Source organism: Lycium barbarum, chromosome 5, assembly GCF_019175385.1.
Source record: "Lycium barbarum isolate Lr01 chromosome 5, ASM1917538v2, whole genome shotgun sequence".
In the NCBI taxonomy this organism is placed as follows: domain Eukaryota; kingdom Viridiplantae; phylum Streptophyta; class Magnoliopsida; order Solanales; family Solanaceae; genus Lycium; species Lycium barbarum.
Window position 1 is genome coordinate 109,696,089 of NC_083341.1, and position 72,089 is coordinate 109,768,177.

At 35.6% G+C, this 72,089-nt stretch overlaps 6 protein-coding genes across 6 annotated transcripts in view; 4 read left to right on the forward strand and 2 right to left on the reverse strand.

The window, feature by feature from the left end:
- The first annotated feature begins 5,302 nt into the window (after positions 1-5,302).
- Positions 5,303-9,637, forward strand: LOC132641119 (uncharacterized). Its single transcript, XM_060358005.1, has 8 exons — positions 5,303-5,882; positions 5,983-6,077; positions 6,194-6,297; positions 6,749-6,849; positions 6,932-7,035; positions 7,366-7,803; positions 8,136-8,267; positions 9,202-9,637. The coding sequence occupies exons 1-8, from the start codon at positions 5,637-5,639 to the stop codon at positions 9,353-9,355; spliced, it is 1,374 nt and encodes a 457-aa protein (XP_060213988.1). The 5' UTR covers positions 5,303-5,636; the 3' UTR covers positions 9,356-9,637.
- A 12,507-nt stretch (positions 9,638-22,144) lies between these two features.
- LOC132642599 (L-tryptophan--pyruvate aminotransferase 1-like) lies at positions 22,145-25,714 on the forward strand. Its single transcript, XM_060359702.1, has 5 exons — positions 22,145-22,312; positions 22,597-22,900; positions 23,910-24,190; positions 24,916-25,208; positions 25,430-25,714. The coding sequence occupies exons 1-5, from the start codon at positions 22,203-22,205 to the stop codon at positions 25,627-25,629; spliced, it is 1,188 nt and encodes a 395-aa protein (XP_060215685.1). The 5' UTR covers positions 22,145-22,202; the 3' UTR covers positions 25,630-25,714.
- Positions 25,715-32,903: 7,189 nt separating this feature from the next.
- LOC132641120 (AP-1 complex subunit mu-2) lies at positions 32,904-40,559 on the reverse strand. The gene is made up of 11 exons (XM_060358006.1): positions 40,268-40,559; positions 39,177-39,317; positions 38,744-38,806; positions 38,465-38,641; positions 38,293-38,396; positions 35,387-35,494; positions 34,950-35,046; positions 34,756-34,853; positions 34,483-34,624; positions 34,256-34,378; positions 32,904-33,247 (listed from the first exon to the last, which is right to left on the reverse strand). The coding sequence occupies exons 1-11, from the start codon at positions 40,394-40,396 to the stop codon at positions 33,149-33,151; spliced, it is 1,281 nt and encodes a 426-aa protein (XP_060213989.1). The 5' UTR covers positions 40,397-40,559; the 3' UTR covers positions 32,904-33,148.
- An 18,468-nt stretch (positions 40,560-59,027) lies between these two features.
- On the forward strand, positions 59,028-61,202 carry LOC132641121 (peroxidase 2-like). Its single transcript, XM_060358007.1, has 2 exons — positions 59,028-59,794; positions 60,216-61,202. The coding sequence occupies exons 1-2, from the start codon at positions 59,093-59,095 to the stop codon at positions 60,960-60,962; spliced, it is 1,449 nt and encodes a 482-aa protein (XP_060213990.1). The 5' UTR covers positions 59,028-59,092; the 3' UTR covers positions 60,963-61,202.
- Positions 61,118-65,732, reverse strand: LOC132641122 (protein POOR HOMOLOGOUS SYNAPSIS 1). The gene is made up of 8 exons (XM_060358008.1): positions 65,309-65,732; positions 63,378-63,494; positions 62,554-62,619; positions 62,338-62,441; positions 62,055-62,251; positions 61,918-61,970; positions 61,769-61,796; positions 61,118-61,465 (listed from the first exon to the last, which is right to left on the reverse strand). Exons 1-8 carry the CDS (start codon positions 65,519-65,521, stop codon positions 61,407-61,409), a joined length of 837 nt encoding a protein of 278 aa, XP_060213991.1. The 5' UTR covers positions 65,522-65,732; the 3' UTR covers positions 61,118-61,406.
- Positions 65,733-69,938: 4,206 nt separating this feature from the next.
- LOC132641124 (glutamate--glyoxylate aminotransferase 2-like) overlaps positions 69,939-72,089 on the forward strand; it is a 7,977-nt gene continuing 5,826 nt past the window's right edge. The window contains exons 1-2 of the mRNA XM_060358009.1: positions 69,939-70,231; positions 71,611-71,807. Coding sequence (XP_060213992.1) covers positions 71,694-71,807 — 114 coding nt within the window. The 5' untranslated portion in view covers positions 69,939-70,231; positions 71,611-71,693. The remainder of the gene's footprint in view (positions 70,232-71,610; positions 71,808-72,089) is intronic.

The following is a 72,089-nucleotide window of genomic DNA, read 5'->3' on the forward strand; positions in this document are numbered from 1 at the left end:
ATAAATACTTAATTGCATAACCTAAGAGGGAATTGTCATATCTTTTATCTCATAGTAATATCTACTTCTTGTAGTAACTTACTAACGTCATACTCTCTAGATCTGATCTGAATAAGCTTAAATAATTTAAAACTAACCCCACAAAAATTCAATATCGTCTGCTCGTGGTTTTTTTATCGCATCAGTCCCTTCCTAGTAATGTGCATAGATCATATGGCAAAAATATATATATCCTTGAAAAAGTCGAGACTTTCTAGTATTACAGGTGGTTGGTTCTTAGGCTATTTCCTGCTTAAAACTACCGTGGATAATTTATGATTGTTGCAGCTAATTTCATAACATGTTACTCTGTAGGGTCTTAAATCTGAACTATCATCCTTATACTGAAGCTCCATGGTCAGATAATCCAAATAAACTTATTCTATAAGGTATATAACCTATGTGTACTGCCATGCCGAAACTTATTTTTAAAAGGGTATTATCACCTGATAAACACACCATGCACTATTTGGTAAGTCTTGGGTCTCGAATTTTCCTTCTCGCCGCTTACGCATTCGATACGTTTTAGAATTCGATGGAAAGAGAATGTTACTTACTGCTCTAAGCTTCATGGCACGAGTTAGAATAATTCCTGATGACTCCATCTGAAAGAAACACATCGATAATGATTAGATTTATATCTTTCTCATCCATTGAGACGTGGCGTATTCGGTAGAATGGGAAACAACACACGAGTCTGAGTGATTTCTGAGAACATAGCTCAATTGCACGATCTAGAGTTGAAAGAAGTGAGACAATCTTAAATGTCTTGGTGGTCAACTGTTTGTATGTGTGGGCGCCACACACATATAAAAGTGACCCCACTAGACACGGTTTCATAGACTCCCTAAGACACTTGAACCTAGGGCTCTGATACCAAGCTTTGTCACGCCCCGAACCATGGCCTGGGCGTAACACGGCACTCGGACCTTGCTTGCATGTGTCCGAGCGAACCTCATGGCTTACTTGTCAACATGGGCATCAAAACAATATAATCTATATGATGCAGTTTAAATGAATCGTGAAAATGTAATTTGCGGAATAAAGTCTTGAAATTATCTCGTAGCATGAAATATCATGAAAACATAACAGTTTGTAAACATGAAAGCATAACTGACTCTGTGGACTAACATCTGTCTATGAAACCTCTAAAACATGTCTGAATACTAACTACCAGGACATGGCCCTGGACTACCATAAACTGAATACTAATGCCGACTCCATGTTGAACCCCGAGAGGAGTGGGGCTCACCAATAAGCTGGTAACTGAAGTGATCCTACTGCGCAGGTGTATGCTCCTGAAAACCGGTATCTGCACCGTGAAGTGCAGGCCCCGGACAAAAGGGACGTTAGTACATGGTGAATAGTACTAGTATGTAAAACCTGCTGAGATGAAGAACATGGCACAACATAGGTATAGGAAATGAACTGAAACTGAATGTTACTTGAACATGAGTATGAAACGTGAGTAAAGTCTGAAAACAGTAAATCAATGGAAATACATGTATGTAAAACTGCTTGTAACGTGGGGAACGCTATAGTATAACCGACAACATGATCTGGTACTTGCGTCCTACCAGGAGAACACTCACACCTTGCCAGGGATATGAGATTTAAGTGATAAAAAGCATGTAAGGATCCAAACTGCATAATGAAGGTGTTGCCTCCTTGCTGACAACCCTTATCCTACGGTGGCAACGTAGTTTCAGGCTATCTGAGCCTTCTCGGTTAACTAAGCAATTCCCAAAAAAAACATGAACATGATATAGTTGGCTAAGAAGCCCATGATTTTCGTGAAATAACTTGTAATCGTGATTTCACGAAATAACTTGTAACATGATTTCATGAAATAACTTGTAAATAACTTGTAATCGTGATTTCACGAAATAACTTGTAACATGGTTTCATGAAATATCTTGTAATATGGTTTCATGAGATAACTTGTCATAGTCTTGCAAACATGTTCTTGATTCATGAGTAATAACAACAATTCATAATTATATATAGATAATTAACTTGAAAACATGCTTGTAACTTTCTACATAAAATCATAAAGTTTCATATAAACATAATGAGAACACATGAGGAAGAATTCATGATTCATGGATTAAGCTAGGGTTCCTAATAACCGTAATGGAAGATTAAGAATACAATAACGAGTATAAATACAAAATTTATGTACATAAATACGGGCTACCAATAAGTTGGGTTTAATTCCCTAGGAGTTGAACTTCATGGATATCAAGAAAACGGAGCATGGGGAAGAACGTAAAGATTCCCACATGTGGATGGAAGTTCTACACACCTTAATTGCTCCAAAACTTGAATTAAAGACTTGAACTTTGAAGAAGATTTCCAAAATCTTGAATTCTTGAACCTTGAGATGGGTTTTTCTTGAAAACCCTAGTTTTGGAATGATGATTTCTTGTTTAGATTACAAGGATATGTATTAGAATTGACTTGGAATAATTGGAGTAGGCTTACCTTGGTGTTCTTGATGATGGAAGAGGGTAGGAGGTCGTTCTAGGGCTTGAAGGAATGAAAAATAATGATTTGAACTGATATGGACGAATATATACTGTTCTGGAAAAATTGGATTTTCGGCCCAGTTAAATACTGGCCGTATTTTGAAATACGGACTGCACTGCGTCTCTTCAGTAAAATGGCCATAACTCTTTGCACATATGTCCGTTTGACCCCCATAATATACCGTTGGAAAGGTATTTCAAATCTCTACAACTTTCAGCAAGGAAGTTTTCCCAAATTCCAAATACGTTTTGAAATACGGGCCGTATTTTGAAATACGGTCCGTATTTAACCATATGACATCTAAATGTCAAATTCCAGAATGCTCAGAAATCCTTGGTACCAGTTTACGACTTGAATTACGGCCCATATAATGGATCACTGTTTATTGGCGTAAACCCTCATCTTACAACTGAACAGGGAAATTCTAATTCCCACATTCTTTATCTGATTTTCTAAGTCTAGGATCATGGTCAAAGCTTAGGTTAAAGGTACGGGGTGTTACACTTTTGTACTGACAACCGTACGGGTGTCAGACCGTACGGTCCTACCTTATCCTTTTAGGTTTTCTTTATTCTAAGAGGCTTTTGTATTGTATTGTATTCAAGGCCCATGAGACAAAACTACAAATAGAGGACATTTCCCTACTTTTAGGGGTTGACTTTTGAGATCTAGAACATTGTAATAGAAATTTATATTGAAACTGTCTCTCTCTCTCTGATTTTGGTCCGGATCTACAGTGTTCTTTGGCTTTGTTTATCCACTCAATACAATATATTGCCATATATATATATATATATATATATATATATATATATATATATATATATATATATACATATATATATATTTAGCTTAATCACCAATATCAACATACTTATTCAAGGCATTAGCATACGAACCCCTACATATTTCATATCAATCAAAAGTAGATTAAAATTTATTCGCATATTCTATACCTCACTTACAAATTCAATTGTTATCAAAATTTCGGGGTAAACAACATCACCATAGTAAATGTCACAGCTAAGTTGGACAACCTTCGAGAAAAGGTCAAAATGGGACAAAATTAATGACGTGGGCCATTCATTAACGATAGATGAATTTGAAAAAAAAACACATACTTTAGGGTTAAATTTTAATACGTTCCCTATGTTATATTCATTTCATATTATATTTTTCTATTGAAAAGGCTTTTTATAATTATTTTCTTTCACTACTTTAATTAAATAATATGAGTCAAATTAACTACATTTTTTCATCTCATATCAATATCGTTGTATGAAATATAGAACAAAGTGATATAACTATATTAAACTAGATACTTAAGAAGAAATAAAGTATGTGACACCATGATTGAAGGCAGACAGATTTGAAGGAATGACGGACCTCTAGCTAGTAAGCTTTTGAAGAAGCAATACATGGATAATACGTACTTTAGGTAAATTTTACATTAAAAAGAAGAGAAAAAATAAAATGTTTTAAAAAACAAAAGAACATGGGAAAAGGTGCACTCTAGGCTCAAATTTGACATAACCAAAAACAAATTTGTAAGATAAATTAGGCGGGTTACACGGTTTTTGAGTTGAGGATAGTAAAATTTAGCCGCAGATTTAAATAACAGTAATTGAATAGTCATTTTTAATACAAAAATAAAATTTGAACAAAAATATTTTAGCTAAAACATGGAATAACTTCAACACACAATGCTGGAGTTCTAGGCTTTGACAAGTGGAACTTCAGGAACGACTCATGATGTTCAAACTTTCACAATTTGCTAAAGATTTAAACTCCACACATGATTCATAGAGTTCAAACCCAAACCTTTATCAGTTTAAACTCCGAGAACTATTCGAGGAGTTCAAACTGTCACCATCCAAGTATGAAAAACTGTTGGAGTTTCAAACTTGAAGAACAATTCACGAAGTTAAAACTTTAACAATCCAAGTATTAAAATTTGTTGGAGTTTCAAACTCCATAAACAATTCATGCAGTTCAAATGATAAATGTCCCAAGAGTTTTTTCAAGTTAATTGGAATATTTTTATAAAAAAATTATTCCCGCATTAAAAATTAGCTAAATTAAATAATTTTCAAAAAATGACATAGAACTTAATTAGCAATCTAAAAAATAACTATTTGCCAATATACCCCATTTTATAATGTCTATTGAGCCCAAGACAATACATACCATAAATTTTCATAGTGACAAATACATTGAAAGTGTGGTTCACCTGTAGAGAATGCGTGGATTAGAACACCGAAAACAAAATAATGATACATACAATATGGATAAGGAAATATGACCATTCTTGATTCTGGAGTTGGTTGGTAGTTTAATAGTAGTAGTAACAAATTACAGAACTTTCCAGCTCCTTTCCAACCAATTGCTCCTCATCCTTGTCATGCAATGGAAATGTTTAGAATCTTAGCCAGAATCAACTCCCACCTAACACCCAATATTTAAGTCAATTTTGGTTTATCGACCTTACTCTTTATCCCAAATATTTAGGCATAATAATCTTGGATTGTTCTCCAAATCTCCACCACTAATGTTGCAACATTATGATTAGGATTTTCTAAGGCTGTGTTTTTTATCCACGTGTCATATTTAGTGGGACCAATTTAAGACCCTTTGGCAGCTGGCACCAACCCCCACCAATCTTTGAGGTCTGGTGGGCCCTCATCCACCCCCCACCCCACACCCTCAAAAAATGAGGTCTTGATTTGGTGACTTTTATTGTGATGTTGGGCAATGAGAAAATTGTGGGGAACTGTCTTTCAAAGTCTTGAATTTTCTTCTTCATCTCTACAAAACTAAGGACCCCCCATTTAGGGGGCTTGTTTGTACATGATATCTTGATTGCCTCCCTTCTTCTTCAAAGAGAAAAAAAAAATTGAATCTTTTTTTTTTGTTCCTGCATACCCTTTAAGGGTTTAATTATTTGATGAGATTCTTGTTTATTGTTTTCCAAGATTGAACCTTTTTTTGATTGATTTTAAAAATTTCTTGAAGAAGGGAGGTTGTTAAAAAAATTCATTACATTGTTCATCATTAATAGAGAAAGAAAAATGATAGTAAGGTGGTGGATAACAGCACTGCAATTAACAGAGCTGTTTGTGAGTTCTTTGGTTCATTTGGCTTATGGTTTTTACATATTTAGCACAGCTGTGGCTGGTGATCTTTCACAAGCATTAAGTGATTGTTTTTACAAGACTAATTTTGAGGTTATTGAAGATCCAAAGGATAATATTACAAGTGCTAAAGATCTGCCTCCCATTGTGTTGGTTCATGGAATCTTTGGTTTTGGAAAAGGGGTATGTTCTTTTTGTCCAGTTTTCGGTTTTTTTGTGATCATTTTGGCTCACATTTGGGTAAAAGATTGAATTTTTATGGTACAAAATGATGTTTTTGTAGAGATTAGGAGGGCTTTCATATTTTGCTGGTGCAGAGAAGAAGGATGATAGGGTTCTCGTGCCTGATTTGGGCTCTCTAACTAGCATATATGACAGGTGGGTTGATGCTTGTTATTTTTGTTGTTTTTTTGGCATCTTGTTGTAATATTTTTGTTCTGTTCTACATTTTATTTTATTTTTTGTTGCAAAATTTGATGGAATTTAGGTTTCAGGGCTCGAGAATTGTTTTATTATTTGAAAGGAGGGCAGGTTGATTATGGGGAAGAACATAGTAAAGCTTGTGGGCATTCCCAATTTGGACAAATTTATGAACAAGGTTAGAAGCTTTTTGTTTGCCTCCTTTATTCAGTTTCAATGCATTTCGATGTTTGTCAATTCATGGTACTTATGAACAAGACTAGAGTCGTGTTTTGCAGAGGCGGATCCATGTTTTGAAGTTTATGGGGTTTTTACGAGGATCTCAAGTTAACGTAAAATAATAACTGGGTTCATAATCAAGTATTTATAAATATTTTGTGGATTTCTTAATACAAATATAGGGTATGAACAAAAAATTACTGGGTTCCCGTGAACCCATACCTCAATTGCTATATCCGACCTTGCGTTTTTGCCTCCTATGTTTAGTTTCATTGCACTTCAATGTTTGTATATTCAAGGTACTTATGAGCAAGGTTGATTTTTTTTTTTCCCTTGTGTGTTTAGCTTCATTGCATTTCAATGTTTTTGTGAATGGTTAATTTAGCCTTTTCATATTCTCTTTTAAGCAGGACACTACCCGGAATGGGATGAAGATCACCCTATTCATTTTGTTGGGCATTCAGCTGGAGCACAGGTTGTTCGAGTTTTGCAACAAATGCTAGCTGACAAGGTTAGTTTGCTTATAATCAATTTGATGGATTTTGAGATTTAATAGAGGTGTGCTGTTAATTTAAAGCTTATTGTGATTTCAGGCATTTAAGGGTTATGAGAACACTTCCGAGAAGTGGGTCTTAAGCATCACAGCACTGTCTGGAGCGTTCAACGGGACTACAAGAGCCTATTTTGATGGAATGCAGTAAGTTTCTGATTCTTATTATATGTAGCTCAAATACAGTTGATGTCTTTATTGTCATACAACTAAGTGATACCCTTGGGTGTTCATTATATCAATTGTGCGATTGTTGTAATTTCTAGTATTTAGTAATGACCTCAGAGCCTTAGATAACAATAATATGAAGGTTTTAACTTTGTTGTTTCTATTAAATCCACTTTCAGTTTGCTGTTACCTTTCCTTTCTCTGTTTGGTTATAAAAATATTGCTGTCATCTGTTTGTAGCCTTTATTTATAAGTTATATGTTTACCCAAATCATGAATCTTTGCTAAATTGAGTGATTTGATTTACAGTCCTGAAGATGGGAAGTCGTTGAGGCCAGTGTCTTTGCTTCAGCTTTGCCGGGTTGGAGTAATAATTTACGATTGGTTTGACATACCGTGGCTAAAGAACTATTACAACTTTGGGTTTGACCACTTCAACTTATCCTGGAGAAAAATAGGAATATGGGGTCTTATTGACTGCCTCTTAGGAAATGCTGGTCCATTTGCTACAGGGGATTGGATACTCCCAGATCTTACCCTCCAGGGTTCAATCAAGTTGAACAGCCACTTGCATATGTTTCCTAACACATACTACTTCAGCTATGCTACTAAGCGTACCAGCAAAGTCATGGGGCTAACCGTCCCTTCTGGCATACTAGGAATACATCCTCTGCTCTTCATCCGAGTCCTCCAAATGAGCCTATGGCGCCATCCTCCAGATGTCCCTCCCCCATATAAGGGCTATAGGTCTGTCTTTAATTTTTCCTTATTATTCCATCTCCCGCTAAATGGTGGTTACAATGTATTTAAATCAATTATCATGTATCAAAACGCAGTGGAACCGCCAAATACAGTCAAACATCTCTATAACGATGTTGTTTGTCTGAATAAATTTTGGATGTTATAGTGAAATGTTGTTATAGAGAACATAATATAACATAACATGAAAAATAATTTCCAAAGTAACTTGGTCGTTATAGTGAAATGTTGTTATAGAGGATGACTGTTATAAAGAGGACTGTAACAATTTCTACACAAATCATTCGTAATTTCATCATCTCAGTGTCTAATTCTTGCAGGGATGAAGATTGGTGGGACAATGATGGAGCACTGAACACTATATCTATGACACATCCTCGTTTCCCGGTTGAGCACCCAAGTCAACTGGTTGTTAAAGATTCTGATTGCCAGCCTTTGCAACCTGGCATCTGGTACACTTCCAGTCTTAAGCTTCTGCTATTGTATTTCTTTTGCCAAGTTGCTGTTGTTCGTATTTAACTTGTTTAGTTTCATGTCTAAGTAAAGCTGTTTTCACCGCAATTCCATTTTCTCAGTACTGTCTGCTTTTTCTGAGTTTGAAGAAATGAGGTTTTAATAGCTTTGAACTTTGAACTATAAAGAACCATCACTTCTTGTCATCTTTTCCTAGTTGTAATACTAGCAAGTTTCTTAATGTGTGATTTTTTTTTTTAAGGTTATCATTAGGGCTTGATAGTTATTCATGGTTCTGAAGCAAGTTCAGTTTGCAAACCAATATTTTCACATGTGCCCATATAAGGGATTGCTATTTTGATGATAAATTTGACTGGACATCTATATCTCTGTTTGCTTGAAGTGGATGTGCTAAATTTTTGACGAGGTATGCTAGACGTTGCAGCATCAAACTTTTGCATATTAGAGAAACTTTTAAAAAATCTAGGAGGGGTGTGTGACTAAAGAATTGTTCCTGGACTTGCAACTTTAGCTGGTCTTCTTTTTCATCTTCCAAAGAGATGAATCCACTTGCAATTATCTCTTCTGGATCCCTAAACAATCTTCTGTATTTGCTTTCCTCTGCTTGCAATTGGATATTTGCACCGTGTTGCTGTGTTTTCTCTAATATGTTTCCCGCTTAACCCCCTTAAAGATGGTATATATTGGAAATTATGGCTTTTATGCCTATTATCTTTGAGATATGGAAAATATTTGACTTGCTTTTGAATTTGCAACTATTCGACGTCCTGCATATTTGTCTGACTCATATCGGATACTTAAGATTTCTATAAAGTGAGGTTGGAATTCCTGTGTAGTTGTTATTTTGACAAACAAAAGGGTATTTCGGGGAGCGTTAGTATTAATATTTCCTTTGTTCTTTTCTTGAATCAGGTACTATAAGATTGTTGAAGGTGATCACATTCTTTTCATTGTGAATCGGGAAAGAGCTGGATTTCAATTTGATTTGATCTATGACAGCATATTTGAGCGCTGCAGGAAGCATGCCTTCAGAAAAAATCCAACGATGCCAAACCATATAATTTAATAGTTAGCAAGATGCTCTTACAGATGCGCTACAAACTCTTTAAGAGAGAATAGAGATTAAAGAAAAGGGAATCTGTGATATCAAATACTCTTTTGCTTTCTTGCCGCCTTCTTTTTTCTTTCAGACAAAAATCTAGTTTTCCCTTTGAAATGTAAATGTGAATAGAAAAAAATCCCATTCTTCTTCCATTGTGTGTAATGATAATCAATCCCCTTGTGGATTAGGATTAGAAATTTTAGTAAAAACTGGTGGTTATGCATTTAAAGGGTTATTTTTTTCTGATTGTATCATGTCAAGATTCTAGTAGTTGTACCATTGTGTTGCTTCTGGAAGCTTACTGAACTCAAGATTTGACCACTATACAGCTAGTTCTCTGAGGAATAACTTGATGTTACTGCAGGATACACTCTTTGTTATTAGTTACATGTTTGTATCCAGACTTCCAATCTTTTTTTCGGAGTACAAGCAATAACGGTTAAATAGAGCGATATGAACATTGAGGATTCATATATCTAATCCCAACTTACTAGGGAGTTAAGACGTAGTTGTACAAGCAATAAAGGCTCTAGAGCTCTCGACTTGTTTTAGGGTCAGTGGGGAGTGTACTCTCTTCTATCTTCTCTTTGGAACAATGGATTGTTCATGTTAAATTTTTGTGTCTCCTTTGATATATTTCTCGTTTCTGGTCTGACTTATTGTCATTCATGATTAGCGATGTTGGCTCCAAGATAACATATGGTTATTTCGATCCTAAAAGGAAGGAGGTACAGTGGAGTTGGAGTAATTGGATCTCGGATTATTTTAGGACAAGCTGAAAACAAGAGATCTAAAGACCAGTTGACTGTTTGAAATCTTCAAATGCTGATACATAAAACTCGGGTTTTGTATATAAAACTTCGTTCGAAAGAAATACTGAAAGGAAACAAAGAGAATCTGTGTATAGTAAGTCTCCAAAGAAAATAACTAATGGGCTTTTCTTCCTTAGAATTGCATAAACTTCTACAGTTCTATCTTATGTTTTTTTTCCTGGAGTTGTGGTAGGGCAGTTGCTTTAGCCTGGCCTTCACACATGCATAATCATGGGCAGCACATGTATCACCATTCAATTGCACATGCCTCTTTTTCTTTTTTGGTTGCAGAATAAAACCATCCGACCAGAACTCACAATGGGAGGCTGAAAAAAAAAATATACTTATTTTCTGGTGATTGAATTTGAGGGAAAGCCTTAGCGCAACAGTAACGTTACTTGGTAACTTGTAGATTATTTACTTGAGACATAGAAATAACTTCTTTTGCAGATGTGTTCGTACACACTTTTTCTTAATTATTGGGGAATGGGGAGGGAAAGAGAAGGGATATTCGATTCGATTTTTCACCACACGGTGAAGGACATAGGAGCTACCCTATCACTCAGTTGTAGAGCACGTGGTACATGGGGCAAGCCTTTTCTTTGTTAATACTGAATTTGGTTTTCTAGAATGGGGATGAAAATAATGACGACTTAAAGGTCAACAAATTCATGCGAATCATAAGAAATTAGAGTGAAAAAAATTCAATAAAGAACAAAAAACATTAGATAATTTCTTCTTATATGTCTAAGGTTTGATAAGCATAGTTACTAGTATTTGCGTTTAGAAGATACCTGACGAAATAGTCTACCTGATATCCATGCTAACAAGAGATAACAGGCAGAGCGAAGGGGGGTGGGGGCGGCGCAAGGGGCTTCAATTATATTATGTAAAAATGAATATTTTTGCATATATATAAATTATCGAATCTCCTTAGTATAAGATTTTCTTTTATTGAATCTTGTTATTTTGAATTTCTGCCCTTAATAGGAGGGTGTGGAGATCGAGTATCAGAGTAAAGGGTTAGTAGGTAGCGCATGGATTTCTTTTCCGTACCAGGAGTATTAGTATCTTTGTTACGTTTGCTTATTCTTAGATTCCTAGTACTATCTGATTGTTTCTTTTACTCCATTATTTTATTATCTTGCTGCAATTACTGCTATTATTAGTACTGCTGCTTTTTCATCTCTCTTTGAGTCGAGGGTCTATTGGAAACAACCTCCCTACATGTCACGAGGTAGGGATAAGGGTCTGCGTACACTCTACCCTTCCCAGATCCCACCTGATGAGATTATAGTTGTTGTTTGAATTCCTGGCTCTGCCATCGACAAATGCCAGTAAAATAATGGAGGTGCGGCAAATTGAGTCGAATACCATATCATGGAAGAATCATGGAGAATTATTTTGTGATTTAAATTGACACCGACTTCTCCAACATACACAGTTAAAGCGCCGACCAAGAGGCCGCAACATAACGACCAAAACAGAAACTAAAAGATTCTTAAAGAGAGAAGTCAGTTAAGTTTCATCATATTTTATAGAGCTAAGTTCTCTTTGATACCAACAGTCACACTGAAAGTCAAACTCACATCACATGCAGCTAGTCTGATTCAGTGCATACAAAAGAAAAATAACAAAAACAGTCACTTTATGGTTGGATAGATTTAAAATGGTCCATTAAGTATACTTCATAACAATTTTGGTCCTTAAAATTTGTCGTTGAATATTTGGTCTTCATCGAATATTTAACAAACTATTAAGGTTAGATATAACAAGAATGTGATGAAAGAAACGGATTTAATATGAACATTTGAAGGTTTAATTTTTGTCGTTTATGCTATCTCTAGAGTTCGACGCAACTTTTTGAGGTGTTGTTTCTGCTACTTCCCCCACAATTTATATGATTGTGTTTGATCAGGTACAGAGTTGAAGAATGAAAGAAAGATTTTTAGAACTTGTGGGTTAAAACAAGTTTTAGATATTTGTCTTGGCTATAAACAACAATTATGGTTCACTGATACGAATCGAATTGGGGAAGAACCAATTCAATCCAAAACGCGGAATTTAAAGATACTAAGAAAAGGGGATGAGAAAAGAGGATAAATACTTGACCCGAATGGGGGGAATCCTATAGACAAATCTAGGTATATGAAACCTAAACCCTTCTAATTTGAATTCAACAACCCAAAAGAATCAAAGCAATATGAATTCAAGGCAAGATATTCGGATGAATTCCACAAACGAATAATTTTCATGAAATCATTGGAAATAAACAATTCAAAGACCAACAATGGAATCCACCATTAAATCTACTAAGTAAAATTTTCACAAATAGCTACCTTTTAGCTGTTTCTAACAAGCTATAACTATAAGTTCATTATTTACAATTCGTAGCTGGTTTTTCCTATATTTAGTTCCTGGACGCGTCGCATAAATATAGCCAAATATAGACTAAATACACGGAACTGTTGAGCAAATAATGCCTCTATTTAAGAAAAAAAAGTTTTTTCAAAACTAAACAGAAATCTATTTTTAATGTTCCATAAATCACGCAAATCTCATTCTCTTCCATATCTAATCACATATCTCATTCAACATCTAATCATTCACATAAAATTTGAATTAAAAAACTCTCTTCATATTTTTTCCCAAAATATAACTAAAAAAAATCTCTTTTTAATGTTCCATAAATCATGCAAAGCTTGATTTGTTCATCAACTGAATTACATGTTTCACCGTGTAATTGCAACTTTTTTTATTTTTTTTATTTTTCTGAAACTTTTAGTTGTTTTTCATATATATATTTTGGCTATATTTTTAATTGTATTTTGATTATTATGTTCAATATTACTTATTCTGGTTTCTGTTGACTATATTTAGAAAAATTTCAGAAAAAAAAAAGTTGCAGTGAAAACGTTGCTACCTCAATTATGAACTCAATTATGACTATATTTTGGCTATATTTTTTAATTATATTTTGATTAATATGTTCAATATTACTTATTTTGGTTTCTGTTAACTATATTTCAGATATATTTTTCATATATTTTGACTATATTTTTCAAAATTTCAGAAAAATAAAACAAAAATGAAAAAGTTGCAGTGAAAATGTTGTTACCTCAATTATGAACTCAACTTGAATTCGATATTTCAACAGATGAATTCAAATATATATTCGTCGTTTAAAACGCAAAAATAACAGAGAATCTTATATATTTTAGGAAATAGAGTTGAATTTTGGGGGTAAAAGGTTGAAATTAATGAGCAGTTAATACAGAGTAAAAAAAGGAAATGAAAGAAATAAAAAACTGATTTGAAAAGCACGAAATTAGGGGAGATGAGGAGTTAGAAACGTGTATATTTAGGAAAAGGGGGGAGAGAGAAAGTGTGCAGCTAAAAAATAGGGGTGTGGGGAGTGGTAAGTTAATTGGTAGAAAAGTGGGTAGCTATAAGTTGTAAAAATATAATATTATAGCTACTAAACTTAATTATTAAAAAGTATAGTTATGTTCCATAAATATGTAACATAGTAAGCTATGCCAAGTAAAAATTACATCTACTAAACTAAGCTAAACCCAAGCTAAACAAACTATGATAATCCTATCATCACTCAAGTATTCATCATCAAAATCTAGTAACTGAAATGTCTAAGTCTAGTATTTATACTCCTAGACTAAAGAAGACTAAGTTATTACAAAATGCCATTAAGGAGGCAAGGGCCTTGTTTGGCTAGTTGAGATGTTGACTTGGAATTCGAAAAGACTCCGTCTTTCACATATATCCATCATCCAATCCTCAAAGCTTACAATTGTGACCATTTGCATCTATGCCCCTTCCTTTGCATGTCTAGCCACATTTGCATTTCTACCCCTTTGCACTTCTAGCCACTTTGAGTTCTAGGATCCTTTCTAGTAGATTCTTCTCCAAGCCTCGCCCAAGCTACCTTCCACACATCGTAAGACATCTTGTGTGGCTTGTAGGAGCCTGCAAAGGCCTTCCATGCCATCCTTGTCATCCACGCCGCTTGTAGAGTTTGAAGTTCCATGACTTGGCCTTGGGTGGATATCTTGAAGTGAAGTGTGCCAAGTAGGATCATATCATCCTCCCCTTCTTCAAAAGGATTCGTCCTCGAATCCGAACCTAGAGAAACCCAAGGGAAGACATACGAAAACATACTCCTCAAGGAATGCGGGTTAGCACACAAAGCAACAATCACATATTCATGCCAAGGATGAACAAACTTGTGGTACAACCACACATCTATGACAATCATGACTAACATTTGCACACATGAGGTATCAAGAAGTTGATTCCTCCAAGGTTCATGACATAATGATAGAGTAATAAAACCAATGGATTCAAAATACGAAGTATGCAACTCGACATTGGTTCTATTTGACATGTAGCACAATGTCCAAACAAGGACACTCTCATTTTTCAAACAAGGACTCTCCCAAGATAGTGTTGTCAAATCACACAAGGTGTCACCCGGATCAAATGGGAAGAACATCCACCTAGTATGGTCAAAAACACAATCGGCTAGATCATAAGAGCCTTCTCCCACATAAGATGCACTCTCCATAGGCTCAAGAATGTCATCATACGCAAATAAGTAATAGAGAAAGGTATCGCGTAAAATAACTTCCTCATCAATATCACTCTCCAATGTAACCTCACCATACGGTTCAAGGATAAGATTATCCAATGGGCTACTATGAAGTTGAACATGAAAGGAAGAATTGGAAATTTCTAGACAAGAATCACCTTCCTTTGCAACACTTTCCCTCCCCATAAGTGGGTTACAACCCCTCAAGGGAAGAGTGTCGTCATCCCATAGTGGGTTACATATCACATTATAGTCTCCAAAGGAAACCAAATGCTCAACATTACCAAACACCCCACTAGGTTCATCATTCCCAATAGTCATGTCAATTTCAAATAACGCATTATCTATAAAAAGAGAAGAATCAATGAACAATGAAGGATCAAAGCATGCAATCTCACTTTAAAAAAGACAAAGGTCATTTTTCAAGGCATTTTCATTCCCATGACTAACTACATGACACATAACACCATTAAGATCTTGAGTCTCCACAAATGACAACAAGTCAAGGTCATGGGACTCATCTCCATGTGTATCAAACACGGGAGGTGTGTCATATTCAAATTCACTATCAACTTGGTCAAAGTTATCATTAAATTGAGATTCATTAGGCATATCACAACATTTCTCAATTAGTGGACTATCAATACAAGCAAGTTGACCAATACCATCACCCACACTAGTTGGACACAAATCGACTTCGCTAGAAGATTCAATTCGGTCATCACTAGGATCAACTAGTGGGTGCACTAACAATTCACATGACAATGTACTAACATGCATATCAAGAGGATCAACACTAGGTGGATATAAATTGAACTCAAAAGAAGAGTCAAGATAGTCATCAATAGGATCAACTAGTGTTGGATCATCCATTTCAAGTACATTGTCAATTATAATTATAGCACTAAGCTCATCACAAGGCAAAGACTCATTAAGCTCATTTACGAAAAAGCTAGCATTCACACTCATTTCAACAACATGGTCATTCACATTACTTAGAGAGTTAAGATTAGATATTGTACCTTAAAATCCACATTCATTTTCTTTGCCTCGGGTTTCAACTTTGGAGCTCGTTTGCTCTTCCGGGGAGCTCTCAACTACCCCAACCACCTTCAAAGGGTGAGGTTCATCATCCGGCTTGCTCCCGAGAATACCTGCACTATCATCAAGACCACTAGAAAAGAAAGGAAAGTTACAAGGGTTAGATAGAGTTTGTGACAACCCTCTCACATCACTCCTCACATCCTCTCATTTTTCCTCTCTAGAGTTGTCACTTTTCGCTCCCTTACTCCTCTCAATCTTTTCTCTCTCAATTTCATTGGAGTTGGGACAAGTGTCAAGTATTTCTTTAGAAGGGTTGGGAAAACTCTCCACCTCATTCTTTTCCTCTTCTTTATCTTCCTCCCATTGTTTGAGTAAGCGTCCTAACATTATACGGTGCATTTCTTTGAATTCTCCTTGCTCCTTAGCGAAGGATTGGACCCTCCACCTATAGCAAGTACGGTTGAAATTCCGTCATTGTCCACTACAAACTCATGCCACCTTTGCCCAAACGAAACCCTATGCTTTTGGAACCAAGGATTACCCAAACATATGTGACAATGGTCTAGTAGGAGTATATCACACCAAACCTCTTCTTCTTGTTAGTCGTCACAGGAAAAGAACACCTTCGCGCTCCTATCAACCAAGAACCCTCGTGAATCATAGTAAGGGTCTTGTTTCATCATATACTCTATACCCAATTGTGCAACCGCTTGAGGTGCAAGGTAGTTGCCATAACTCCAATCATCCAACACAAGAACATGCCCCGCACTACCAAGCAAAGTGATTTTTGTCTCAAGTAATCGCCTCTCCGGGTCATTTCTCACTTGAGATCTTGCATTCCCTCTACTTCCTTCACCTATCAACATTCCCGTCCTAGCATCCACACCATAACCATGAGAACATGACACATTCGTTCTAGGATAAGAAGCATGGTTCATTGTATTTCTTGAAGTAGGAAATGTATACTCTCTCCTCTTTCTCGGACTACTCCTACATGGACCAATCCACACACTTATACCATTTTGCTTTGAATAGGAAGTATTACAAGGCGATGTATGTGAATATCTATTAGAAGACCCCTCCCTCATAAGAATTATATGCAATCCCGTTATCTTCACAAACATATTCACCATAAAGTGCATAGCCACTAGGCTCATCATCACCACATTCTTTCCATTCTTGCAAATTCCCACCAATAGGTTCATATCAAAAGTGTGAGGAAGGAGCATACCTCAATTCCGCCCCATGTCCATGGTGTGTAGGATGAGACTCTTCATGCTCGTATCCACCATGGAACTCTTCGTCATACTCATCTACTCCTTCTTCTTCATAAAACTCATGAGGTGTTGCCTCACAATTGTCCTCGGAGTAGTATTCTTCACCCTCATACGGGTTATGATCATCTCGACCATATTCTTCATACGACTCATGAGCACCGTCACCATTATATTCATTGTAAGAATAGTGATGCTCGTATCCCATGTCATCTCCCTCATAACCCCCATATTCATCATAGTCATATCCTCCATTGCTAGAGGCATAACCTTCAAAATCATCTCCACAAGACTCGGAAGTTATGGATGACATCTTTATCTCTCCTTCTCCTTATGTCTCCTCTTTGTGTACCTACAAAATGAGCAAACAAGATTATCAGCAAAAGCTCCTCACGTCACTCGAATTTACACTCAAACTTACCTTTCAACCTAAGCTTCTTCCAAGGTTGGTCAAGAACCCTTTGAATCCAAATCAATTCACAAGATTGCTAACCTTTGTGGAGGAATAGATTCTTGTTAATCGAAAGACGGACAACTCGATAAAGCAAAAGGACTTGAGCCAAGAAGATTCAACGAGGTTTAAACGAGAAAAGCTTGAAAGAATTGGTACGAAATGAGTCAGACTCAAGAACTACTTAACAACTAATAAGAGCGATTACTAGTTGTTAATTAGTTGTAAGAATTAAAGAAAAGAGATTAGGAAAGATTCAAACCATTTTGGACACTTAGAAAAAATTTCAGATTTTTTTTTTGTGATCAGGTGTTGGCCATGCGTCGCGGGTCCAACATGCAAAAATAAGCCTCTGAAAAATTTCCCTTTTGTGTCGGGTCCGCGTCGCATGTGCAACAAGTGATGTTGTTTCCGTTTCCGGCCCGCGTCACGGGTCTAGCACCTGATTGGTGTTTCCGTGTCGGGCCCGTGTCGTGGGTGCAACACGCCAATCCCTGTACTCGACACCTTGAACTTTGGGTCGGATTTTCTTGAATTTTGCTGATGTAAGACCCCTCCAAACTTAGTATTTTCCTTTTTTGGGCTGATATAACACCTTTTAAACTTGTACTAGGAAAAACTTTGGATCAAAGTACCTTTTGGGTCCTCTTCTTCACCTTGAAGGTTTGAAGATGATGAAGAACACCCAATTTGCAATTCAACTCCAAATCAACCCGTTTTACCTCCAAATTGTAGATCTAAGCTCCTAATGATTAGGAGAACAAAGCCCAGTAGTTAATTTCACCAATCGAACCTTTAATCAATAAACCCGCTTTTTGAATTTTAAGCTTTTGAAGGTCCTTCAATGGTGAAAATCACAAACCCTTTTCAAATCTTTTCAAATTTCGTTTCCAAGGGGTTTCCACACCAACAGACATATATCTAATACCAAAATCAACAAACAACAACAAGATTTTGGCCGAATCAATTAAAACCCATTTGTTCTTCAAAACCCTTCAAGTTTAACAATGGTGAACTACTTCAAACTTCACCAAATCACTTCAAATTTCGGATTTAAAGATTATAGATGGCAACAAACACAGATTCAACCTCAAATCCAACAAACAACAACATACAATCAATTTTCGATTTTTTTCAAAATTTTTGATTTTTTTTTTGAATTTTCAGATTTTGAGCCTGGGATTAGAAATTGTAGGAACAATCTCTTAGCCTATGCTCTGATACCAAATGATACGAATCAAATTGGGGAAGAACCAATTCAATCCAAAACGCGGAATTTAAAAATACTAAGAAAAGGGGATGAGAAAAGAGGATAAATACTTGACCCGAATGGGGGGAGTCCTATAGACAAATCTAGGTATATGAAACCTAAACCCTTCTAATTTGAATTCAACAACCCAAAAGAACCAAAGCAATATGAATTCAAGGCAAGATATTCGGATGAATTCCACAAACGAACAATCTTCATGAAATCATTGAAAATAAACGGTTCAAAGACCAACATTAAATCTACTAAACTAAGATAAACCCTAGCTAAACAAACTATGATAAGCCTATCATCACTCAAGTATTCATCATCAAAATCTAGTAAATGAAACGTCTAAGTCTAGTATTTACACTCCTAGACTAAAGAAGACTAAGTTATTACAAAAATGCCATTAATAAGGCAAGGGCCTTGTTTGGCTAGTTGGGATGTTGACTTGGAATTTGAAAAGACTCTGTATTTCACATATAGCCATCATCCAATCCTCAAAGCTTGCAATTGTGACCATTTGCATCTATGCCCCTTCCTTTGCACGTCTAGCCACATTTGCATTTCTACCCCTTTGCACTTCTAGTCACTTTGAGTTTTAGGCCTCCTTTCTAGTAGATTCTTCTCTAAGCCTCGCCCAAGATATTTTCCACACATCGTAAGCCATCTTGTGTGGCTTGTAGGAGCCTTCAAAGGCCTTCCATTCCATCCTTGTCATCCACGCCGCTTGCAGAGTTTGAAGTTCCATGACTTGGCCTTGGGTGGATGTCTTGAAGTGAAGTGTGCCAAGTAAGATCATATCGTTCACTATGGTGGAGCACCATGGTTCTGTTGTACAAGAACAAGGGTGATATCCACAACTACAATAACTATAGGGGCTCAAACTCCTAAGCCACATGATGAAATTCTGGGAGAGAGTGGTCGAGTTGAGGATGCGGAGGGGTGTGTCTATCTTAGAGAATCAATTTCAATTCATGCTGGGACGATCGACTACAGAAGCTATCCATTTTGTAAGAAGATTGTTGGAGCAGTATAGGGATAAGAAGAGAGAGTTACAAGTGGTGTTCATTGACCTAGAAAAGGTGTATGATAAAGTCCCGAGGGAGGTCCTATGGAGATGTATGGTGTCTAGATTAAATTAGGGCTATTAAAGACATGTACGATGGAGCCAAGACTCGATTTAGGACATTGGGAGGTGACTCTGACCACTTCCCGATCATGATAGGGTTGCACAAGGGATCAGCTCTTAACCCATTTCATTTGCCTTAATGATGGACGAATTGACACAGCATATTCAAGGAGAGGTGTCGTGGTGTATGTTATTCGCAGATGACATAGTTTTGATCGACGAGTCGCGCGATGGAGCTAATGATAGGCTGAAAGTTTGGAGAGATCCCTTAGAGTCTAAAGGTTTCAGGTTAAGCAGGACTAAAACGGAGTACCTAGAGTGCAAGTTCAGTGGCGTCGCACATGAGACAGAGGTAGAAGTGAAGATAGAGGAACAAGTCATACCCGAGAGAGGAAGCTTCAAGTATCTTGGGTCTGTAATATAGGGAGACGGGGAGATTGATGATGATGTCACACATCGCATTGGATCGGGGTAGGTGAAATGAAGGCTTGCCTTCGGGGTCTTGTGCGATAAGAAGGTATCGCCAAGGTTTAAAGAAAAGTTCTACAGAGTGGTGGTTAGACTAGCATTGTTGTATGGGGCAAAGTGCAGCCTACGTTCAGAAGATGATGGTTGTTGAGATGAGGATTCTCGGATGGATGTGTGGGCATACTCGGAGATATTTTATTAGAAAAGAAGTTATACGAGACAAAGTGAGAGTGGCATCAGTGGCAGACAAGATGAGAGAAAGCGAGGCTGAGGTGGTTCATGCATGTGAAAAGGAGGTGCGAGAGGTTGGCGGTAGCAGAAGTTAGGAGAGGTAGAGTTAGGCCGAAGAAGAACTGGGGGGAGGTGATTAGACAGGACATGGCACAACTTCAGCTGATTGAGGACATAACCCAAGATAGGAAGGTATGGAGGTCGAGGATTAGGGTAAAAGGTTAGAAGGTAGCTTAGTGTTGTTGACTGCTGTGTGGGGAGGGAGGGGGCGGGTCTCCTCCTCTCCTCTTTTCCTTTTAGCAAGTAGTATATCAGTGTCACTTAGTTTTTTATTCCTTGATGTGTAGTACTATCTGCTGCCACATTTTTTTTTTTCTGTATCTTGTTATTTTGCCATCTCTTTTCTAATATTATTGTGCTAGGTACTTTTTCTGAGGTGAGGGTCTACCGGAAACAACCTCTCTACCTCACAAAGGTAGAGGTGGGGTCTACGTACATCCTACCCTCTCCAGACCTCACTTGTGGGATCACACTGAGTTTGTTGTTGTTATGTTTGTGTTGGCTATAAATCATTTGACTAAGGGTAAAATAGAAAGTTAAATTGTTATTAAATATAGGAAGGTGTGTGTGATCCTTTGTTAAACTGACTAAAAATGAAAGTTGTCGCATAAATTGAAATAAAAGGAGTATTTTTTTTAATCCATTTTTAGTTCCTGCCGTAGTTTTGACCTTGTGGTGTCTTACGGAATTTTCCTAGTGTTTATGTGTAATTTATTTTTTCATAATTTCTAAAAGATCAAACACCAAGAATTTGTTAAATATTTAACGGAACCCAAATGGGATCACTTTTAACAAACTTAAAGGACCAAAATTACTCAAGAACATATTCCAATGGGCCATTTTGAACCTACTTCCAAACATAAAAGATATGTTTGTCATTTTCTCGAAAACACTTAAAAGGGCCAAAAATAAAAGGAGAAGTGCCTATATTATTTTGTATTACAATTTCTCTATTTTAGTTGTCTCTTCAATTCTTTTCCTTTTCTGTTTTTCGTTATAAGGAATAAAAGTTGCTGACTTAGTAAAATCTTTGACCAACCTGGATAAACACAAAAAAATAGACTCCAATATTTGTCAAAAAAATAATTTTCTTTCTACATAGGACAAGATTTACTCTCCTTATTACATGGGAAAATTCCAGGGCTGCCTTCAACTTACCATTCACACAATCCTCCCCAAAGAGTTAAAAGGAAAAACAAAAATAGAAAAGACATAATTGCAATTATTAGGAGAATCATTTAAAATTTTATTAATTAAATAGTCTTTTGTGGAGATTAGAAAAGGCAAGTGCATTAATTAGTAAGAGAATCCATTTAAAATTCTGCCTATTAATTAAAGAGGCTTTTGTGCATTACCCTCTGTCTCCTTCCCTATAAATAGGGAGCAACATACAAGACATGGAGTACAACAAATCTGTCTTCTCCCATTAGCTTATTTTTTGATTGATCAAAGGTTTTATAAGGAAAAAAGAAACGAAAAAGAAGATGTGTGGAACAGATGCTTGCCTTATCAAGTGTTCTCCAGTCCCTTCTGCTACTACTGAAACAAGAGAAAATGGCACTAGGGACACTCTCATGAATATCAATCTGGATCAGTAAGTCTTCTTTTACAATTCAATTCATTTTTCTTCAGGAAAAAAATATTTTCTTAACAAATTATGTGTTATTCTAAAAAAGGTTAGACAGTGCAAATAATCGTTACAATATCCCCACCTTGGTATAGGAGTAAACCGCTGCCTTCTTATATGGTCTTCACCTCATATGAACTAGCTCTTGAGATTGAATTATCCTCAATGTCCATTTTCTGTATCCAAGAATACCAAAATATTCAAATTCTCAAATACTAATTTGGAATTTCATTATTTTTTCTTGTGTATAGTGGTGATCCAACAATGTACGAGTCATATTGGAAAAAAATGGGGAACAAGTGTGACATAACATTCAGTGGTTATGAGTCATTGAGTTATTTTGCTAATGGTAAGAGCTTGTGCTGGTTCTTGGAGTCAAAACTAGAAGAAGAAATCAAGAGGCTGCACAATGTGGTTGGAAATGCAATAGTGGATGATTATTATATTATTGTTGGGACTGGATCCAGCCAACTTCTTCAGGCTGCACTTTATGCTCTTTCTCCTACAGATGAACCTCAACCAATCAGTGTAGTTTCAGCTGCACCTTTCTATTCGGTAAGTCTACTAATTAGGAGTAATTTACAAGTATGGTGTCGGATGCTATCCGGGCCAGCTTAGTAAAATTAGTGGCCTAAAATTAAATTTTATTAAGAGATTGTCTTTTTTAAAATTTGATTTATTTTTTTGTTTGAGCCTTTGAGGTGTGTTTTTTAACTTTTTGAAGTGCAAAGTTGTTAATAGTTTTTACTAATCAAAGTTAATTCTTTTTTCGTTTGACAATATAGCTAATCAATCACGTGGCTAAATAGTTCTCTTTCAATTTTTATAAAGATATTGTACTGTTTATGATAAAAGTTGAATACATTGGAAGAAAAGTTAATCATTAAAACCTAGATGAACCAAAAAAAAACGAGGCTTAAAAAATTTGGAAGCTTAAAACCTTTGCTTTAGTGGCTTGTGTCTTCCATCGGTATTAGTTGTGTATCGTAAAAAGCGGTGAATGGAATTATGTATTAAGAACGTTGGTTTTTTTCGTGTCGATCTTCCATTCAGTCAAATGAACAACGTCATCTTCATTTAGTTTACTATTCAATGTTTAGCCTATTAATAAAAAGAAAACTGTGGCCATATATTTGGTTTCATCAAGACTCGGCAGGGACTAATGATCCATTTTGACTTTGGATATTATTTTAACATGTCTAATGTTGATCAATCTCTAATTTAACCTATTAAAAGTCAACGAAACAAAGAAGTTTAATAATGCTTCACTAATGTACTCCTTAACAAACCATGTCTCACGCTTAGACATTGTTGGTTGCTTACAATGTATCCTAATGAAACATATAGGAACATGGTTCATGCAAAGATTTGCAAAACATGTTTAAAATATTAATGTTTTTTCTTTATCAATTAATCACACGGTTTTTTGGTACATGTCAGATCCATTATAACATGGAATCATACTAATTCTTACAACACATCATGTGACTTAATTAATCTTTTTTCCAAAAATGAGTTTTCTTGATTAATCAATTAATTACTAATGATAATTCTGTTGTTGCAGTCATATCCAGAAGTGACTGATTTTGTGAGGTCAGGGCTATACAAATGGGCAGGAGATGCAAAACAATTTGACAAAGATAGACCGTATATTGAGTTCATTACATCTCCAAATAACCCTGATGGGGTTATTAGAGAGCCTGTAGTTAATGGAGATCAAGGGATATTAATCCATGATTTAGCTTATTATTGGCCACAGTACACTGCTATTACCTCACCTGCCAGCTATGATGTTATGCTCTTTACAGTTTCCAAATGCACTGGCCATGCTGGTTCCAGAATTGGGTAAGTTTTCAAACATTGCAATCATTAATTAGAAGTGAGGTGACAATGACAAAATTAAAGAGTAACACAAAACTAAACGCGTTATGGTAACCACTAAAAGTAAATAAAGTCAAAATTACTCAAAATCGTAAGTGCTTATAACTAATTTTGATTTGACCAAATTTTGTATTATGTTATTCCTGATATCATTTGTATTTTCAAAATACTCTTCCCAAACATAATTCCTACCTGCCTCTCTATTGCATTTCCATGGTTCGTCCTTCTCTTTACAAAGATACTATTTACTAAATTTATATTTTCGTGTAAAGTATTTATGAGCACTTTTTTTAATCAAAGTATATGTATTAATTATTAGCTTCTAACACTTTTGTTCATACCCAAACTCTAAAATACCTAGAGCTCGATACAAACTTCTTCTTTTTAAAAAAAAATAAAAAAAATCAAAGCATTTCAGTGCACGAAGTATCCTGCATTCATGCAAAGTTACAAGGAGGATCGCACCTCAAGGGGAGGTGTGGCCTATGCAGATGCAAGCATTATTGGCTGATCCAGTACAGCTTGAACCCGTGACTCTATAGGTATATAGGTCAGACACAATAAATCACACGGAGACAACTTTATCATTGCTCCGATACTAGTCTCCCTTAGGATACAAATTTTAAATTGAAGTCTACAAATTTTATTTTCTTACTAAGATGGTCTCATTTAATTTAATGTGCATGCAGTTGGGCACTTGCTAGGGACAAAGAGGTGGCAAGGAAGATGACAAAATTCATGGAGATTAGCACAATTGGGGTATCAAAGGAAGCTCAACTCAGAGCTGCAAAGATTCTTGGAGTGCTCTCTGATAGCTGTTTGGATCCCACATTGGATAACTTCTTTGAATACAGTCAGTCTATTATGACTCAAAGATGGCAAAAATTAAGAGAAATTGTTAAGGCCAATGACCTTTTTACCCTCCAGAAGTACCCTCTTCAGTATTGCCTCTTCACAAGAGACTTCTATGAATCACACCCTGGTAATCACAAAAACTAAACAATAGGACCTTTTTTTTTTTTTTTTTAGTCCGTTTGAAAAATAACGCAACCATTTCTATTTGAGAACTCTTTATCTTTTAAATCTTTTCATTTTAGCCGCTACAAATATGTCATGTCGTGTTTAAGTTTACAAGTTCTTATGTTATTTTTGGTATGTGGAAAAAGTCAGTTATTGGAATTTATATTGGTTTCTTTGAAACAGCATTTGCATGGCTAATGTGCAAAGGAAGTGAAGAGGACTGTGAGAAACTTCTTAAAGGACATAAGATTCAAACAAGGAGTGGAAGAAAATTTGGGAGTGATCCAAGATATGTTAGGATAAGTATGTTGAATAGAGATGAAGACTTCAATATTTTTCTGCAGAGGCTTATGGCTATTCAAGGACTTACAAATGGAAATTAAGAGTTATTTTATATGTCTATACATGAAATACTAATACCTGATTTTATGTATTATCAGTCTTTAGCAAATTTCTAACTACCAGTGGGTGATAATTACTTTATATTATATTTTATACAGCAATGAAACTTGGATATTGAATTTTTTAAAGAGTAGAATTATTTCCTGAATGTCGATTATTAATGCCAAATGATTTGTCAAAAAGGAATACAAAATTTCAAACACTCACCTCAACGGAGGACATAAAATGGGCAATTGAGAATATTATAAAGCCGAAATTTCTTTAGTGGGCTAAGATTACTATAGTCCATTGATCATTGAATCACATGGTATATCTTAATCATCATGAGACTTGGCCGACTTGTAGAGTTGTAGTGAATGTTTAACTAATTACTACTATAACTTTTTCACTGGTCAAATTTTAATGTGATCTAATGATTAACAAGACTGATGCATGGGTAATTATAAACCTACCTGTAAGGAAACCTTGTACATTTCCCCACTTCTTGATAATGCAGATGGAAAACAATATTATACCAATGAGGGGTATAGGTTAGTATTAAACTTTAACTTAGTACAAGAAATGTTCTTTTTAATTACTTGATCCAACTGGCACGAGTCAGGGGCATGCAGCTATTGCGAGAACCCAACTTTTGCGATACAAAAGATAAATTATATGTAAAAATTTATTAAAATTATAATAGAAAGTAGATTCGAACTCATAATTTTAAAATATAATGAGTTCTATACTAAATTTTTTTAAAGATTAAACCCATACTTAAATCCAAAATACGTCTCTGCCACAAGTATATTTCTACCTGCCCATTCAAGCCTAGCTTTGTCCATAATAGTGAAGAGAGTCACGGCAGGTACGTCTCATCAAGATATTTGATCCCAAACTTTGCTAACAACTATGCTTCCTAGACATATAAATTTAGAATAAAGAGATTATAGTATAATTGTTAAGGGAAACGCCGTAATCATGAACATGATATTGCATGAGTTGTCCACATTGTATTGTACTGTCGATTTTTTTTCATTTAAAACAAAAGTAACCAAAACTTGATTGAAGGCCTTAGTACTTTTAGATTATGATCATTCTTATTATGACTTATTAATTAGCAATATTTATGTTAATGTGATTTCATTATCTTTTGGTTGATTATTTTAGTATAATGTCATACTCATCTCACATTTTTTGTTATCTTCTTAAGAAGCACCTAGATAGTTGTATTTTACTAGGACTAAAGAAATATTTGAAGCACAAGTCATATGTTTTGTATGAAGACTTTACCGGAAAAAAAACCAACTCTGTTGGTTTGATTTGATTTATAAATTTAAAAGCATAATTCATTTGATTTGGTATTTGAAAACCCCGTACCAATCCAACCTATGTACACCCCCTACTCGTAGGACAAGCCAATACGGTGCTCTTTCAATCCCTTTTTATTTGATCTATGACTTTATGCTTCCATTTTTAGGTTTTTTCTTTTTTAAGTCAGTGTCCCTTGTGTGTTATTTCTTCTATACGCTTGATTATACTGATGCCTTCCTTTCATCCGATACAACCATGATCATAATTACCAACCATTCAATGTATTGAAAGCAATGGTTCGTGATTCATGACGGGATCCATACTATTATTGTTGAGAATCATGAGAATCACCATCTGCATTCTCACCCTATACACACTAATCAGAAAGCATACGATGAAGGTAATGAAGGAGTTCAAAGTTTAATTGAAAAACATCTAGAAGATGAACAAGGTGTATGTCCTAAAACTTGACTCAACTTAATTGTGTATATTGAGTATATTGGGCCGTTGGTGATATATTGGGAGATTTGGGTTTCAGCTGAAGAGAAACAAACTTGGGCCCATTACAAATACACATTTCTGGCCCAAGTCTGTATGTTCTACAAGGAAGAAAGATCAGCCCAAGTCACTGAAATCATCACAACCATCCAAAGTTGACAAAATGACATACACCACACGATCAAATAAAATTGATCAACAAGTACACCTAGATAGTGATGGAAAGATTTCATTCCAAAGTTTGTTATGGAACAACCAATAGAATTTAGACAAATATTATATAGGATCATTTATTATTCTTTTATTTTTATTCAATAGTGATGTATATATAGGCATAGCATTGCAATGAAATGGTCATCCAGAAAATTTCACAAATCAGTCTATTTTTTCTTCAAATTTCTACATGGTATCAGAGCATTCTAAAAAACCGTCGATCTTTTCACCCTAATTTTCTTCTTCTCACACTATCTCCCAAACCTCACTTCACTTCATTCTCATGGCTATTACACCAGAAACCACTGGATCTGAGACAAACACTGGAAATGGAAGTTCTGCTGCTTTGGACCAAACTAGTCCTTACTTTCTACATGCATCAGATTCACCTGAGATGACACTTGTGCTACGACACTTGTGCTAACACCTTTTGATGGATATGGATATAGTGCTTGGGGAAGATCAGTCCTCATTGCACTTTCTACCAAAAACAAGCTCAGTTACATTGAAGCTTCTTCTCCTATACCTGGATCTAATTCAGCTAAGTTCAAATTGTGGAGTAGATGCAATGACATAGTCACTTCCTGGCTGCTGAATTCTCTCTTAAAAAAGATAGAAGGAAGTGTTATCTACTCCAAATCAGCTAAAGATCTGTGGAAGGACCTTGAAGATAGATTTGGACGACTAAATGGTGTTATGCTTTATCACCTGCAGAAACAACTTGCAGATTTAGTCCAAGGGTCATATGATATTGTAGGTTACTACACAAAAATGAAAAAGATCTAGGATGAACTTGACACTTTGTATACCAAAGTGACTTGTTCTTGTGCTTGCAACTGTGGAGGAAATGACAAAATGAACAAATCACTGCAAGATGAAAGGCTGGTCCAATTTCTCATGGGGTTGAATGATGTGTATGCACCAGGTAGAAGCAATATTCGAATGATGTCACCACTTCCTAGTGTGAATCTTGCATACTCCCTTTTAATGCAAGATGAGAAACAAAGGGAAAATTACATGAATGCTAACTACCCTGGAAACTCTATTTCCTTCCTTGCTACTCAAAACTACCCTATGGGACAGAAATCATATGTTATTGATTTCGAGGGTAAGAAAAATCTTGTTTGCTCAAACTGTAAGAAGTCAGGTCACACTGTGGATAAGTGTTACAAAATCATTGGTTTTCCAGCCGATTTTAAATTCACTAAGAACACTAAGTCACAAGTTATGAGGAGCAATGCAGCTATTTCAAGAACTGGTCAACAAGTCACTCAGAGCACCCGTATCTCACATGATCAAATGATGCAAATTTTCCAAAACATGCAAGGAATCACTCAAGATGTATCATCACATGTGCATGCTAATGTGGTGGAGTGTGCTGGTAACATATTCAGTAATCCAGTAGCCTATCTTTCACTTGTCAATTCTAGCTCTTGGATAATAGATTCAGGGGCTTCTAAACATATGTCCTTTCATCCTAATTTTCTCACTACTCTAACACCTCTGATTTCACATGTGTTTATTAAATTACCTAACTCCTTTAGGGTCAAGGTGACACATGCAAGGACTGTGACTCTTTTTCTAGATTTAGTATTGAAAAATGTTCTTCTGGTTCCTTCTTTCAGAATAAACCTAATTTCTGTCCACAAATTCTGCAAGCAGCTTTCATGTATTCTAAGTTTTTCTTCTTCTCTATGTTTTATGTAGGACCCTTCAGTGAAGACTTCTCTGGTTCTTGGTGAAGCAAGAGATGGATTTTATCTACTGCCGCTAACATCAATCAGCCCAAGAGTTTCTTTAAACCTAGTGTTTCTCTAAGTCAATGTATTTCAGTAAGCTCTCAATCTGAAGTGCATTTGTGGCACATTAGATTGGGACACATGCCTTTCAATTCAATGAAAAAGTTTAGTTTCATTTCTTCTTCTCAATATGTTGATTGTCCCTATCAAATCTGTCCATTAGCAAAGCAAACAAAGTTACCTTTTCCTACCAGTTCCATTAAGACTAAAAGCATATTTGACCTAGTTCATATTGACACTTGAGGGCCATATAAAACTTTCACCTATAATGGTTACAAATATGTTTTGACCATTGTAGATGATTTTAGTAGGACAACTTGGACTTATCTCCTAAGCACTAAGAGAAATGCTTTTTCTATGTTAAAATATTTCATGTCTATGATAGAAAGACAATCTAGGGCTAAAATCAAGTGCATAAGATCTGATAATGCTGAATTAGGGGGGGGGGGGCTCTGAATTTTTCGCTTCTCAGGGTATTGTGCATCAAACTTCTTATGTTGCGACCCCTCAACAAAAAAGAATTGTTGAGAGGAAGCATAGACACTTACTAGAAATATCAAGGGTCCTATTGCGTCAATCTAAATTACCCCTTTGTTATTGGGGAGAGTGTGTTCTTACTTCTACTTTTCTAATTAATAGATTTCCCTCTTCTGTCCTCAAAGGGAAAACACCCTATAAGTGTTTTTTGGTTATCCTCCCAATTATTCTTACCTTAGAAGTTTTGGTTGCCTATGCTATGTGTCCACTCCTACACAACACAAAGCCACATTTGAACCTAGAGCTTTACCATGTGTTTTCCTAGGCTATCAACATGGAAAGAAAGGTTATAAGGTCATAGATCTGAAATCTAGAAAGATATTTGTATCAAGATATGTCCAATTCCATGAACACTCTTATCCTCTTTCTACGCCTGAGTCAACTACTTCACTCAAACAAACCAATCCTATCACTGAAGATAATATGTTAACCAGAGAGGGTCCACAAAAGGCCTGCTTACTTAGATGACTATCACTGCAATTCAGTTTATCTAACTGATCTAGACTCTAGTTGTTTTGCTACTGATCTAACAGCTCCTACTTACCCTTTTACCGCATTGTGTCTTTCTAATCAACATTTACTCACTTCTATTTCCTCTATCACTGAACCAACAAATTTTGCTTAAGCTAACATGAATCCAGGATGGCAAAAGGCTATATCAACATAAATTGAGGCCTTAGAAACAAATAACACATAGGAAATGGTTGATTTGCCACATGGTAGAAGGGTTTTACCCTGCAAATGGATGTTTAAGGTTAAGCAAAGATCAGATGGTTCAATTAAAAGATTGAAGGCTAGATTAGTGGTTAGAGGAGATATACAAAGAGAGGGAATTGATTTTATTGAGACCTATTGTCCTGTTTTCAAGATGACAACTATTAGGTGCATACTAGCAATAGCATTGAAGAAAGGATGGAGGGTATCTCAACTTGATATAAACAATGCCTTCTTGCATGGAGATTTGCAAGGAGAAGTTTACATGAGATTGCCTCCAGGAATGGTTTCTACTCATCCTAATCAAGTTTGCAAACTTAGAAAATCACTTTATGGCCTAAGGCAGGCATCTAGACAATGGTATGCAACGCTTGCAACATCCTTGCATTTCAAAGGATATTCATCATTACTCAATGACTATTCTCTCTTTTTCAAAAATTCACAAGGATCAATTTCAATTTAGGTGTTTATATGGATGACATAATTTTAACAAGAAATGATGAAGCAGAATTAGACAGAATCAAAGCTTTTGTACATCAAGAATTTCTGAAGGATTTGGGGGACTTACATTATTTTCTTGGTCTTGAGATTGTTCGAGAACCATATGGTCTGGTTGTAAACCAAAGAAAGTTCACTCTTGAACTATTGTCTGAGTTCAATTGTGAGCATTTGAAGGCAGTATCATCTCCTTTAGATCCCACAATCAAGTTATCAGCAGAACGGGGATAGTTATTAACGGATTCTACAATTTACAGAAGATTGATTGGTAAATTAAACTATGTTACCCATACGCGACCGGATCTTAGTTTGTTGTTCAACACTTGTCTCAATTCATGCAATCCCCTAAAGTTCCTCACTTTAATGTTGCTTTGCGTGTTCTCCGATATTTGAGGTTGGATTCAGGTCAAGAGTTATTCATGCGAGTAGATGAATATCCCTTTTAGCCTTCTGCGATGCCGATTGGGCGTCTTGTGTGGATTCTCGACGGTCGATTAGCGGGTTTTACATCAGTTTGGGAGGATCCCCTATTTCATGGAAGTCTAAGAAACAGGTCTCCGTTTCACTTTCCTCCGCTGAGGCGGAATATTGTTCCATGCGCCGTGTTGTCGCCGAACTTACTTGGCTTAACCGGATTCTTACAGATCTATCAGTACCTCCGCCTTTACCCATTCCGCTTCACTCTGATAGCCAAGTTGCATTGCACATAGCCCAAAATCCCCTTTTTCACGAGGACGAAACATGTTGAATTGGACTGCCACTTCGTCCGCCAACAGTTCCTCTCCGGCCTAACCTCTCTCAATTTTGTACCCTCTTCCTCTCAACTCGCTGATATCTTCACTAAATCCTTATCTGGACCTTCCCACCACTCCATTCTCTCTAAGTTAGGGGTTTTTTCTTTCCCCTCCAACTTGCGGGGGAGTGTTGAGGATCATGAGAATCACCATCTCCATTCTCAACCTATACACACTGATCAGAAAGCATACGGTGAAGGTATTGAAGGAGTTCAAAGTTTGGTTGAAAAACATTTGGAAGATGAACAAGGTGTATGTCCTAAAACTTGACTCAATTGTTTATATTGAGTATATTAGGCCGTTGGTGATGCATTAGGAGATTTGGGTTTCAGCTGAGGAGAAACAAACTTGGGCCCATTACGAATACAATTTATGGCCCAAATCTCTATGTTCTACAAGGAAGAAAGATCAGCCCAAGTTACTGAAATCATCACAACCATCCAAAGTTGACAAAATGACATACTCCACACGATCAAATAAATTTGATCAACAAGCACACCTAGATAGTGATGGAAAGATTCCATTCCAAAGTTTGTCATGGAACAACCAATAAAATTTAGACAAATATTGTATAGGATCATTTATTATTCTTTTATTTTTATTCAATAGTGATGTATATATAGGCATAGCATTGCAATGAAATGATCATCCAGAAAATTTCACAAATTAGTCTATTTTTTCTTCAAATTTCTACAGTTATAAATAAAGCAACTCAACGACTTTCTATAAGCAAATGTTATCATCTTTCGAAGACCTTGAAATATAAAAATGAAATTCCCACCATTATCTATCACAATGAAGGCCAATGTTGTTAAGATCAATTGTTTTATCCAATGCTAAAAACACAGAGCTAACATGAATAATGGCACAAAATGACAGAGCCATACAAGCAGTAGGAAGTAGGGAATATGCCTTAAAGAAATATTTGATATGAGACTAATCGTCAAAAGTTTATGATACAAGAAAATGAACACCATCACATGTAAGAGTCAAATACAATAAATAACAAAACTGGCCCCAGAAAATATTTTGCTTAACATCCAGTATGAACGAGCAGTTTCTTTTTGCGCAGCAGCTCAAAATTTTAGAACTGGTGAGTTATCTGAGGCCTTCTAACAAACTCAATTGGCTGGAAACAACATCTGCGCTTGACCTTATATTAGTCTTAACTCATATTCACCAGCCATAGTAATATATCTCACCCACGGCAGAGCCTGATAGCCACTTTTCTCAATGATCTTCAAGTAGCGAACCTGACATGCATTGAACAATCCATATTGTTACAATGTTAAGAACAAGCTGTATCAGCTTAAAGAACAGATAAAAACAAAAATATACTTAAGTTGCCATATAAAAGAGACTCTCCCAACACTGAACAAAGGAGAAGAGTCATAGAAGGCAAGATTTACTATGGATGACAATGTGATCAACAAACAGCAGAGCCAAATTAAATCTGAAGAAAAGTTCTCTCCATGGAGATTGCTACTTCCTGTTCTTTATGAAGGCATGTGGGGGACTCTGAGTGCCTAAGTGGATCCACCTATTAGTCAGTACTGTTGGACCCATATCTTACAAACTCGTCTCCACTTAAATGGCTTATAGTTATTAAGCTGGTTAATTGCAGTATTACAGCCTATACCTGTATCAGAAAAATGGACCATGTTCGCCCATCGGTAATTAGACTTTAGTCAATGCAGCTACTGCACATCAAGAGATAACAATCAGCTATCCATTGGCCCCTCTTCCAGCACAGAACCCCTGCCCTGCCGCTCTTGTCTTATTGCTCTCTGTCAAGCACTACCAAAAGTAGCCACTAGCAAGGAGAATAATTCAAAGGAGTTTAACTAAATGGTCATTTTGTGTTCTGTTCTGCCCGTTCTAAGTTTCTTCCAATGTGCCTCTAGCAAGAACTGAACACATCACCTCATTATCCCCTATATGCCTTTACATGTACAATAACCCCTAATTCCCAATACCATTGAAGTGTCAATCCTTACAATAATTGGCCGTTCTAATTCCTATTGCCATCTGACTACCCTCCAACCTTCCCAGCCTGTGAACCAATCAAGTATATAGAGTTAACAGCTCATCCGAGACTAGTAGCGGTTCTTAATATGATAGACCAAGCAAGGATATCAGAATGGGCCTAGAAATTACAAAAATCAAGGGAAAAAAAGACTTGGAAGTCTACGACTGAGTAAAACCAATGCTTTAAAGGGCTTTCTAAAACTTTAGTACAACTAATGCCTTTCAGGGCTTACCTGTATGCCAGAAACTGTAAAATAAGGTATTTCAAATTTCACACGTATAGGAGCTTTTCTCTCAGGAACTGATTCTTCTGCTGAAATACTGGGAAGAGTAAATTCCGCTCTCAACATATATTCCTGAAAAGGCAATGGCAATACATATAGGCAAATCTCAAAGAGAGAACAAACAGAAAAGTCAAACTATGAGTTAAATCTTCAACTATGATCAAGTCTACACTAACCTTACCACCTGGAAAAGATTTTATTTTCCAGATCAGTGCATCTTTTTCAGGTGCATAAGTAGATGATCCCATTGATGTTCGGACATTTGGATTTGTAGCATCCGTTGCCACGGGTAACTCAATTTCAACATTAGTTGCAGTACTGAAATTATCGAAGAAAATCATAACTGGACATGGAAAACTTTGTTATAACATAATGCATGCAATCCATAGTACAAAGTAAATGATACATCTAATTAGTTGAAATTTTCACCGTATACTTAATACACATACCTTCGTTCCTTGAACTGGCTCCGTGCTTTAACAACAATTTCCATACGGCTCCTAGAATGTCTTTCGATTTGAGCTTCTACCCATATGAGCGGCTTTACCTGAGAACAATTACCATCAAGGATTTAAACTATTTTGCTAAAGAACTTCTACAAGGGAACTAAAAGTTTTACCGACACAGCAAGCTCATAAATTACCTGAGTACCGAGTCTGTAGGTCATAAGATCAAAAGCTCCATCTGGAGGTATGAATGATATAGTGCGATCATTTTCGAATCGGGCCAAGCGAACACACCTAATTAAGAAGCAAAATTAGTAGAAGAGAAAGAGAAGGGCAATAAGAGAGAGAACTGGGTTGCTGTCTGAAACTGGTCAGGATATATATCAAAGCCTTCATGATTTATCATTAGACAAATTGTGCGGGAGGTATAGGTTTGCTGGTTCAACAACCGTATGCTTTACTTGATTCCTTTTAAAGTGATAGCTCAACCCCCCAGGTTCCGCTATTTGGTAAAGCATTTTCATCTTTGAAAAATGCGATATGCAGTAAATAAATGACCAACCCACATTCTATTTGACAGGAGAGACCAGTATATCATAATCCCACAAGAAGAAGTAAGTGAACATTTTCATACTGATGAAACTTGATATCATCTAGATCAATGGCCTTCCCCTTCGTAGTTCGCCCTTGTGCTTCCAGCAACATTCTATCGTTAAGACCAAGCTTACACTCAGGCATGCCACTGCAAAAAAGAAAACAATAAGACTCATATTCAGATAACAGCCTCTCTATATACAGTAGGGTAATACCAACAATTCACTCGAGGAGACTGATGAACATGACTTTCAAGTAGTAGAACTAAGCGTTTTCTGAATCAACATGGAAAAAGTCTCAGTCATTCAACTTTTACCCCAAAAAAACCCAGATATTCAAATTGAAGATAAGATAGTGACACTACAATAGCTGCAGAATAAAGAGCTCACTAGCTCAACAGAAACTGAAAATCCAGGCAAGGGCAAAGAGCAAATCACTCCAACAACTAGACCACATTTATTATTATCATTATCATTATTATATCGATGAAGTAATAAATATTATTGATGTTTGGGCAAAAAAAAGCCTGTATACAAGAAGTATACCAAAAAGTAGAAAACCTACAAGAAAATATGATTCTTTTTACGTATGACACCCAATCTTCTATACATAAAGGAACCTCATGGGTACACCAAAAGAAAATAAGTGATAACAGGTTATTCCTCATTTGTACAAAATTCACACCTTCAAAAGCTCTCATATTTCTTTCCATCCAACCAACACACATAAGCGCTAGTAGAGCAACGTTCCAAGACCTACGTCTTCTCATCCACCTACCACATCTCAAACTGGACATGACTTCTTTCAGTGTCTGGCATCACCCAACTGATTCAAACCAACCAAGAATTTCCAACCATAACCTCAAAGCTACCCGACAATGTATGAGATGGCTGACATCTTTTCAGAGCCCTTACACATGAAGCCCCAACTAATGTACGTAACCTTTCTCTTCCTCGAATTCTCAGCCGTAAAAATCACCCCCATTGTTGCAAGCCAAGTGAAAAAACGGGTTTTTCTTGATACCTTTGGGATCCAAATCAAACTATATGGAACATTAACCTCCTCCCTAATCAGAAGCTTCTAGTAATATGGCTTAACATAAAAAACTCCATTTTCCCCACCCCCACCTTCCAATGCCATACATCATGCCTATCTTCTAAATGTACTTTGTTTGAATTAAAAAATTAACTAGGAGGGCCAAAACCGGCCCTTACGTAGTGCAACCACCAATAAAATAGTTAAGCGTTGGATCTATATGCTTGTTGGGACATGTCAATTATAAGCTCCTCACATGGTGCCCCATAGACATCTTTGGGTGGATAGGAGGCATGCCAACAAGGGCAACAGGTTGATTGTTGTTATGGGTGCTTCTGAATATTTATTCATCGCTAAGTTTTGCCCAGCTCTCTACCTTCATTAGGGGTATCAAATGAGTGAGTTGGGCTACATCTGAGCAGGTTAAAGTAAGTTGAATCAATAAATGGGTTGGGCTATATAACCCACCAAATGTTCACTTGGGTTAATAGGCCGGTCAATTTGGGATAAACAATGAGTCATACCTGCTCAACTCAAAAGCCTTTTTCGATTGTTTGTTCTTTTATAGTTTGTTTAATTACCAACTCAAACTAATAAAAAAATTTCTTTATTTATCATAACTATTTCAAACAAACCACAGATAATTTTTAAATTTTTCTATGTTTGGATAAGTTTTTTTCAAAGCAATTTGGGCTACATATGCAACCCAAATTGGCCCAAGCTTTTTTTTTAATTGGTAAAGGTATCCTATGGAAGTGTTTAAGAGAGATAGCCACATTACAAATCTTTAACGAGCTCAAAAAAATGAAAATGACCTAGGTCATTTGCAATTTCCATGTTACACCAAAAGGCAGTAAGCAAATGCACCTATACTTAATGCTAATGATGGATTCCTTTTTGTTTTCAGAACTTCTTGTGTTCCTCAATTTGTTTCTAGATGATCCACCATGTGACTAAGGGCAGTGCATTCTAGGTTTTCAGCTTTTCCTTTCCCAGTCCTTTCATGCGCTAGCTTTACAGCTTTTAGATGGACTAACTTGGGCTATGCCCAAAATTTCCGGCCAACCAACATATACCCAGCCCGATCCGTCCAAGTCTAGCGGGCTATCCTTTTATGAGCTAACTTTGACACCCCTAACCTTCATCTACAACTCTGTGACCATTGAAGCAATGAACTTGTCCAACTAAGTAGAGGGCTCCCTATCTAGAGAGAGAGATATCCTTGGAAGCTTGCTTAGAGCCCGACCCCTAGGTTACTGTAATCTTATTTAATTGCAAGGTTAGAGCAAAGAAGAACCAGTCCAGGGTGGTCATATAAAAATCAAACACGCACCTAGGACATGGGTATGCAATGAAATACTAAAAATGCGTAACTTTGCCAGGAAGATTTTAGTAACTAACTTATACTTGGCACTTTGCAGACTCTGATGGTCAAATTAGCTTGTACAAAAAGCAATTCTATTGGTGATGGAGAAATTCTGTGTGACGTGTAAAAAAAAAAAAAAATCGATGACATTCAGAAAAAAAAAAAAAAATACTTGGGGAGCTCTTTACATCTACATTCAGTGAAAAGAAGGAACAAGCTGTGTGTGAAACTTTAATCTTTACATTACTAGCACAAAAGGAGGTAGCAAGTCAAAATTCTTTAATCACCTATATACATGAATGCGCAATGCATGATTCGCAATTTTGTGAATCATGTTTCTGATAATGCTATCTGACACTAACTAAGGAATGTAAATTCTTGCAGTTGGATTTCTTGGAATCTTAAATTAACCAAAGGGATAGGATAAAAAGGAAAAAGAAACCCAAATAGAGGTAAAAATTAGTAGTATTAATTTTCCTTATGAGGCATGCCAGATGGTAGGGTCAGTAAAAATTGAAAAAGAATATCGAATGCAAAGAGCAAACCTCAAGTATGTCCTCATCTTCAGCGCACCAACAACATCCGACCTCACTATTTGCCCGTTGCTGTTTACAAGTATATTAACACTCTCCACGACATCCAAAAACACCTGAAAGAACAAGTTCCATATAGCCCAATGAAGAAAAAAAATTATCTTAAATAAACATGTATACCTACTTCATTCTTCTTGTAGCGTATTCCTTCACTACGCCAGGACACAGCATTTGTAACTGCCATTGGAGGCCTTTGTGTAACCTCCATCCTATATGCATCAGTTTTTATAAACTCACTGAGAATTTTTGCTTCAGTATATTGAGGATAACCAAAGTCCATCATTTCATCAAGTAGCTCATACTGCAAAAAGCAAAAAACATCAGCTCAGTCCAAAAAAGCCAATATGATTATAATTATTTATCAAACTTTTGATCTTAAAGAGACATGAAATATTCCTCATACCACTACAACAAAGTTATCGCGAAGGGATTCCTCCTCTAACTCTTCAAAATAATGCTTGAATACCTGCCAGAAAGGTAAAAGAAGAAAATGATAAATCTGCCCAAGTTCCCACTAACAAAACCATTAGTCCCACTGTTCCATCTAATACGGTAGTTTACAATTTGAGGTGTCAAACAAAAATCTCTTTACCGTGATTTTTTCTTCCATTTTAAGAATATTTTTAATTAAAAAAATACTGTGACGTATTATATTTTATATAGTTATAATATGTAAATTTTACTTTAAAAATTGCAGATAATGACGTCCAATTGAGCCCAAAAGTTGAATGGATTGACCCTACTCTGAAGTCCGCCATTTTCTTCTAACCGAGGGAGCAATTGATTTTGGATTAACACAGTTAGAGGACACATCCTCAAATATCAACATAACTTACATCTACCACACGGTGTAGAAACAGAAGGAGACTAGCGGCATTACAGTTCTGCCTCGATGCCGTCATGAGATACACGTTGTTATGCTGTATAAACATATAGGTCACACCATCGTCATATGCGACAGGATCTTGAGGATCACCCTGCAACGGATCAAATCACATAACAATCAAATGAAGCTCCTACTAGGTCAAAACAACTCAACTTCCTCGAAAATAAACAAAAATGTAGATGATAAAAAGACATCCACATCGAACAAAAAGTACTAAAAAGTTAATGAGATTTGTTCTTTTCAAGTAGAGCAGTTCAACATCATTATGAATCAAATATAAGTCCTTCAACCTATGCGTGCACAGAATTGCTTAAGATTTGAAACTCTAAATCTCAAACACGTGAAATAATCAAAAGAAATTCTAATACCTTCTTCATTCTATTTAGCTAAATTGCAAATTTCAATTTAAATTATCAATTTACGCCAATTTCCACTCTCCTGAACTCAAACTTAACTCCAATTTCAAACTGAAGCCATTTATAAAAGCATCAACTTCTGAATAACACCGTGGGCAATAAATGTTATTAAATTTGAATCCACGAGAAATTCGGATTATACTGAATTCAAGGTATACTAATCCAAATAAATATTGTAGATTAATATAATAGAATTAATTATTCAAGTCTAATAAATATGAATTTAATTAAAAAAATTGAGTTAATCTAATCCAATTTAGCTTCAAAATTTAGTCAAATTGAATCTTGAAAAGCGAAAAAGATCACATAAATTCAACTCCAATTTCACACTTTAGCCATTTATAACCACATCAACTTCTAAAATCTTCAATCAAATGTATCAATCTTCTTCCGTTTCCACATTTAATATAATTATGAATCAAATATAAGTCCTTCAACCTATACTTGCACAAAATTGCTTTAGATTTGAAGCTTTAAATTTGAAACACGTAAAATCATCAAAAGAAATTGTAAATCAAACTATGAAATTTCGAGTCTCGCGAACTCAAATTCCACAGTTTAACCATTTATAAACGCATCAACTTATGTATCAATTTCAACTCAAAGTAAGAGTAAAAGTAGGTACCTCTTTTTCAATGAGCTTAGTGAAGAATCGTTCAGCTTGTAGGGAAGTGACGTCACCGCGGTAATCACGCCAGACGAGCACTCGGCCTTTGATGTCCAGTAGGAACAGCGCTGACGCCGCCCCCGCCATCTTATGTATGTATCTACGGATCGGAAAAGCTGTAGAGTTGAAACGGTTAATTGTTAGCTCTCTATTGATCCATTTTTACAAGATTTTGAGATCGAAATTGGAGTTTCCATCAAGTCATGTGCTTGCCGGTGCAAATAATATTCGGGTCAAATGCTCCAATTTTTGCTAGTAAAACGACCCAAATGTATATAAGTATAGAAAATATATCATTATTTTATAATTTGTGTTTAATAAATATATAATCAATCTATAATTAGAAAATATATCATTGGTGAATAATTCTGTTTAATATATGTATAATTAATGTATTCTTATTATTATACACATATTATACATGTTTTGTGAAATTTCTTAAAGGCTCAATTAACGTATACTTACTAATTATACATATATTATACATGTTTTGAGATATTTTTTGAACGCTTCAATATGAATTTTTTTTCCTCGATGTAGCCAAAAAGACCAAGACTTTTTGTAGCGAACCTTTTAGTGATGACTTTTTGATCTTTTGTGGCGACTTAAAGTCTGGTTTTTTAATTTATTTTTTTGTAGTGGACGGACTGCTGGGCTAGCGCTTGACAATACTCTGAACCGAACGGTCAACTCGGGGTATTAGGCCCAAACGTGTGCCAAATAAATTTATGATGGCCATTGTGTGTCTTTTCCCTTTTTGTAAACAAGCTTATTGTTGTTGGGCTTTTATGGTCTCCTCTATTCATATAAATTGGAAAAAATTAATAAAATAGCCACTTTTCAGTCAAGTTTCAGAGTTCTATTTGTCGAACTTGAAATTTCTAGATAATAGTTATTTTTTAAAAGAATAACCGAAAAGCGGCTAATAGCATTACTTTTATAATAATTTGGATGATTTTGACAAATAGTCGTTTTTACTATTGTTAATTGAAAATCAGTCCCACGTCAAAACTAATTGAAATTAAGTACTTTTTAGTAAGATACTGTTGGATTTTGAGTTTGGATCGCGGGTCGCCTGTGTGGACTGATCCGGTCTGACCCGTTTTAGAAGAGATAAATCTACAGGGAGTTACTAAGAATTACCCTACAATATAACTCCTACGCTATCTATACGTGGGATGTAATGATTCAAGAAAAAACTTCCTATAACTGCTTCTTTTTTTTAAAGGAAAAAGAACTCTATTCTCCTAAAACTACAATAGATTCTCTTCTTCTAAAATTCCACTAAAGAACATACAAACAAAAACAATATCTAGTCATGAACAGAACTACATTTCCTAGAGAGACGAAGTCGATCTTGAGCAATTATTTTTGTATTCTGTTCTCGTCTTTCTTTCACGAAAAACAATTATGTTACGGATAGACGTTTGCTCTTCTTGATTGTATTCTTTTCTTCTTAAATTATATTAAGAATGAAAACGAGAGTTTCAAGAATACACTGTTATTGTCTCGTGAAGATGTTGTATTTGCAATTATGTGACAACTGTTTTTTATTAAGTGTGAGAAGTGAGTTATGTTTTTGTTGATTGGTAGAAAACAGATTAGATTTTGTGAATTCGTTGTTTTGACTTTGAGTTCTTACGGGACTCGAAATCTTGTCACTATTTTTACGGGTTTTTTAGTCACAATATAGAGGCCTCACAACTATTATATGTTGGCTTGACATATGAGATTCTTTCTCATTCTTTGAGAAAAAGAGTAACTATTGAACCCAAATGTGAGGCATAATAATGACACCGCAAATATCTATTTTTGTTGGTTAAAATTCTGCGTTCAAATTTCTTTTATTATTTGTATGAAACCTGTTTTTTTAATGATCGTGGCGTGCATAAAAGAAAAGAGAAGTCATGATGATTCTATGATCGATATTATTATTCTGTAGAAATTTGATTTTTCTATAGTTTTTTTTTTCTTTACAAAAAAAAGTACTGAAAATTGTTTTTTGTGTGTCATACGTTTGAAATTTCGACATAAATATATTTTTCAGAATCTACTTGTTTAGAGCTTTCCATTTATATATTATCCATTCAAAACTGGCTAAAACGGGTGAGATGAATTTTTGAAGTTACGATGAGTTGTTATAGTTTTCTGAAAAATTGTTTTCTGTAATTTGATTTTTGGAAATTACATGTTCAGATTTACAGAGTGTGGTATATAATTTCAGAAACTACTCGTTACAGGATTTCCATTGATATATTATTCATGTTAAACTGACTTAAAACGAGTGAAATATGATTTTTTGAAGTTATATGAACAATGAAGTGAAAGGATGTACGCCAAGTCTTATTCGTCCTATTACTAATTAAATTTGTTTAGCCTTATGACTCTTAAACAAAATTTTGTCTTATACAAGTAATTGTGACATATTTTGTCACATTGAATGGTATTGCCATTCTTATTTTTTCCCTTATTCCTCTTTCAGACATGGCAGGACAGGGACAAGCTCAATGTACTCCAAATGGAAGTTTTCGAAGTCGAGCAAAGGGACATCGTAGAAGAGTACGTCGCCGTATGACGTATTCCCGAAGTCATAAGGAATGATGTCCCGAGGGAGATGAGAGATTTGTTAAGGGATCAAAGGGCTATATGAAGGAAAGGAGAGAAGAAATTCACAGAGTTTAATATTTTCAAAATGTCTCAAAATGCTTCAGTGCCCGAACATGTTCACCTTTTTTAGTTAAAACGAGTTGAACTAACTAATTTTATTGTAATCACAGATTGAGAAGCTTTAGCAATTTTACCAGACTCTCTCTGAGAACCTTGGGGTGATAAATTAATTGATATTTATCACGAGGTTCGGTCAAGTCAACATTTATAGGTGTATGTTCGAATGCTTGAAGACAAGGGGGAGAATTATGTCCTTGCGGACTTGTAATTTTTTATTATGAATTTATTTTCAATATATAGCATTACATTGTTTGACTCTCCTGCCTTTCTATTCTATTTATTTTTTAAAAATGGATTGAGACTTAATTGAAAGTCATGAATATAATACACACTAAGAATTATTTTCATTTTGATTAAACGTTTGAAATGTAGATGATGATCGGAAACTACGTGACCTTTCGATTCTACTCTAAACATGAAAGGCATCATTGTGAGAATTAATTTACTTGAGTTTAAATACCACATGTTCATTGTGAGAATTAATTTACTTGAGTGTATATACCACATGCATTATTGATGAGTAAACTTGTTTAATTGTCTCATTTAAAAGATGTGGCATCTAAAGCATCATTGCTGACTCAAACAAGGGTGAGAAACTGAACACTGAGATTTACGACATCTAGAGTCGTAAGATGTGATATATTCTGGAGAGCAAGATGCTCTACGACCTTGGGGTTGTGCTGCATATGTAAAGATCGTTTTGGCAGGTTTGGAAAACTGAGTCCAAAGGTGAAGAAATTTATCTTTATAAGATACTCTGAACACTCCAAAGGGTATGTGTTTGTTGGTGAATTGGAGGATGGAAGCATTACTGAAATTGAATCATGAGATGTACATTTCTAGAAAATGATTTTCCAAGGCACAATTGGTGGCTTGGAAAAGGTGTCATTCTTTTTGGGAGTACTACAAGGCACGATTGGTGGCAAAAGGTTTTACTCAAAAAGCAAAGTTGGAATAGATTATGAGGAAACCTTTTCACTAGTTGTGAAGTTTACCTCAATTCGTTTACTTTTGACTATTGTTGCATGCTTGGATCTAGAATTAGACCAAATGAGCATGAAGACAGATTTTCTCAATGGAGAACTAAACGAGAAAATCTACATGGAACAACCTGTAGGTTTTGTCGTTAAAGGCCAAAAAAAGAAAGTTTGTAAATTGAAAAGATCTATTTATGGCCTTAAGCAGTCTTCAAGGAAGTGGTATTTGAGATTTCATAAGGAGGTGATTTCATATGATTTCATCATGGTCGATGAAGACCATTGCTTCTATGTGAAGAAGTCCAACGAAATTTTTGTAATTCTTTCTCTTTACGTGGATGATATTTTATTGGTTGGAAATCATTTGGAATATCTGAAAACTATCAAGTCATGGATTTCAAGGTCATTTGACATGAAGGATAAGCAGACTATATACTTGGAGTTAAGATCCAAAGAAATTTTTTCAAAAAGTTTTTGAGTTTATCTCAGGAAACTCATATAAAGAAAATTATGTAACGCTTCCGAATGAATAGTTACAAATCCATGGATACTCCTATAGCGAGAGGTGAAACTTTAAGCCTTGAAATGTGTCCAAAGACTGAAAAAGAAAAGGAAGACATGTCTCAAGTTCCATATTCAAGTGTTGTCTGGAGCTTGAGGTACGTTATGTTGTGTACTCACTTAGACATTTGTTATGCCGTACGTCTGGTTAGTAGGTACCAATCCAATCTTGTAAGAGATCCTTGGAAAGCATTGAAGAGTACTTTCCAAGATCCAAAGGAAACTACAAATTATTCACCATGCTATAATGGATTTGATGTACTCCTGAGAGGTTATACAGACGTTGATTGGGCTGGTGACGAAAATGATAGAAAATAGACCGTCGGCTATGCTTTCATACTTAATGTGGTGTTATTTCATGTAAAACTAAGAAACAAACTTGTACAACCCTCATAAAATGTAATCTACTGTGAATTACATATGTATAATTTTACTTAACCTCCAAGAGGTATTTACAGTTGCGCGTCCTTTTACTAGAAAGTATGAAGGATTGTTGTGGGCGGTTAAAGTAGATGCGTGTAATAGTAAATGTTGAGATTTTCATACTCATGATGGGTTCTCTTTGTCGTCAAATGCAAGCATCTCTTTTTTCCTTCCGTTTTCGTCTTTCGATGAGACAAATGAGTATAGAAGAGGTGATGAATTTTTCATATGTGCAGCAACAACCGTTGCCATTGTCCATTTCGGTAGATGAGTATTGTTGGGGTGTCCAAATGTGCATGTCATGTACATATATCCATAGCAGATGCACCAATACACTTTTTAAGCAATTGTGTTTTGGCTAATGTATCTGTAATTTGAATTTTGGGTTTAGGCGTTAATGGGAAATTCCCTGCTTTATTTTTATAATGCTGAGTTTTGCTGTTTTAGGAAAATTTGTCTTCACGAAAGTAGTTGCAGTGATAAGTTGATATCATGGCAATTTGTTTGATTACATTAGGAAAAGGGATGACCGAGTTACAATAAATTTGTCGATATTGCCTGGAATAACAAATTTATAATTTGGTTAAATAAAAATATTCTTTTCTAAGAAAAAAATAGTACAAACCGTAAAGTGCAGTGCTGGGCCCGTGCTAATCATGGGCTTAATTCTTCTAGTCTGAAAGATATATACGAAGGCAAACTTACAGGAATGACTACCTTATTATAGGTTCTTATCATTAGTAACTGCCATTTTATTTATTACATTTCGTAGCTACCTTTTTAGTTAATTACCATATGTATTGCGTGTATTTACGGTATAGTAAATAGACTCAGAAGCTGTAACCAGTAAAATAGATCCCTTAGGAATAGGCATTTAATTTGGCCTTAAATGGGAAAATATATTTCATAATAATATCTTTCATAATCTGCTCCACAAAATTAGCTTCCATTTCCATATTCTTCACGGTTCTCCTTCTCTCCACCCATCTTTTTCAAATGCAACGTAAAATTCAAAAATTCAAACCAATCAACTGCAGAGCAAAAACAGCAAAACAGCAAAATACGATCATTCTAATGGTAATTCGAAAGTACCTATTTTTTTTTTAATAAAACACTGAAAATGTATTTCAGATTGGCATTGGTTTTTGTAGTTTTTTTACTTCTTATTTGTCAAGCCTTGCTAAGTTCCTTCGTCTTTGAATTCCTCTTCAGTGACGAGCTTCAAATAAATGTGTTATATGTTCGGCAAAAAACTGAATGTAGTATCTTTGTGCTTTATGTTTGTTGGGTATTTGACCAGTGATGAAGTGTGTGTTGAAAACATATACATTTTGTTTTCGTATTTATGTAGTTTGTTTCAATTTGTGAATACACAAATCTTGGTGTTTTTGTTGTGTTGTTGTTTTCCCATCCCAAATACATTAATAAATACGATGTCTTTGTTTGTATTTTTGTATTTGATACAGTGTGTTGTATATCTCTTATGTTTGTCACGAGTGTTAATGTATTTGGAATATTGTATAGAATGGATTGCTATATATATAATTCTGTAGGTTATATGTATTTGGTAGACTGTTTCTTGTGTTCATTATGATATGAACTGGTGTATTCGAAACTATGTGCGTATTTGATAAACACAGTTTCTGCTTCAAATATGTTTCAGATGTGTGTATTTATGTATCTGAGATAGTGTTTTCATAAGCTAACTCAGATACATAAATGTTAATGTATTTGAAAATCTGTATGTAGTAGGTTTGTGTATTTAATTTTGTATATTATTTTATAATGTATTTCAGGTTGTAATCAATCTCAACTAATTCATTCATTTTGAGTACAAGAATGTCCACTATATCGTCGTTGATAAGACACTCAGGTAATTGGAACAATGAAAACTGCTATATGAATTTCAAAATCGATACAGTGGCGTTTAAAGAATATTCGACATATATAGATTTATTACAAGCAGTTGCAACTCAGTTGAATATAGACATGCAACTGAAAAACATATACATCAAATATATAGTTGAAGGTAACGATACGCCAATGGAAATACATAATGATATGAGTGTTAGGGTGTATGTGGAATTGAAGAAAGAGAACAAACAGTTAGCGATGTATCCTTTGTGCATAACTACAACTGATAAAAGCGTTGATACTTGTGTATCTGGTGAAAGTTGTATTGAAGAAGGATTTTTGCAAATTGGCTACATAAAACAAACAAATGCTATGGAAACAGTAGTGAGTGAAGACTTAGCTTCTTCAAGTTGTGGCAATGCCGTTGTTGTGTTCGAAAACGACACAAATCTGGTTATATCAGATAAGAACCAAAAAGAGGTTGTTGTTGATCAAGTTTACAAGGACAAAGATACACTGAAGGTTGTTATGGCGAATTATGCAATTTCCAACAGGTTCAATTTTCGTGGCGAGAGGTCAAATGCGATAAGGTGTGTTTAATTGTTCTGAACTATTATATTTTAAATTTAATGTAGTTATCTGATATATTGTCAACTAATGTATTTGTTTTCATGTTTGTATTTGAAGCTATACACTAGTATGTGTGTCTGAAGAGTGTGATTGGAAATTTAGGGCATCGAGCGTTGGTAAATCGGAAATGTTCAGGGTTAGGGAGTTTCGTGACAAGCATACATGTCCGCTAAAAGATAAGGTGTATTCACAATGCCATGCGACAAGTTGGTTTATAGGTGGAATTGTAAAACCAAAAGTTGCCAACCATAAGAGGAAATACACACCTAATGATATAGCGGAGGATGTAAGAAATGATCTTGGAATGGATGTGTCCTATATGGTCGCTTGGCGGGCTAAGGAAAAAGCAATGAAGGATTTAATGGGTGAACTATCGGATTCTTACAAAAAATTACCTGGGTACCTATACATCTTGAATAAAACGTATCCAGGTTCACATATAAGAATGCGAAAATCCGACGAAAACGACTTTTTGTATCTGTTTATAGCATTGTATGCATTCATCAAAGGGTTTGATTGTTGTAGGCCAATTGTTGTAGTTGACGGGAGCCACCTCAAAACATCATACAACGGAACGTTCGTTTCAGCAAGCACGTTAGACTGTGCAGGTAAGTCAAATACACGGTTCAGCTTGATTATACTAAAGAATGAATATGTAGAACTGATTTTTTTTTAATTGCCGCGGTATGTGCAGGTAATATACTTCCTTTAGCATATGGTGTGATAGATTCAGAAAATGACAGGTCTTGAACGTGGTTCTTTGAGCGATTCAGGGAAGCGTATGGTGTGAGAGAGAACATGTGTATTGTTTCCGATAGGCATGAAAGCATAAACAAAGTTGTTTCTAGAATCTATCCGAATGTGCCGCATTATGCATGCATATGGCATCTTTGGGGTAACGTATGTAAGAAGTATAAGAAGAGCCATGATGTGTTGAGTCCCGTGTTTTATGCAATGGCAAAAGCGTACACGCAGGAAGATTTTGATGACCTTATGGGCAAAGTTGAGAAGGCAGATTTTCGGGTGGCAGAGTATTTGGAATTGGCTGGAAGAGAGAAGTGGGCTAGAGTGTATGCAACTGCTAACCGAGGGTGGACAATGACTTCAAACATAGCAGAGTGTATTAATCGTCACCTTGTAGCAGCAAGAGAGCTTCCTATATTTGATTTTCTAGAAGAAGTGAGGAAGATGTTTGGAAGATGGAATTATAATAACCGAAAAAATGGTACATACACGTTCACAACACTCGGTAAAAAGTTTCAGGAGATGTTGTCAATAAATGAGTATCTATGTTTACGTATGACGGTATGTTTCTTTTCAAATTGCTTAAGTATGTTCGATTGAGATTCATTTATGTTCGTTGTATTTGATATAGTTATCATATGGAATCTGTTAGATCTATGTGAAAATGATAACATGTATTTATTAGTTGAATAAGTATTTTGATTCTATTACATTACTGTATTTGTTGTATTTAATTATATGCAGTCTGGATATGTGTGTCAAATATTTTCACATATTTGGTGTATGTGACTAGATTGATCAAATACAATTAGTCAGCTATGAATAATAATTAGCAATATGTTTATGACTATAATGGTTTAATCTTTGCAATCATGAACTTATGTGTATTTGAATTACGTGAAGTATGTTTTTGTTGATTTTGACTGATCTGTTGTAGGCCGAACCATCAACCGAATACTTGTACACGGTATATGATGCAGGAAGGCGTTTCATCGTTAACTTGGACAACAAAACGTGCAGTTGTCGGATGTTTCAAATAGACGAAATTCCATGCCCACATGCATGGGCTGTCATTAAGAAGAAAAATCTAATGGCTGATGATTACTGTTCCGAATTGTTCAAACCGCACACCGTGGTGAAGACGAAATTCCATGCCCACATGCATGGGCTGTCATTAAAATATACGTACATGCTGGTAGTGTCTTGCTGCGGCAGATTTTCTACATACTCCACTTGAAGGTTCTCATTGTGTGTCATGTCCGTATTAGCTGGATGATTCTGCCAATTTATGCCAGTTTTTTTAGTGTAGAATCCACTTATGTGTAGATAATGTGGCAGGAGGGCAACAAGCTTTTGTACTTCCTTTCTAACAACGGCATTGTGGCCTGCGCTGCCTCGGTATGAGTTGTACACATAAAGTCGTCTGTCGTACCGAAAAGAAACATTAAAAACTGTGTGTATTTGAAAAAAAAAAAAGGCAACCAGATACACTGGATAGTTTTACAGATACATAAAATACACTCTGAATGCCAACAATGATTATCCGAAAAGAGTATACATATATATATGACTCATTAAAACTCAGTCGACACTGAAAATACTTAACTAATAATAGATATATACATAAAATACCTGTCATTGAATGAGAGTACGACCAAAATCCAATGATTATCCTCTTTAATGTTGACAGGTATAAAAATATTGTCAACTGAATGCCAAGGGACATTTGCATGCAATCTGTAGCCTTTAACATATTGACATATATCGTCTTCTTCGTTGGCTACATTGGGTCCAGTTTCCGGGTTGTTGTATGCAAGATATGTTTGATCAACCTTTCGCATGAAGAGACAGTCAACTGTTGTGTATTTGAAATTGCTCCTTCTGTCATACTTTCCTTTCTTTCGCAAGTAGTAGAAAATCACGTCAATGTGCTGAAAATCGAAACACATAAACATTAAAAACATCATAAACATAAATCTTAAAACAATGGAATCTTGTATTTTATGTATCTATATCTTTATTGAACCTCATCATTCCACGGCTGGCCACTCATTGATAACTGGTAGAACCAGTTTTTGTTCTCTACTACTGTGATGCCAAAATTATAAGTATAATCTGCAACATTCTCCAAAGCTGCCATCTTCTTTCTGTAACGGTCTTCATTGTTCTTTCTACGAAAGAATTATGCAAAATACATACAGTTAGTTGATATGAAAATAAATGACTGATATTTATATTAAACACTAAATGTATCTACAAAATTTACATGAAGAACATACTTATTTTCATGTCGGACAAGCAGTCCCTTGCGAATCCACTCCAAGTATTTATCAAAAAGCTCTGTGTCGATTGGGCCAGTGATAGGATCTTCCGCGAATGGATGCTTCTTCTTAAAAATGCGGACAGCGATGTGTTTTGAACCAGCTGTAAATATTCAAAATACATATGATCAATATAAAAAATGCTTTGCAATACAAAAAATTAAATGCATTAATGCTTTTTTATATATACTTTCCTGAAGCAGACTCGTAATTCTCCATGAAAGGGGAAACTTGGTATTTACTTGGACGCATGTTCCGGGCTACTGATGGATGCAAAACCATTCTTCTTTCGGGAGTTTGGCTTGGAAACAACTCGTCAGGCAAAAGAAACTGAGATAAGGGAATCACATTCTCACCAACTTTGGGCGGCGTCTCGAAAATATGACGATCTTCCTGCAATACAGCACTCTTTGTCATGAGTGGGACCCGAAGACCAGCCTGTGCGAGAAATATCAGCTAGGACCTCTGCTATGTCAGCAGAGTTTGATGATACGACTGGCGATTTGACAGATACGGTGTCGTCGGGAAACTCAACTATGTATTCCTATTCAAGAAATAGAAATACATTAAGTACACAATATATATTGTGAAGGAATAGGAAACAGTCAGATGTATTTGATCTATGCCTAGCGTCGATTCTTTTTGTTCTCCAGAATTATCACCACCTTCCAGAAGTTCTTCAGTAGATGCCTTTAATGTTTCCCCACTTTCGTTGCGGTGATCCATTCCAATATCAGGCACTTCAAACTGTTGCAAGCCAACTCCCTTTGAAAAAAAATAGCGAAATTAAATAAATAAATAAATAAGACAAATACAACAGTAAAATGTAAGTATATTCAACGTACATGCATGTACATGAAAGCGTAATTCAAGATACCCAATAAACACATGAAACAGTGAAAACTGTGGTGTATTTGAAAAAAGGCAACCAGATACATGGAATGTAAATTCAAAATATGTCAGAATCAACTTGAACCAAATACACTGGATAGTTTACAGATACATCAAATACATTCAGATAGAGAACAAAGTATATTGATGGAAAACAAATACATTCAGAACAACCACCAAAAACATTTTTTTTTTAAAAAATTATGTCAATCAGAAAATACAAGTACAGTTTCAATACATCGAATTCACCAAAAAATTACCTCTGTTGACGCTGCATGACCCGTATCGGTTTGCATTTGTACTCCAGCTTCCCGTTGAATGTACTCGTCGGCTGGCTGAACCGGGACCGCACTATCATCACCCTATAAAAACATTTTTATTGCTAACTTTTATTTATCCGTTGTATTTCAAAATATCAAATAATTGTATATGTATGGATCTTTAATACCTTTTCTGTTGTTTGATTCACTTTCATATATTCAAAAACCTTGGCAAAGTTTTCGTTGATGGCTTTGTGAAGATCCTTGAATTCGGCGAAAACCTAAAATTTCAAACAATATAAACATAAAACTGCATACCTTAATAAACAGTTGTATAATACAAACAAAAAAAATATGATAAAGAAGAAATAATAAGTCTTACTTTATACTTAAACTCATTGAGTTCCTCCCTTAGACCAGAGATATCCTCGGATTTGCTGATGGATGGGACGTCAACAGGAACAGCAGTCGGGGGGTTGGGTATTGGAGTTGGTTCCTTTTCCACTGCTGAAGCATGCCTAGTTGATGCCAACCCATGACGTCTGGTGAATCGTACACCACTCGGATGACTACCAACACGTGTATTTGGAGATGCGGTCTTCTTCAATGGCGATGGTACCATTGGCATCTGTCTAGGCTTCTTGTGAGGTGGAGATTGTGATACACCTTTATTTTGAGGCTGCTTGGTTGCAGAAACATGTGGTGGTGTCGAACTAAAATCATCATAGTCATCCGCCACCTGTTGTTGACCTGTCGACGCAGAATTACCGGAGAGATATGGACGCAATCCAAGTTCCTCAATCTCACTGATGGTCGGCACAATATTCGTATAAGTAAGACGGTCCTGCAAAATAACGTACTTAAATAAGTCAGATACAAAAACACCAAATATTTCAAGGTTTTTTCATGTATTTGAACTTATGTTTATTTTAATATACATAGGTTGAAAATACATAATTATGTTCAGATACATGTGGTTATACATTTGTAAATGACTAGTAATCTGATTGACATAGTTTCAGATACATGTATCTGATTGACACATGTTCAGATACATGTGCATATACACTTATTTTCATGCATATTGAGTCTATGAATAATTTCATATACATAGGTTCAAATACATAATTTCATATACATAGTTCAAATACATAATTATGCTCCAGATACATGTGGATATACATTTGAAAAAAAATCACAATCTGATTGACAGTTGAGTGTTTTTTATCAAATAGATATTTATGATTCAAATACATGTTGAAAAGTATGCTGTCTTAATTTGAACATCCATGTAATTTTGCATTAAAAATAATGAGTGCAAATTACCTCTGACTCGTCTTCTTCATTGAGCATTCTAGTCATGAGATCTTTAAAATGTGGAGTCTCGTCTATAGTTTTCCAGTTGAACATTCTAGGAATACGATCTCCATTTTTTACTGCCAAATTTGGGGAAACGTTGGAGCAGCACTCGTATAGCCATGCTTGCATAGCAAACGGAAAACCACGAAGGCCATAATACTGTTTTGTCTTATCCATATTATGGTGAATACTTCTGACCAAATCATCAAACGCTTCCTTTCCCCATGTATAGTCTACGTACCGCCCACTCTCTACCAAGTCAAAATGGAGCCTTGGAATCACTACATTGTTTTTCTCACCGGATTGGATGTATGTATGGATAAAATACAGTAATGCAATCTGTGAGGACCCACAGCTGGGCGCTGACCATGCTGTGAACCTCTGGGTATCTGACCCCATAACTGACTGCTGTGGCATCTGCGCCCTGCTGACTAGTCATGACATACTCAGGTATTGTATGGGCAAGAGACACAGACAATTCGATATACGCTGCAGCGGCTGGTATCGAACCCGTGACCTCTCCCCTTTTGTTCTCCCAAAGGAGACGACTCTTACCAGTTGAGCTGCAGCTCAATTGGTAAGAGTCGTCTCCTTTGGGAGAACAAAAGGGGAGAGGTCACGGGTTCGATACCAGCCGCTGCAGCGTATATCGAATTGTCTGTGTCTCTTGCCCATACAATACCTGAGTATGTCATGACTAGTCAGCAGGGCGCAGATGCCACAGCAGTCAGTTATGGGGTCAGATACCCAGAGGTTCACAGCATGGTCAGCGCCCAGCTGTGGGTCCTCACAAAAAAGGCCACTTTTTGTCGAGGATCCACAGTGATCTGCACTGCAGGTTGCCCCCTCTGCTGACTGTTGTGGGTATCTGACCCTGCTGACTAGCTGACATGCATCTGCGCATGGACTACTGAGCTATTGTGGCGGTGAAATCACAGACAATTCGAGATAGCACGCTGCAGCGCCTCGAACCCGTGACCTCAAGCCTTTTGTCCTCCCGAAGGAGACGCCTCTTACCAGTTGAGCTGCAGCTCAATTGGTAAGAGTCGTCTCCTTTGGGAGAACAAAAGGGGAGAGGTCACGGGTTCGATACCAGCCGCTGCAGCGTATATCGAATTGTCTGTGTCTCTTGCCCATACAATACCTGAGTATGTCATGACTAGTCAGTAGGGCGCAGATGCCACAGCAGTCAGTTATGGGGTCAGATACCCAGAGGTTCACAGCATGGTCAGCGCCCAGCTGTGGGTCCTCACACAATCTTTACAGCATCTCCGTCTGCATCATCATCAACGCCCCAATTCTGATCTTTAAAGCATTCAAGCAATTCAGTCTTTTTCACACTTTTTTCGGAACCCCCAAAATATGTATCCAACAGTCTGTTTTTCTTAGAGTTAACGACAATTTCTTCCCCGAAACACTTCAACCCAGTCATTAATGCAAAATCGAAAAGCTGGAACGTCAATTCGAAACCATTAACATCAATAACAAAGGCAGTAGGGGTACTTTTTTTCCAGCTCTCTAACCATAAAACACCCGAACATCTGTGGTTGAACTTCACAATGCTGCATGTCGAGGTATTTCCCAAATATAGTCTCGGAAAAGAGTTCAAACTGTCTATCCGTAAGCTTGTCCTTCAATTCTTTTTTAACTTTCGGGTTCATGTAAGAAGCACATCGTATTGCATGACTGGGCGGATATTGTACAAAGAATTTAACATCCTGTATAAATACAAGTAGTTAACTAAAAAGAAGACACAACAAATATATGTATACGAATATCATAAGAAACTGATGAAGAAATTTATGAGGTTCTCATAAAACTGATCAATTTTACACAGTAAAATTGCTTAAGTATGTGGTTCTCAATTCATCAATTTTTCAAATAAATACATCACATACATTGAAAATGGTTCCAGGTTCTTCAATTTTCCAAATTCAAATACATGATTCTCAGTTCACCAACCTTTTCAAATACTCAGCAAATTTCCAAATATGGGATTCCAGTTCATCAATTTTCCAATTTTCCAAATACATAACATAAGATACACAGAACAAAAATGATTCTCAGTTCATCAATTTTCCAAATACATAACATACATTCAAAAAAATACGATTCTCAGTTCATAAATTTTCCAAATACTCAGCAAATTTCCAAATATGTGATTCCCAGCTCATCAATTTTCCAATTTTCCAAATACATAACATAAGATACACAGAACAAAATATGATTCTCAGTTCAACAATTTTGCAAATACATAACATATATTCAAAAAATTCGAAAAAAAAACACTCTTCATCAATACATAACATATGTCAAATACATTCGTCAATACATAACGTACATCATTACATAACATACATCAATACATAACATACATCAAAAAAATTGGAAAGTTCAAAAATACCTGCTTCATCGCTGGGTTAAACTCTTCCTCTTCTCCTGCTTCATGTTGTATGACTTTTTTCCTCTTCATCTCTTTTCCGGTATCTATTTTCTTTGTTGATTTTGTGACTACCGGTTTTTTATGCCTTTGCATGTGGGAAGGATCATGCTTATTTTTTGTCCTTCTTTCAGCACTGATTCTCTCAGCCGAACTTGCAACAACATCATGTTGTTGTTGAGAAATCCCCAAATCAAAAGAAGGATAACCAAAATTTTGAAGAGTAGAAGGTATACCTCGAGTAACCATGTTTGATTTTGTTCCGTCTACCATTAATGTATAAGCATTTAACTTCCAATTGCTTTAAACCCTAGCAATTTAATACTTCAATTGACTTGAATTTGGTGGAAAGAAAAAGACTAAAATATGAAAATACACTATCAGAGCAAGAAAAAATCTAAAGAAATATACATTCCCCAAAAATCACGGAAGAATCTTTTGCTAATGTTGATCGTGAAAGAGGTAATGGAGAAAAAAACGGTGAAAATTAATGGAGAATGAGAGAGAAATCAAGTTGAATAATGATGTATCCGTTAAACTTGGGATATGGGAATATGGTAGCGTCTAATACGGTCAGTTACCAGTGTATTTAACTGTGTATATTTACCAATAACTGTAATTGACTGATGTAGTTATAGATGGTAAATAAAAAAAGTAAATTAGTTACTAAATATAAATAAATAAAATGGTAGTTATTATCATTAAATATGTCTTATAAGAAGCTATAACCAGTAAAAATTCCATATACGAATGCTAGCTTTTTGAATTTTATTTTTTTATTTTATACTAATCATATTAGACGTATCTATAATAGATTTCACATGTTTAAATTAACAACATATTTCACGGCCAAGACGACATACCAATGATTCTTTATCATCAATATGAGCAAGAAAAATTCATAACATGTATGTAACTTTTTATATGAAAATTTGTCCCAGTTTAGAAAATTCTTGAATCGATAAACATTCAATCAAGTGATCATATATCATCAAATTTTACTGTGTTCCTTTCTCTATATTAAACGTGGGTGACCATGCATTGTGTCCAACTTTCATTTGATTTATTAATACTTTCAATATATACATATTTTCTTCTTATAATTCTTCATTCATTTTTATGAGACAACATTCAGTGTCATAGAGTCAAGTTGTTCAGAAATTGGTGACTAAGCAGATTTATTAAATATTTCTTTCAATAAAGTTACATGAAAATTTCCTTATAATTCTCAAGCATGACCTTGGATTTCTTCGAAATTGAAAAGCAAATGATGGAGTTATGAGATTTTTAGTTTATCGACCTATACTTTTATTGTTGAAAGTGAGCCTTCGTCCACAAGTTTATCAAGAGTGGTCAGATAAAGATAGCTCGGCTACATAGTAATAATAAGGTAAAAATCACAACTAAAATTGAAAACTCTCAAAGGAAATGACATCAAGTTCCTTGAATTGTGCATAGAACTTCAACTTCTTTCCATGGGGACATACAACACCCAACCCACATCAAGGAACAAGGCCGGCTAGAGGGGAAAGCCACTAAGGCAATTGCTTTAGGCCCCCCCAAATTGAAGGCCCCAAAAATTTATTATTATGTGTGATTTGTACATTATAAAATTATGAGTAAAAGGGGTTAGAGTTTATATTAGTTTTTGAAATGTGATAGAGGTTATTGAAATAAATAATTCAAAGCTTATACTTACTCCGTCAATATTTATGTGACATTCTTTCCTTTTTAGTCAGTTTTAAAAAGAATGATATTTTTTCATAGTTAATAAAAATCTAATTTTAAACTTTTCATATTACCTTAATGAGATGATTTATAGCCACAAAAGTTTTCATTGCTTGGTTTGGACCACAAGTTTCAAACATTATGCAATTAATATATAAAAATGAACAAATTGATGAAGACTTTAATAATTTCAAAAAGGCGAAGTCTCTTGTAGAGTTGATTATTTCTTATAAATAGTGGATTAAACCATTTTTTAACTTCAAGATAGACTTTAATTATTCTAAATGTATGAAATTATTTTTGACATCTATTTAGTGGGATAAAATTAAGGTTGTTAGATCATGAAAATTTATAAAAATATTATCTTAATCGTCAATATATGTTTCTTATACAATAGTTATTAAATTTTTAATGAATATAGTTATCTCTAACTGCGGAAACTAACATGTCATTAAGTGAATAATCAAGATGCATGCAATATGGTCTGTATGCCATCTATACAAAAAGATGAAGAAAGGATTTGAATAAACGTATGTAAAATTTCATTAGAAAAATTTAAGGCCTCTCGTAAAGATTTGGCTTTAGACCATCGATTCCGTTGAGCCGCCCTTGTGAAGGAACTGTGAATGTTGACCCAAAAAAGGATTTAGCTTTTCTACATCACCAATTTTAGATGAAAGAAGATCTACAATAACTGATAAAGTATCAAATTGTTGTACTGTATAAGTAACTACAGCCTTTTCTCCACATCCACACAAGAGATGGATGGTAATTTCATCTCCAACTATATAACTTATCTCTTCTCCTCCAACATTCCAAGCTTGGCCGCTATAAATTTGTCGCGAAACATTAGCAAATGTGTCGCTAGCAGGGGCGGATCTACTTGGGGGCCAGGGAGTTCACCCAAACACCCTCGGAGAAAAATTACAGTGTATATATAGAGTAAATTTTCTGTGTTTATGTGCATATATTAACTTTTGAACACCCTCGGCAAAAAATTACAGTGTATATTTAGCTTTTTTTTTTCCGAACACCCTGAATGAAAATCCTGAATCCGCTAGGCTGCAACGTGTAAACTGTATCGTAGAAGTATCCAATGGTACCGTTAACATATTTGCAAGAACGAGGTACTGTGACTAGGTAGTCTTGTTTCCCTCCCGAGTGACTAATTTGGCTTTATATGTGATCTGTTGACAAAGTAAAATGTCGCGATTTGGTCTTCACTGAGACCATTGTGCTGGTAAAGCAAAGAGTTGCAGCTCTTGATTTGATCCGAGCAAGGAAAAGGGTAAATTTGAGACAATTGAGTTGGGGCGCCAAACGCAAAGTTCCTTAACGATGCAAAGAATTGAGGAAAGAGTAAAACTAGAGGTACTAGTAATGCATACCGAGAAGCCATAGCTATTGCTTTGATGTCTTTTCTTGTGAGATTTTGAAGAATAAGAAGTTACATCTCCCTATATATATTACTCCTACAAAAGGAATGTGCGTGATTTTTCGAATGCAACGAGACCTTTTAGCTTGTTTTTATACAATTGTTTTGGCTGCACTATGCAGGCCAATTAATAAAACCTATATATAAACATCAAAATTAACGCAAACACAGACTAAAAGTTACATCACTTGTTCTCCTAGCAACTAGGAAAAAGAGAAAAGTAAGAAAACATGAAGTAGTTAGATAGGTTAGAAAGGCCCCCCTTATTTTGAGGGGTGAGATTATTAGTCCAACCAAAAATTAAATAACTACCTAAAGACTTTAACGTTTACAAGCTATTAACAATGATAGCCTCAAGTTCTTCCCTCTCAAAAGTCTACAGGCTTATAAATGCCAAATATTTTTCACCAATAACCATCAATGCTCTGGAAGGATGGCAGCGAAGGCGAGGATTTTCGCTGGTTTCTTTCTTATTTGCATTATCCTCCCTTCGCGGGCCTCAGCATTTGTAGATCATCTTCCTGAAGTTCAACTAGCAAACGAGTCTGATAAAAATGATGTGCCGATCCATGTTAATAATGTAGCTCATGTCAGCGAAAAGGGGAAAAAACTAAAAAAGGCCTTAAAGAAAAAGGCAAAGGAACAACATGATCTGTGGGAAAAAATTCTTGATAATGAGATCACTGAAGAAAGCCAACCTGAAGAACAGGCTGCACCTGTAACTCCAACGCCTGTGCCTGTCGATCCAACACCTACACCTACACCTGTGCCTGTTGATCCAACACCTACACCTAACCCTGTGACAGTTAATCAAACACCTACAAATGTGCCTGAAGGATATCCGGGAGCAACTCAAACGCCTGTGACAATAGGATATGGCGGCGTACCTCTAACACCTAATCCATCAGACCCACAAACAGCTGTGCCTGTACAGCCAGCTCCTCAGCAGGACCATCCAACACCAAAAGAAATTAAAGAGCATCGCAAACGTGCCGGATTGGAAGTGGGATTTTACGATGAAACTTGCCCAAATGCTGAGAAAATTATTAAGGCAGGCATGGTAAGAGCCTTTGCGAATGATTCCAGCATTGCTGCTCCAATTCCCCGCCTTCTGTTGCATGATTGCTTCGTCAATGTAAGTCTTCAGTCCTTACCTCAGTATGCAAATTCTACAATAATCTTTACAGGAAACTCTAACAAACATACATGGTTAACCTCAAATTTTCTTTACAAGCTTTATATCTTTTGGTGGTTGAGATCATTTGGGTCGGTTTCATTGTCGAGAGAAATGTGAAACTTGGGAGAAAAAATGTACTACTTGATACTATACTCCACACAATTAGCAACAGAATTTTCACAGAAAGTATTCTTGCAAGAATTATAGGAAAAGGCAGACTAACTCCACTACATCTGCAATTTTTTTCTTCTGTATTTACCAAACATTTACAACTTCCCTTTTACACCACTTTCTTTCTCAGGAAATAGGTTTTCCCATGCTTTCTTGACAACCAAAAGAAACCTCAAGTCTAATGAAAATCCACTTATGTAATGCACAGGGATGTGATGCGTCACTATTCTTAGACCAGACACCAAGTGGTGCAAGGGTAGAGAAGCTCGCTAACTCCAATGGTCCAACAGTTAGGGGATTTGATCTCATTGACGAGATCAAGGTCGAGCTTGAGGCCGAATGCCCTGGCATAGTCTCATGCGCTGATCTTTTGGCATATTTGTCAAGGGATGCCTTTGTTGTATCAGGTGTCCCTCACTACGACGTTCCTGGTGGACGTCGTGATGGAATGGAATCCCTTGAAGCAAATGTTCTCGGCAACCTCCCACTTCCTGATTTTACAGTGGATAAGATGATTGAACTGTTCAAAAAGAAAGGCCTGAATGAAGAGGATTTGGTGGTCCTAATTGGTGCCCACTCCATTGGAGTAGCCCATTGTTTCAGCTTCCTTTACAGATTGGATACTCCGCAGAAGGCTGCTTTGGTAGATCCAAGGCTCGCTGGAGTTATGAGATTCACATGTACAAACCCAATGAGTACTATAGCTTTTGATACCACCACACAGTACAAGATGGATTCCATTTACTACAAGCAGCTGGCGGGGAAGAGAGGATTACTTGAATCAGATGTGCTTTTGAGTGAAGATCCCAGAACAAAGGACTATATCCAGAAGTTTGGCGAAGATGAAATGGGCTGGTTCAATAAGTTAGGCAAGGCCATGAACAAGTTGGCTTCAATACAAGTGCTCACGGGAGACCACGGGCAGATCAGGAAACAATGCCGGGCTGTCAACTGAAAACTGGATATAAGTCTCTAACATGCATCAAAATTGAATTGGTTCTTCACTTCTTATGCCCATGCCCCCCCCCCCCTCCCCCCCCCCCCCCTCCCTAATTTACCAAGTTTTACTTTGAAGCTCATAGGACTAATATAACATACAGATGGTGCAGGAGAGGTGTAGGTTGCTCATCTGCAACAAATTAAACATTATGTACAAAGCAAATTTTTGTCTGAAATGAAATCACAATTTTGTACTTTTCCATTCTACTTGAGATAGCTAATCGAATTGCTTCAAACCGACAATGCAGGGAAAAAGCGTCCTGTACAAATTACAACTGCTTGCTTTGTTTTGATGTAGTTCATGAGCATATTGCGAAAGAAAATGAGAGGAACTCCCAAGTTTGAAGAAGTAAAAGGAAACCAAGCTATGATTTGTGTACATGTCAACCTCTTGGTGCAGCTACAGTACTGTATTATCTCCCAATTCACGGAAGATTTTATCAACTTTGACCAGCATATCTGTCAATATCAGGAATTCTTCGGATTAGTACTCTAAACCAGTGAAATCAGATCTGCATGTGTCTGCTTCATTAAACCGAGAGTTATTGTATTTACAACTTGTGTAGAAATTACTTAGGAACAATTTTTACCATGGTCTAAATAGTGGTCAACTTCAAGAATAGTGATTTGAAGGCTTTCCGATCCAGTAAAAGGAAATACTTAATAATTAAGTTAAAAAAAAAGAAAGGAAAAACTATCAAAGTGATGTGCATGCTCCACCATCAAATCCTGGAAATGGGGCATTAGTATTTAAAGACATACCTAGGAATGAAGAGTCTTCTAGATATTTCTGCAAGACAATCAAGCAGGTGGATCATGCAATGTAACACAGTTCACTCTAAGTATGAGCCAGCCAGCCATTTAAAATTTTCAGAAAGCAGAATGTTAGTTGATCGAAACAGAAATAATACCGCAATTTGGTCTTTAAGGTCAAACTCCTTCGTCATACTTGACTGTGCAGCAGCTGCGATCAATTAACAATTATTAATGGTGTTAGTTTTGATCAGAAAGTAGAGAACTTCATGACAAGTTAACTGATGTGAACCACCTTGATCAACTTCAGGGCAGCAGTTCCTCAAGAAGGACGTGAAACTGGGAGGAAAAGCTGAAAGAATATCCTCAGCTTCGCGACTTAGTTTAATTTCCTCTGTATGCGAATCTTGAGAAAATTCAGGTGCCAAGGTCAGTGGGATATGATGAGGAGTAGAGTCACCTGAAGCTACACATCCCCATCCTACGTTGTCCCTGAGAAAATCATACCTTCAGTAAATTATACTTTAATAACGTAATATGGTATGTTCAACACATCTTGAGATGGGAAGATGTGTCACCAGTGTGAAGCTCCATCCAAAGGAATAAACTCAGGTTGAGAAGATAATACTGAATCAAAGTCATCACATCGAAGAGCTTGAGGGCTTGCATTGTCCAACTTTTCCTAAGAATGTCATGAAAAGCATGGGAAGGGAGAAAGCGGTATATTTTTTACGAAACAAAACCCCCTGTCTGAAGAAAACTCAAGATAGAGCAACTCAGAGCGATTTAAGTACCTTTAAAACATTCATGAAATTTTCTATCTCGTAGATTGTCAAAAACCGCAGGACGAATTTCTGAATCTGCAAAAACAAAAGGGCAATTGAAGTCTACATTTATGGGGTTATCCGTAGAACCTTCACGCATAATTCCCCGTATAAGGATTAGGAGATAAGAAGCCTCGACCATCATCATATCCACTTTGAGCTGTCCAATATGACAAAGCCTCAATAGAATAATATCCTAAATTTGCAAGTTAAAGCACACATTACAACTAGGAAGCTTGAGTGAACATTTGGACGCCTATAACAGTTTCGTGAACTGAACTGCCCAGGATATACTGAACTGCCCAGGATATGTGCTTGACTACTTTCTGAAGAACTGTCTATTACCTTAAGTACGAAATGGTAGAGAGCTTGGATAAAATGCAATACTCAAGTTACAGAATCTAAATCTGAGATGGTTCAAATTCTAAAGTGAAGGATATCACCACTCCCATGTTATTGTATTGAAACTTCCAAGTTATGCACCTAAAGAGACCTGTTGAGGACAATTATCTTACTAGAATAACTAATAGACGTGGTAAACTAGCTAATTCAAGTTTATTCCATGTAATACTTCACAAATATTAGCCTTTCTCCTTTGCTTATTTTAACTTCATCCATTGCTCACTTCACTTCTTTCAGGTTTTACTTCTCTATAGCACTTTCATCTTAATGCTATTCTTAATCTCATTATTTCTCTACAGTATAATTTTCCTAGAAAGAAGATGTTTCAGCTGAAAAGAATAGGGGTTTAAAGACTTAAAACTCACTATGACTTCAAGAAGACTTATGCTCACCTGGCCAACAGAATCCCTATAGCTAACGAGGACAGCTCTACTTCCCCTTGCTGGAAAACCGGATACACATGAGACCTGAGGCCACGAGAACATCAACCGTGAAATGTAATGCTCTTCCTGCAAGAAGTAAATAATCAAACCAGAAATAAGTCAGAAGCATGGGACTTCTCTGTCAGCTTCTCAGGCAGAAAACTTGCTACTGTCACATTGTTTTAAGAGTTTAGGAACCACAGCAAGTGACATCCTTTGCTTGCAGAACTATGAGACGGCTATGAAAAAGCAGAACTGATGATGCACAAGACTAATGCTCATGCTCTCTGTGAAAAAGCTCTTCAAGCTGTGTAAGACCAGTTTATCTCACAAGGTGCAACAACTATGTCACATCTTATGCTACCAAACAGAGAACTAGTTACCAAGAAATCACTAGGCCACCATTGTGTAAGGAAAAACTGGCATTGCTTCCGGATTTCTCTGTGCCCGTGATATTTTCAGGATCAGCTATAAGACCCGTTTGGAATAATTTTCCACTCTATTTGAAAACCAGTGTTTGATCATGAAAATTTTAAATCCAACTTGAAGTTGTCTTTCAAATTTGGATAACAGCTTATAACATGTTTTCCAACTCACTTTTCACTTTTAAAGTTGTATTTAAGTATATTGAAGCCCCAACACTATTCCAAATATTCTTTGAAAAGGGTATCCCCACTCACAACTTCATCTTCAACTCCAAGCCCATAAATTCCAAATAAAGTGAAAAATATTTAGAATCTATGATAAATTTCCCTCCTGGGAAAAGACACCTTGTTGGTTTGCCGATAAGGACACGAAGAAATTGCTTTGATTAAAGCAATTGCGGTGATTATCTTGGCCACTTTTAAACAAATCCAGAACACAGCTTTTGCATTCAAAAAAATCAATACCAGTTCTCCAACACAGTTAAAGTGAGATCACTCAGGGTCAACAATTTCAAGCAAAAATTGACTCTGCAACACTAAGCTACATGAAGTTTTAAAAAAACAATCAACCATAAATATCACAACCATGGAAAATAACATTGGAACTAGAAAATTATGCATGTTTATTTTCGAATTAAACTAGATCCTTCGGAATTCATCAAATCATAAGATCTGAGAATCAACAAATTCAAACTAAAATTAGCTTCTGCTATATTAACTGAAAGCTTTCATTAATTTAAAAAAAAAAAAAATGCATCATAAATTCACAATCAGCAACAACTAACATTCAAATTCAGAAGTCATGCCTTTTCATTTCGATTTCAACATCATCAGCAAACACATTCTATCAATCCAAAAAAAGAAACACGAAAACAAAACTAAAGCAGCGAGAATGATACGAAATCATAAAATCAAGTATTTCCAAACTAAATCTAACTATGAAATCAAAGTCACATCAAATTGAAACAAAATTTCACTTCACAGAGTTCACAATCAATGGAAAATAAAATTCAAATTGTAATTTATACGTTTTCTAATCCAACTTCATCCTTGAGTAACTCAGTCGACAAATATATCAATCCAAAAGGAGAATTGTAAACTTAACTGTAAATCACAGCCACATCAAATTAAAACAAAAAATTACATCACAAATTCACAAACAGTAAAAAAAAATGACATTCAAATTGTAATATGTAGCGTTTTCTGATTCAAATTCATCAGTCAGCCGACAAATATATCAATGCAAAAAGGAGAATAGTAAGTGCTCGCAAGGATTCTGTCACAGACAGCGAGGACGAGGATGAAACAGCGACAATCAGATCAAATCATACAATCACTTATTAAACTTAACTGTGAAATTCAAAGGCACATCAAGTTGAAAACAAAAATTTAACATCAGAAATTCACAAACAGGGGAAAATAACATTAAAATTGTAATTTGTACGTTTATATGAATGGAAAAAGGAGAATTCTCACAAGGATTCGATGACGGAGAGAGAGGACGAGAATGAAACCGCCAAAGGTATTGGTGCTACGGAGTTTGAGAGAAAGGAGAGAGGAAGATGAGATCCATTTGCCGCCTTTACGGAGAGAGACCAGAGACGAGTACTGAGGAGGAAAAGCTGGACAGTGGATGAAACGAGCGTATTCAACTTCCCACTCCTCCTTTGTTACGCTCGTCATTGACATTGATGACGCTATTGGTGCTGGCCCGCCATTTTTTCAAAATTCTACTTTCCACTTCTTTGTTGCTTGCACCATATACCAAGGGTTTTATAAGCTTAGAATTTTAGATTGTGCTGAAAGCAACACTATTATGTTGCGTTGGATTTTCAGATGAAGAAGCTACCATCAAAATCCAATTCAAATAAGCTCGTAGTGGATTTTTTAAGTTCCGTTTTGGGTTAATTTGTTCGGATTTTCGGTTTCAACTTTTGAGACTTTAAGACAAGCTTATTAGTAACAAAATTCATGTGCCTAGTTATCACGTTACGTGTCTTAGTATAATATGAGACTGAATATTAACAAAGAGTTGTTACCACTGAATCAAAAGATATTAAATTAAATAGTTAAGTTCTACATTGTTCCTTATGTTTCATTGGAAGCTGTCTTATTCTTAAAGCAGGGAATTAAACTACTCCCTCCGTCTCAAAATATTTATGGTCCCTACTAAAAATATTTATCTCAAAATATTTATATAAAGTTAAGATTTTTTTTTTCTATTTTACCCTTGTATTAATTAGCAACATTAAAGAGGTTCTCATTATTGATGGAGTAAACATTTATTGAGGTATTAATTAGCAACATTAAAGAGGTTCTCATTATTGATGGAGTAAACATTTATTGAGGAGAGATTAAATGATGAAATATGTTAAGGGTAAAATAGTCAAATTACTACCCTTATAAATGCTTTCTTAATGGACGTGTAAATAAAAAGTGCGACAAATATTTTGAGACGGAGGGAGTGCAACTTTACAAACTCTATTATATTTAATTTGGTAGAAAATTTTATACTGAAATTAAAATTATAATGGGAAGGGCCATGGGGTACTAATCTATTGGACCTTTGGAGTAATTAGTATTGAGCACATATATTATAATAGGTAGTGCTAATATAAGGTATAAAAATTTCGAATTTTTGGATATCCATAACTCCGAAGTACTAAATCCGAAATCCCAAAATTTTAAAAATAAAATTTAAAGTCCAATCCATAATCAAAAAATCCAAACCATTCTATCCAAAAAATTCAGAATTCGGGTTGGCCCAAACTATGCCCACCCATATTATTTTAATATTCACCTCGTCTCAATCTATGTGACATAGTTGAAATTTCGAGAGTCAATCAAGTTTTTCTTTGACCGATTCGCCTTTAAAATATTTTAAGTTGGTAATTATTGTGATTTATAGTACTTTTTACGTAGTTTCTAAAAATATGAGTTTTATTTCAAAAATAAAATAAAATAAAGCTTCCATGTCCAAATTCACAATCAAAATTTAGAAATTTGAAACTCAAAATTCCAACTGTGCCACATAAATTGAGACAAAGAAAGTATTATTTTTATTCTAAAAAAAAAAAAGATAAAAGAAAGAAAGTACAGATGTGCAACCTTTTAAAGATTACTTTTCCCCTTTCAAATTATTTATTGCTTTGACAAAATTTAAAATGTAATTTAAGAAGAATTATAATTTAAAATATCTTTTATTTAATTTTTGAGTTTTAAATTTTAAAATATTAAATTAATTTAATTTAATTTTAAAAATTAGTTGAATGAACTTTCGAAAAAGAAAAAAACGACACTTATTTTAAAACGGAAGGAATAATGTTTAAAAGACCTTTTACCTTGACCAGTGATTTTTCAATGCATGTGTGCTTACAAGTTATTATACCCCATTCACTAAACTAAAGATTCTATATTTTGTATTCTTCTATAATTCAAGTTAACTAAAGGTGTATTCGGCATGGAATACATTTTTCAATAAGTGATTTATTTATTTAATTTTCTGGTGTTTGGTAAGTAAATATGAATATAGTCAAACATTATTATGGTGGAGGTAGATGGAGTGTTGAGGGTGAGAGGAAGACGAAGAATACATTTAGCGCGCATAAATGATGAAAATAGCCTATAGGGAACCAAATTCAACTAGAAATAGGATAAAAGAGATTGTTATGATAAATTCATTAAAAGAAAGAAGAATCTCTGCTGTATTATAAATTTTTAATAGTTCACTTCCTCAAAATTTTATGATGCGAATTAATGAAACTATTATAGCAAAACAACGCCATTGTAGGGTGCCAAAATAGTACTTCCCTCAGTCCCTCTAATCCCTTTTAAGTGATTTTTAAAGAGTTGACACACTCTTAAGAAAGTCAATTAATAATATTAATTAAGTGAGTTACTTTATTTAAAAAAAAAACATTTATCTATCCTTCAAAACTTGTTAAAACTTTGTTTAATCATTTATTAGATAAGTGTAATCCTTAACAAAAAAAAAAAAAAAAACATTGTTACCTCTTAGTTTCTTAAAAAACACTTATTTTAAACCAAATAAAAAAGTTTAAAAATTACTTAAAAGGGATCCGAAAGAGTATGTAAAAAATTACTCCGTACTTATTTTGAACCAAATAAAAAAGGTTAAAAATTACTTAAAAGGGACCGAAAGAGTATATTGCATTGGTGACTCTCCTACTATAGGGGCTGTTGAGAAGTTTCTAAGATCAAATTGGAATTTCAAAGTAAAACCTCAGAGTTTCTTTCACAGTGATGACTATTGTTATCAGATTCAGTACTATGGAAGAAAAACAGGAGCTACTACATTCAGGTCCACAATCCCTTGGAAGTAAGCTAGTAGTTATGAAGTCCTGGACCTCAAAATTCAATGTTTATGATGAAGTGCTTCAAATTGTGCCATTGTGGGTGCAACTGCCCAATCTAGCTCCCTCTTAATTGTTGGGGCATGAAGTCCTTAAGCAATATAGGGACTAGGGAGTACTCTTGGAACCTTTTTGTTTGCTGATCGGAGGCAGACCAACGTGGAAGGGTTGGAGCGCACGTGCACTCCCACCCTTCAGAAAAAATTATATATATATATATGTATATATCTTAAAAAATTAATATATATTTAATTGTGCACTCTAACAAACGAAAGTGTTTTTGGGGTATGTTGGTTGCAACTGCTGCTTCCCTTATATGGCACCCCTGATCGAACCCGAATGTTAGTTTTAATTTTTTTTTGAGCCTATTTTTAGGAAAACAATAAGCGTTAAATGAGCGCTCAGATTCAAACCTGCGCTGTCACCACATGTTGCACAGCCTTAGCCACTGAGCTATCTCTTTCCTTTGCTTCACTGTGATTAAATTTTATTTATTACACAAATTTGACCTATACACTTGTATTTTCGTCCCTTTTACGCTATTAGTAATCGGTCCGACATAGTATTATCCCTCAGTTGTCATTAAAATCTTTGTTGGCGTTTATGTTAAGATAATAGTGCCCCCGCCATCTTAAAATCCTGAGTCCGCCTCTGTTGCTGCTGATGACTGTACAACAAACATGGCCAGGATTTTTTTTGCAAGGATTTTAGTGAAAATGGATGTAACAAGACAAGTCCAAAAGAGTTATTAAGCTACAAATACTTTTATGTGTTCAACTAACTAAAGTTTTTTTTTTTTTTTTACTGTAAATATACATTAAGTTACTACAGGAAAAAGGGAAAGAAACTTCAACAGTGCAAGATGAAGTTTTTTGCACGGATTACCTTTAAACGCACTAGTCTTTAATTTTTGTCCCTCATATACGTGATCTTTCATTTTTATCTTTGTTGCTGCATTTAATAAATATATCCAAACCTGCTTCGCTCGGCATAAGTCATGTAGTATTTATCTTTGAAAACTGAACTTTTGCTTTGCCCGGCACATGTTCGGTAGCAATTAAGTTTATGCGCATAAGTTGTGTGTTAACTTTCAGATTATGTTGAGTGTTGAAAGTTTTGCCGTGTTCAGCATAACTTAGAATATTACGATACATATGCCGAGCGAAATGTAAACTTTGCAGACTAAAATCTAAACTTTTGCCTCGCCAAAAGTGCTGAAGGACAAAAATTAAGGTCCACAAATTTGAAGTGCCAAAAAATTAAATACCACCCCGAAATAGGGATATTTGGGCGAATGATCCGTTCACAATTCAGTAAACACTGATATGGGCTTGTAAGATAATTGCATTTAGAAGTCTTTTAGGTTCTGAACATTGCGGAAGTTGAGGCCCCATCCCAATAGCTAACCTCTTACAAACCAAAATTAACACCTTGGGTTGGGCCTAATAAAATCCAACAAAGTTGAAGTTCAATTAAATGCAAGCACTTGTAACAGTGCCAGTCGCTGTAATGGTTACCACATGCAGTCCACATTCGACCTATTATTTAATTTCCTTTTGTCTTTATATACACGCACCCTAAATTTCAATTCAATTTTTTTATTTCAATATAATTTTTTAATCATGACTGTGAGGTTTTTGGCCTTTTTTCTTTATAGTTGAAAAAACTTTGTTGTCGTTGGCAAAATGAGGGCGATATGTATATATCAAGAACCAAAACCACAACTCTAAAGTTTGAAGCAGCACCACGACTTGCTTTATCTCCAAACTTGTGATTCAATAAGTTGCGAAAAATCTAATGTTCAGATTAATCCAATCTACCAATTGTTCAGTGGCTGTGGTTTCACCTTGGAATTTATGTCTTGACACCTGGCCACATAGACACAAATAATAATATATAATTATCCCCCATTTGCCTCACACATAAAAAAAGGAATTGCACTTCTTATTTTCACGCCACCAGACTGAGTTCTGAGTTCTGAGTTCTGAGTTCTGAACAAGGGCTCACACAACACTTGGCTCTAACTGTAAGTGATCCCCCTTTTCTAGTGCTTATTAAAGTTGTTTTTTTCATTTATTTAAAATATTACCCATTTCATGAAACTTAATTAAAAAGAGTCAACTTGGATTCTATAAGGGAGAGTCCAATACTTTTAAACTTGGTAACAAATTTTATGCTTTATTTGATAAATGGGTATCTGAAGATTTTGTTTATGTTTGTGATTCTGCATATTCTTTGTGTGTTATAATGATTTTTAATTGGATCGAAAAATAATGCTTACGTACAAATATTTTATGTTTCTTCTGCTATGTATGATGGAGTTTTTTTGTCATCTTTCTTGATTTCCTACTGTTACGAATATGTGATTGACATCTCAGTCGTTCATATCCTATACTTATGCATAATGCAGCTTTTGTTTAGGTGGTTTTCTTGGCTAGCATTTGTTTACTTCAACAATTTGTTAAATTCTATCTTTTTTAAATAACGGCGGTGTTGAGGCCAGTTTGCACGCACCTTGACTATTCCACCGGATACCTGCTACCTCCCACTAGCAGGCACAGCCATAATTTGAAATTTATGGGTTGAGGACTTTAGCCTTTTTAAGTTGTTGGGTTCTAAATTAATAACTTGTACATATATTCAATGGAAATTTTAAGCCAAATACATGGTTTGGACCAAACTACTAGGTTCAGGAGGGGCGGAGCCAAGTAGGTGGAAGGGGTTCATCCAAATCCCCTTTGGCAAAAAATTACACTATATATACAAAGTTAAAATTATTTTTTATGTATATATAGTAGATGTTGAATCAACCTGGCTTTTTCGTCTGTTTACTTTTTTATATTTTGAACCCGCTTATTGAAAATCCCACCACTGGATTCGGGCGAACCCGTGCCCACTAGCATATATACCGGGTAACTGCCCGCAGAGGCTTTTGCAACTACTTTATTAACTACTAGGTCACACACTTGGCTGCGAGTTTGTTAAATTCTACAATCGGTCTTTGTTATGATTACTGTCAATGCAGATTTTGATTTGGGTGTATGTGGTCACGTACATTGTTGATTTTCTAGTTCCCAGCTCATACTATTTACAGTTTTTTTTTTTTTTTCAATTTCTAATGTTGCTAAAATCACAAGCATGACCTTACTGATAGATTGTCCAAATCACGTTATATGCAATTGGATTGCCACTTTTCTTGTGCATAATATGTTTGATTGCGTTTGGGGGTTTTATATAGGGAAGTTGTGGTTTTATAATCAATGAACTGAGCGTTCTGGTCGGCACAGTAGCAAGTGATATGCTTAATCTTCTTATATTTTCTGTTTTTTTTTTCCGCCATTACATTTTGTTGCTTTGCAGTCATTGTTCCTTCTTAGTGCTTATAGTTTCTTCATATAATTGTAGATTTTGAGCCAAGCAGCTAGACTGCGAGTACGGGCATCACTTTGCTTGGAACTTGAACTAAGGGAACACTCTAATTTCTTATAATGTCGAAGCCATTAGACTATGATAATCTGAATGAAAATGTCAAGAAGACCCAATATGCTGTCAGAGGGGAGCTGTACCTTCGAGCTTCTGAGCTTCAGAAGGAAGGAAAAAAGGTATAAGTTGTCAAATACTCCGTAGTTCTTGTTTTTTCCTGTTAGAGATTTTGCCTGTTGACATTTTATAGCTTGTCATGTACTGATAGGGACTAGATACTTTTAAAATAGATATTATTGTCCATTTACCCTCGTTGAGTCACTCATAGTTCAATATTCCAGCATGCACTAGGAATGTTGTCTATCAGACCTTTATAATCATGAAATTATAGGCAAAATTTACGCAATTTGCAAGATTTGAAGCATTGAAGGAGTCATCCGTAAAGAGCCTAGATTGTTACC

Bases quoted from the DNA above. Each gene is read 5' to 3' on its own strand.
- LOC132641119 (XM_060358005.1), top strand. From the start codon at position 5,637: ATGATAGTAAGGTGGTGGATAACAGCACTGCAATTAACAGAGCTGTTT. The intron at 5,883-5,982 runs GTATGTTCTTTT...ATGTTTTTGTAG, and splicing joins TCTTTGGTTTTGGAAAAGGG to AGATTAGGAGGGCTTTCATA. The intron at 6,078-6,193 runs GTGGGTTGATGC...TTTAGGTTTCAG, and splicing joins CTAACTAGCATATATGACAG to GGCTCGAGAATTGTTTTATT.
- LOC132642599 (XM_060359702.1), top strand. From the start codon at position 22,203: ATGTGTGGAACAGATGCTTGCCTTATCAAGTGTTCTCCAGTCCCTTCT. The intron at 22,313-22,596 runs GTAAGTCTTCTT...TCTTGTGTATAG, and splicing joins ATGAATATCAATCTGGATCA to TGGTGATCCAACAATGTACG. The intron at 22,901-23,909 runs GTAAGTCTACTA...CTGTTGTTGCAG, and splicing joins CAGCTGCACCTTTCTATTCG to TCATATCCAGAAGTGACTGA.
- LOC132641120 (XM_060358006.1), bottom strand. From the start codon at position 40,396: ATGGCGGGGGCGGCGTCAGCGCTGTTCCTACTGGACATCAAAGGCCGA. The intron at 38,642-38,743 runs GTATGAGGAATA...TGCTTTTTGCAG, and splicing joins GCGATAACTTTGTTGTAGTG to TATGAGCTACTTGATGAAAT. The intron at 35,495-38,292 runs GTTTGCTCTTTG...TCTTTTTTGCAG, and splicing joins AAGATGAGGACATACTTGAG to TGGCATGCCTGAGTGTAAGC.
- LOC132641121 (XM_060358007.1), top strand. From the start codon at position 59,093: ATGGCAGCGAAGGCGAGGATTTTCGCTGGTTTCTTTCTTATTTGCATT. The intron at 59,795-60,215 runs GTAAGTCTTCAG...TGTAATGCACAG, and splicing joins TGCATGATTGCTTCGTCAAT to GGATGTGATGCGTCACTATT.
- LOC132641122 (XM_060358008.1), bottom strand. From the start codon at position 65,521: ATGTCAATGACGAGCGTAACAAAGGAGGAGTGGGAAGTTGAATACGCT. The intron at 62,620-63,377 runs GTGAGCATAAGT...TTGTTTTTGCAG, and splicing joins ATAGGGATTCTGTTGGCCAG to ATTCAGAAATTCGTCCTGCG. The intron at 62,252-62,337 runs GTGACACATCTT...TGATTTTCTCAG, and splicing joins TTGGATGGAGCTTCACACTG to GGACAACGTAGGATGGGGAT.